This window comes from Mustela nivalis (assembly GCF_964662115.1).
Source record: "Mustela nivalis genome assembly, chromosome: 6".
NCBI classification, from domain to species: Eukaryota; Metazoa; Chordata; class Mammalia; order Carnivora; family Mustelidae; genus Mustela; species Mustela nivalis.
In genome coordinates this window covers 87,521,682-87,582,629 of record NC_139025.1, presented here as the reverse complement: position 1 = coordinate 87,582,629, position 60,948 = coordinate 87,521,682, and the positions used below count along the sequence as shown (strand labels likewise).

General features: G+C 42.1%; 1 long non-coding RNA gene across 1 annotated transcript; it reads left to right on the top strand.

The window, feature by feature from the left end:
* The first annotated feature begins 1,833 nt into the window (after nt 1-1,833).
* LOC309868188 lies at nt 1,834-12,138 on the top strand. Its single transcript, XR_014313566.1, has 3 exons — nt 1,834-1,948; nt 9,576-9,650; nt 11,978-12,138. It is a non-coding gene; the product is annotated as an uncharacterized lncRNA (long non-coding RNA).
* The last annotated feature ends 48,810 nt before the right edge of the window (nt 12,139-60,948 follow it).

Here is a 60,948-nt window from a genome sequence, read left to right as displayed (position 1 = left end):
GGATTCTAGAGCTGAGGACAGTCAAATGCTCTCCCCAGTTCCTCCCATCTCAAGTCTGGCCTCCAGCACAGAGCCTGAGATGCTCCTGGCCAAACGCTAGCCTGTGCTTGTCAGACTGGGCTGATGATTTCTGTGTGATCTGTCACCTTCACCCTCTGTCCCCTGGCTTTGGAAGCACACACCCAACCAGAGGGGTTGCTGCTCAGGTATGGCGGGTGCCCGTCAGCTCAGGGAGGCCCAGGGCTGGAAGGAACAGTGGGGACAGGCCCATCGGGAGGTGGCTCCCCTTGGGGCTCTGCTGGGTCTGCAGCCTCCAGGCTGAGGGCGGACTCCATGCTGACTCACTGTGATTGTGGTTGAGAAAAACCCAGCGGACTGGTGGCTTCCATGAGCTCGGGAGCTGCAAAATATAGGTCAGGGAGCTTCAGCCAGAAAGGTCTTTAGTTGAGTGAGAAAAATCAACATTTTTTCTGACCATCTCTCTTTTATAATGTGACGTTACAAGGGGCTCGAGAGGACACTGAGCGTTTCCATCTCTGGTCTCCTTGGGCAGGGGGAGGGGCCTGAAGCCAGGTCAGAAAACAGGGTAAAAGGGGAGCGAAGCATCTGTCTCCAGTCCTCTCTGCAATGTTGCTTTTGTTGTCTCTCCGCTGTGGATGAACCTTGGATCCAGCAGAACTCGATGGACCCTCTCCAGAGATCTCCAGCAACTTCTAGACCAGGTTGTAGTCTGCATAACTCAGGGATGAGGGTAGAGCAGTCAAGGGGGTTAGTAGGGTGTGTGGGGCTTGGGGACAATCCACACTGCATTTTCTATCAATGGCGCCCCTTGGAGAACTACGAAGGAGCCTGAAGACACAAGTTTCCGTGTGCAGCCCCAAGTGTGAAGCCTCAAGTTAGGCTTCTACCGTGGCCTAACTTCCCTAGAATTAGCGCCCATCATATAAGTCAGCACCTGGCACTCTCCCTGGCCCCTTAAGGCACTAGATAAATACTTGTGGACTAGATAATGGTGTGGTCAACAGAATAATGCCCACCCCTCCAGGATGTTCATGTCCCAATTCCCAGAACCTATGAATATGTGACTTCACATGGCAAAAGGGATTTGGGGCGTAGGATTATCATTATGACCTTGAAATGAAGAGGTTATCCTGGGTTATCTGGGTAGGTCCATTCTAATCACATGTCCTTAAAAGCAGACCACCTTCCCCAGGGGGCAGTTGGAGAGATGAATAGGACCACGGAAGAAGAGTCAGAGAGCTAGGAGTCTGAGGAGGATTTCATGCCCTGCTGATGGTTCTGGGATGTGAGGGGCTACAAACCAAGACCAGAGAGAGCCCTTAAGAGCTAAGGTCATGTCCAGTCAACATCGAGCAAGGAAATGGGGACCTCAGTCCTACAACCACACAGAACTGCTGACAGCTGAGTGAGCAAAGAAATGGCTTCCCCCTGAGAGTTTCCACAAAGGAACAGAGCCCTGCTGATGCCTTGATGTTAGTCCAGGGAGACTCCTGACCCTACAGCATGAAGATGGAGACATTGTGGAGGCCGAGAAAATCAAGGTCATCCCACCTCAGGTTTAGCCTTAGCATATGTACAGCCATCTTAGCTCTGGCAGCCATCTCAGACCCCCATGCCCAAGGGCTGAACTTTCCCCCCACCCTGCTTTTGTAACCCCCACCCTCTTTTGGTTCCCCGAAGACCCACCCTGCTTTAGTTCCAGAGACACCCACCCTGCTTTGGTTCCAGGAATCCCTATTAACAGGAGCCCATAAATAACCCTGCCTTAAATAAGCTCGGGTTCCAAATCCCTACTCCACTGCGTTGGGTATACTTGGGCCCAAGCTTAAGCTTGTCGAATAAACCCTCGTGTGATTGCATCGGTGCTTGGCTCCTTGGTGGTCTCTCATACGCGAAAACTCTGGCACAGCAACATAACATATTTGGGGTAAGTATGGTAATTTGTTATGGGAGCCACAGAATACTAATACACATGGCTACAAAGCGGAATGTATTTTATAACTGAATAATTTTCTTACCTCTAACACACCTCATTTCTGTGGTGGCTGCTGGTGGTAAAGTCCTTTTTCCTACTTGGCTATGTCCTAGGAGCAGGGGAGCAGGGAGGGCATCCTTCCTTCTGGTGCTCTATGCTTCCTGGTACATGTGGGTTTACTTCTTTGCTGCTATCTGCTACTGGCATCCCCACCCAGGTGGCCCCTTGGCCAGATGTCGCTAAAGGCTGCCCTCTTCATGAAGCACATAGGGCCCTCTACTGCTTCCCATCATCTCTGCTGCTCGGGGCGGCCCCTCACCCCAGGCAGGCGGTCCACCTCCACCCCTCATACCCCTCTTCTCTACTCCGAGGGGCTGGCAAGCATCCTTCTGGGGCTGGCAAGTTGTGTCACATTCCAGCTAATGTCTTCAGACCACACTGGGTCCAAGGAAATGTGTGGACCTCCTCCATGACAACACATGATGTTGGGGAGGCCTGGAAGTGGTTTCCAGCCCCTCCCACGTGACTGTGCCTTGCCCACTCCCCACCTTCTTTCTCTCCAGGACCCAGTGGCAGAGGCATCTATGAAGGTTGCTACTTAGGGAATGCCATCTGAGTGACAGCATATACTGTCCCCTCTCCTTGGATCTCCGGGAGTACTTGCCTATTTTCTTCCTCCCCAACACTCCATGTGGGAAAGGCCTGAGGGTTGGTATCGGTGGCGGTGATGGGGATGGCGGTGCAGAAGCTACCTGCCCCTTCTTATGAGCTCTCCTTCTAAAGTTCTCTCTGCTTCTTCTCCTTAGTCTTTTTGACAGCTCACACCGAGCGAGGGGGCGGGGGAACACGCAAAGAAGCCAGTCCTGTTCCCTGAGACTGTAATCCCTAGTGGTGATTAACTCGCAGCAGGTACAGCGCTCTCTGAAGCTCCAGTGTGGCCTAGACTCGAGTGCCTTTGTTCTGAGCAGTCTTTGGAGGGTTGGTAGCCAAGAGAGAATAAAGAAGAATTCCTTTGATTCCCCAGATTCTCTGTGTGCAACAATTAAGACCCCACCACAGGCTTAAGAGTGGATGTCGTGTTTTAAGAACCAAGTCATCAGCAGGACAGCTGGGCTCTTGGCTTCGGTCTCCTTGGGCCCATCCAAGGTGTCAGTGACCTTCTTGGTCACACAGGTTCCATTTACCCCAGCACCTGCTTCCTGCGGGCCTCAGAGGCCTTATTCTAGGTCAGAAGGAATTTGTGGCATCAGAAGATCGAGTTCTGATAGAAGATAGTCGATGCTTTCAGCCCCTGCTCCCTGGCACAGTCCCTGCCGCAAGGACCCCGGAGAAATTCTCCTCTGGCTGGTGGAGTTGTCACTCTTAGGAGAGATCGGCAAGGACAAAACAGGGAGGCCCGTCCCCAGGCTGCTGTCTTTTCTCAGGGTTCAACAAAGGAGGACATTTGGTGGGGAGGGATCCTGAGCCTCAGAAGCACAGTATAACAAGTGCAGACTGTGTCCCGGACACTGTACCAAGGCTCCCCATGAGCATGATCTCTCTCTTCCCACAGCAAGTCAAGGACGGAGATGCTCTCCTTATTCTCAGGGGAGGGAGAACAGATTCCTCGGGAATCAGCCCGCGGTCATGGCAAAAGTCAGAGTACTGGGTTTCAACCCCCAACCTCTTACTTTGTGGGTTTTAGAGAACATACTTGAACCTCAGGTATCTTATCTATAAAATGGAGATAAGGCTATCTAATCATAAAGTTATGAGGATTAATGGAAATGAAATCCATAAAGTTCCTTGTATGAAAAAGGTGATTAACACATGTGCTCTGACCCCACCTCTCAAAGGCAGAGCAAAACTTTGGCCCAGTACTCCTACAACCCTGTGGTCGAGGGCAGTTTCAACCAAAAACATTTGGGCAGGCCCCATCCAGTGTTGTCCAAAGCCTGGAAACCTCCTTCCTCCCAGAAGAATTCAAGAATGTCACCAGGGGCTCTATTCTGCCAGCAACACCGCCTCATCTTTTGTCCTCCAGCCCTGCCCCAAGGAGCCCAGCTTCAGTTGTCGGGGGCCAACAGGAGAATCTGTTGTCCTCCAACACCATCTGTCTCTGGTCCTACATACCTTTTTTACTGATTTGTTGGATATGGTTAATTAAGCTTTTTGCTAACTTTCAGTGAAATAGTATCTGCTAGCATTCCTTTCCATAACTCCATTTTCTTCAGGGCTGATTTGGGACCTTCATTTTGCCTCTGAGAGGCCTACTTAGCTTCACCCCAGGGTTCATCCTGCCTTCCCCAGACTTCTTAAAATGACAGCACCTGCCATTGTCAAGCTGATCGGCCTGAGAGTGAATCTGCCACCTAGTGGTCATTGGAGGTGTGACCGCCTTTTCAGGAGAGCGTGTGCTCGCCTCTCTCTCTCTCTCTTTAAATATTTTTTATTTATTTGTTTGACAGAGATCACAAGTAGGTAGAGAAGCAGGCAGAGAGAGGGAGAAGCAGGCTCCTTGCTGAGCAGAGAGCCCAATTCGAGGCTTGATCCCAGGACCCTGGGAACATGACCTGAGACGAAGGCAGAAGCTTAACCCTCTGAGCCACCCGGGCGCCCCTTTAGGAGCTCTTTTGTTAATGGTACCTGAAAATAATTCAGTGATGGTTTTCTTTTCATCTAACTTAGAAGCTGTGAAATGAATCAGATCAAACCATGTATGTCCATCAAAACCTTATTGGGACGAGACTGAGTGTGTAAGAGTATTTTCAATTTAGGATGAATAGTGAAGCAAAAATCAGATTGGTGCGTACCAGAGTGCCAAAGTAGGACACTACATTTTTCCTTTGACAACTCTTAAATCCAAATGAAGTCCTACACAGACAAAGCAAGCAAACCAACCGACAAACCACTGAAACCAAACAAATGAACAAAAAATGGAACGGCTGGTTTCATTATCCAACACATATGGGTGGACTGTGGTTAGCATTCAAAAGTTTATTGGAGCAGTTCATCACAGTCACTGTGGTGATTTAAATTCGCTAGAGAATGCGATAGGGACCACAGGAGGATGTGCTAATGTTATACAGCAATGAAATACCCCTCATCAAGGGGGTTGATGTCATCAAGGAAGATTAGATTTGGTCAGGCAGTAGGGATAGAAGTTAGGGACAAGGTCAGGTGTCAGCAAACTAGAAGTGTGTCTGACAAATAAAATACAGTCTGAAGCTTTGTGCCCACAATGCATTTAGTGACCACCTATTTTAGGTACTTACTGACTACCTGTTTTATTCAAAATAGATACAAAAAGGTATGAGACATTGAGAGAAATTTAAGAAGATACAGGGGGCATGTTGTAAAGATGACAGTTTCCTTCCAGGTAAGTCTGGAGATGCCAAGGGCATCCAATAAAAATACTACCAGGTTTATTTTTCTTTTGTAGAAACAAACAAGATACTTCTAAGATTCATTTAGAAATACAAAGGGCCAAAAAAAAAAAAAAAAAAAAAAAAAGAAATACAAAGGGCCAAGGACAGCCAAGACATTCTTGAAAAACAAGAAAAAAAAGGTAGAAAACTTCTACCACCAGATATCAAGACCTATTTATTTATTTATATTTTTATTTTAAATATTTTATTTATTTATTTTTCAAATTAAAAAATTATTTTTAAATTAATTAATTTATAGGTTTTTTTTTATTTGACAGACAGAGATCACAAGTGGGCAGACAAGATTTTTTTTTTTAAAAGATCTTATTTATTTAATTGACAGACAGAGGTCGCAAGAAGGCAGAGAGGCAGGCAGAGAGAGAGGGGGGAAGCAGGCTCCCTACTGAGCAGAAAGCTCCATACAGGGCTTGATCTCAGGATCCTGGAATCAGGACCTGAGCCGAAGGCAGAGGCTTAACCCACTGAGCCACCCAGGCACCCCAGCAGACAAGACTTTTAATAAAGCTAAAGGAGGGTGTGCCTGGGAGGTTCAGTTGGTTAAACGCATGCTTTTGGCTTAGCTCATGATCCCAGAATCCTGGGATCAAGCCCCACAGCAGGCTCCCTTCTTGTGTGGAGCCTGTTTTTACCTCTCCTCCTCACTCTTCCTCTTTCTTTCTCTCTCTCAAATAAATAAATAAATTCTTTAAAAGAATAAAGCTGAAAGAATTAATTGCGGGAAAACTGTTAGTATCTACTTAAAGTTAATATATCACACACCCTCTGACCCAGCAATTCCACTCTCCTGTATGTGTCCAACCAAAATGCATATGTATTTAACAGAAATTAATATTACCCTGTTCAAAGCAAAACGATTCATAATAGCTCTAAACTGTCACCATTCAAATGCCCATCAACACTGTGGGGTCTTTGTGCAATCGAAGTCTATATAGCAATGAGAATGAATGAGACAGAATTACATACGACAGTATGGATGCACATCATAAGCATGTTACAGAAAGAAGCCAGACTCAAAAGAATACATATTGTACCACCCACATTAATACAAAAATGGCGCAAACCAATGGTAATTCACTGCATTACAAGCTCCCTACATGACACAAGTAAGGCATTTATCCTGGCACAAAATTTAAGGGGTTGCCAAAAACCTCGGTAGTTGAGGAAAATAAGATTTTAATGTAATTTTTAAAAAACCAAACAATGCAAAAAAAAATCATAGTGAACAAATGATCAGTTTTCAGTAAAGACAGGAGCTGACTCTGCACTTGCACAACTGACTGTATTAGCCCCATATTCATCCTGGCTCCATCAGATCCTATTTGACATAAATAGGAAGTTTGCATATTGCTATCCATTCTTTTTTTTTTTTTTTTAGATTTTATTTATCTGACAGAGATCACAAGTAGGCAGAGAGGCAGGCAGAGAGAGATGGGGGAAAGCAGGCTCCCTGCTGAGCAGGCAGCCTGATACGGAGCTCAATCCCAGGACCCTGAGATCATGACTTGAGTCAAAGGCAGAGGCTTAACCCACTGAGCCACCCAGGCGCCCCTGCTGTCCATCCTTTTATCCTCTGCCAGCACCATGGCTGTGCCTTGGCTAGCTGCTTGGAGGAGAGCTGTCCCCACCCTGACACATGGGGGAGAGCCCAGCCACGACGAACAGAATTGCCTCTACAATTCAAGTTGTCATGAAGTCTTGATTTTGTATGCCACTGAAGTTGGGTGGTTGCTTGTTATATAGCAACAACCAATGAATATGCTAAACTATGTAGTCAAACTATGAAAACATGGTTTCCAAGAGTAGAGGTTACTCTTGGAAAGTGCATAATGACCTGAAGGAGGCAGGAAATGGGTTTCTTAGTGGTGGGCAAGTTCTGTTTCTTGATCTGGGTGCTAATTACACAGCTGTGTTCCCTTTGTGGAAATTCATTGCATTGTGTGTTCATAGTTTGCATGGTTTCTCTATATTTTTATTACACCCAAATACAAAATTTTATAAAGATGGAACACTTCACCCCTACCCATTTTTCAAGGACAACTTGGCTGGGGTAAGACACACACACACACACACACACACACACACACACACACAGAGTTATATCAGGAACTGAAATAAAAATTCAGAATAAATTGGGTTGAACCAATATCCAGAAAATCTATGAAATTATTATATTTTAAACTCTATTCACTGTTCAGAGAAGCCACTTAGTCTTAATTGGACCAGGAATTTTGAACTACACTAGGCCTGGACAAAATCAAAGCATACGAATATTCTTTAAACAAGTATTTTTTTCTTTCTTTCCTTTTTTTTTTTTTTTTAAGATTTTATTTATTTATTTAACAGAGATCACAAGTGGGCAGACAAGCAGGAAGATAGAGAAAGGGGGAAGCAGGGTCCCTGCTGAGTAGAAAGCCTGATTTGGGGCTAGATTCCCAGGACCCTGGGATCATGACCTGAGCCGAAGGCAGAGGCTTAACCCACTGAGCCACCCAGGCTCCCCTAAACCAGTACTTCATTTGCCATGAGTTTTTGCTAAATTTATCTTTACATTTAGTTTTAAAGTTGGCCTCAATTCAGTGAAAAGAATTTATTATTATGGTCATTTTTTTTTCTCCAAACAAATGTTTACTGCTAACATGTGGAAGATAAAAAACATGGCTTCTCTATGTATAGAAATTAAATATACTTATCATCCAGCATCAATACTTCAAGGAACAATTTATTATCTACCAGCCACCTATCTGTCTTTCTGATAGGAAGATTGTCTGTCATTCTTGATGGAAAGAAGTTAAGCATCTAATTAGAAATGTGGTTTCTATGGTTTCCCTGGAAATTTCTCTCCCTTTCTAGCTGGTTAGGATAGACTCTGAAGTGGGGGGGGGGCATGATCCTGTCATCAATTCGATGTCAAAGAGGAAGTACCTCTGCTTTAAGATCAAGATAAAAGGGGTAGGGCACCTGGGTGGCTCAGTAGGTTGAGCATCTGCCTTCTGCCTAGGTCATCCTCCCCGAGTCCTGAGATGGAGACCCGCTTCAGGCTTCCTGTTCAGTGGAGAGCCTGCTTTTCTCTCTGATCCCCCTACTTGTGCGCGCTCTCTCTCTCTCTCTCTTGCTCTCGCTCTATCTCGAAAAAGTAAATAAAATCTTTTTTAAAAAAAAGACAGATAAAAGGGGGAAAGTATGTAAGTAATAGTGCTTGGGATTTCCTCTTGCATCTCTCAAAGGAATAATTTCAATTTGCTTTTAAAGAAGAGATATAAACATCTATGCTCTGATTCTGGAGAAAATAAGTGTCTACCTAGTGCCAACTTTGATACCTGGTCCAGATGCTTCCCACGCACCTGGTCCTGAGAGCCCTGTGCCCCACTTTCTGTGGCAGTTGTGTGTGTGACATGGTGCCAAGAGCTTTCACTTACATGAACTAATTTAATCTTTGAAACTCCCCCATGGGGACACACTTCTATTATTTCCTTTTTACAAGTGAAGACACTCAAGTACAGAGATGTGGCATCCCTTGCTTAAAGCCACACGGCAAGAAACCAGCCAAGCTCACAATCCAACCCAGCTGTCTTGCTCTGGAGACCAGGCTCTTAATTACAAAAACCTCCTTGCAAACACTCCCAGGAGCTCCCAGTTTCTCTTTTCCTTTTTCTTTTCTTTTGCGCTCACAGTTTCAAAGGAGCCATAATAAATCCTTTAAAATGCGTATTTATTTTATAAACTGAGCTACCTCTCCATGTTTTAGATCTGGTATAAATCTACAATTATATATACATCAACTTTACCTGATGTGGGGGGGAGGCATGTACCTATATGATGGATTTATAATAAATGAGAGCATTCTGCAGTAGGGACTTAAAATGATCTTTGACGAGTAGGGACTTCAGAGGTTTGTTTTATTGTATGTTGTCCTGTTCTGATAAGCTCACACATGAAACCTGTGTGGTGGTGTTTACTCACTCAGAGTTTCATAAACCTATGTCTCGTTAGTTACAAATGAAGGCCCTCCGGGATAGGAATCAGCTGACCGTCTCTAAAGCTGTGGTTCCCAGCATATAGGGGAAAAACAATAGGTGCTCAGGGTACGTGTTTGTCGGTTGATTACACAACATTATGTTACATTACAAAAGTAAATGTCTTCTATCTTCTAGCTTGGCAGAGATTTTGTACAGAAACAGTAAAATAAATGAAAACGGTATTCGGTGAAACTGCCTCGTGGTACACAGGTAGGTTACTCCGATGTTTTCACTGACAAGAAGACAACTACAGGATTTCTGGTCATAACAACTCATGATCTGTTTTGCCCCTGTGGATTTCCCAGGGGTAGAAGACATCCCTCTCCTCCCATCTTCCCCACCAGCATGAGGAAATGCAGAATCATCGACGGTTTTAGCAGAAGATTCAACAGAACCCACAGAGCTCCTGTGACTGTCACAACACGTTGGCTTTCAAAAGCCCATGATTTCCACTCTCTAATTTAACGTTTCTTCCAGGGCCGCCCCCGGGACCTTCCTGACCTATGTACACACCTTCCTTTCATTGTCAGTATGTTGAGCTGTGAGATTTCAGATGGATGGTGGGGAAGCTAGAGGTTTCCTCAAGTCTCATAATCCCTGCTCTGCCTCGTGCCCAGATGAGACAGTGTTTCTGAGGAGACTGTCCTGGGTTCATGCTCCTCACTGTCATGGCTAATGACGCACAGCCCGAAAGATTTTTTTTTTTAAGATTTTATTTATTTATTTGACAGACAGAGATCACACATAGGCAGAGAGGCAGGCAGAGAGAGAGAGAGAGGAGGAAGGAGGCTCCCCACAGAGCAGAGAGCCCGATGCGGGGCTCGATCCCAGGAACCTGGTATCATGATCTGAGCTGAAGGCAGATGCTTAACCCACTGAGCCACCCAGACACCCTAGCCCGAAAGTTCTTGAGGGTACTATCACGGGTGACAGCTTCTGCTAAGGCTACTGTTGGGGTCCTTTATCAAAGGAACGAGTCTGAGACAAAGTCAAAGTTATGCAAAGCCTTATTCTATGCCAAGCATTAGAAGTCAGACTGACAGGCCAGGGCCGCCTCCAAAGAGAGCGACCCCTTCCCGATCTCACAGGCTGGTTTTATAGGGCATAACCGCAGACCCAAGGTACGTGGCTTCTATTGTTAAGGTGTTTACTCCCAGAATCGATACCTGGAGCCATACCAGGAACTACTGGGGCGTTTATTCCCGGGATGAAGTCCGTGGATGTAAACAACAATATGACTACCTAGGCAATATGGAGTAGCTCTGGCTAAGCAGGCCGTAATAGTTAAACAGGTTTTAACATTAACTTGGCCTAACAGCCACCTGTTATCTCCTTTGAATCTGATCATTAGGAACTGTGATTCCTGTCTTTTAAAACAAAGTGCCTGTTCTCATAAACACTGCCAGGGCAACGCATTCTTGCCCCTTAACTAAATGAGTCATCGACCTCTTTGCAACATTCAACCAACATTGATGAGCTTTCCAAAGTCCTGTTCTACATGTGTCTGGGCGCACAAAGGTGAGAGAGCAGATGTGTCCTCTGAGGCATCAGACTGTTGGACTGGGAGCTGGGACATACATCATCCAGTCAACTCTAATACTGTGACACGTGGGCTCTGATCGGGACAGGAGAATGGGTGAAGCGGGAAGCGTGGCATAGAGTAATTTCAACAAGGGGACAGAGGTGGACCTTTCTTGGGAAGGACCAAGAAGGACTTTGAAGGAAACGTGCCTCCTTTCTCTCACCCTCTTAGCGCTGGCCTTCACTCATTCATTCCAGATTTGCTATGAGAAATTTGCCGCAATTACATCAGAGGTATCCTCCAGCTCCTGGCCTTGCCTTCTAGCCCAGCACCACAGTTAATGCTCCAGGCATCCACACAGTGTTTGAGCCAGAAGGGGTCTCGCCTTTGGAGACTCTGTAGATTTCTGACAGGCCTTTGTGCACCCCCCTTGGTCATCTTCCAGCACCTCTTCCTGAATTCAGACTTTCATCAACATTACAATGATACGGACTCACAATTCATATGGAAAGGTTATGGGAAGAACGTAGCCATGGATTATGTACAGACCGGGTTATTTCTTCACTCAAAAATGGTCTACCTAAAAGAAAATCTGTTAACTATAAGCAAGCATTCGTAGTAAAAAATTGTTTACCTTTGAGGATCTGGAGCGGAAGCCACGTCTCTTGTAAGCCCCGCAGTACTGACAATGCAAGGATTTGGGGTCTGTTTTCCATTTTCAATAAGATACAGCTGTGATCCCCACGTGGGCTCCAGTCGTGAGTTCGTGGACTGGTAACACTTAGAATCACCTGGGGAGCATTTTGAACCTGCAGTTTCCTGGGTTCCAGCCCTAGAGATTCTGTTACAGCCAATCTGGGAGTGGGGCCTGGAAATCTGTTTTTAATAAGTTCTCCAAGGGATTCTTCGTAAGCCAGCTTCTGAAATGACTGCTTCAGGGACTATTGGATTGGCAGGTGACATTTCCTGGGGATTAGTGACATGTACTAAAACTCTTGCATCATTTCCGTTTCAGGGACATCCTTACCTGCATGATCTGCTCTGATTTAGGGGAGAAGAGACATGGTTTGTTGTGCAGGATGGAGAGTGGTCACCGTGTGCCAGCTGGGTGGCCTTGCTTTGTTTCCATCTGAGAGGATATTTCCTGTATTGCACACCGTCATGAAGAAAAATTAGGATCCATCCTTCTTGTCTGTTTCATTCAGTTTCATGCGGACGACTCGCTGATGACCCATGAGTCCTCATTTACTGCACATACAATGTGCACTCTTCAGTGACACTAGAAAAAGATTTCACCTTGTTGCCATCCTCACACATTGCACTTTTCACTTGTCCTTATTCCTTTTTTTTTTTTTTTTTTTTTAAGCTTGGGATCATAATCAGTGCTGTAGCCTCCTACCAGCATCCTCCTGGAAGTTTTCTCAAGTTGTTACAGAGGCTTTGTTTTCACTTCCCCTTTTAAACACCTGTCTGTTCTTGCCAGTTTTTAGTGTCCCTGCTTTTATACCACATTGGTGGATTTTAATATTAGGACTAATCAATGTCCTGGGCATTTCTGGGAAGGCCACACTCACACGTTTATATCTGAGGGATGGGTCACTGACAGCATGGCTGGCTTGGCACGCTTTAGAGGCCTGAAGTTCATCAGAAGTGTTCAGCTCTTCCCAGTTGCTTTTCTCTCTCAGTGCAATACACCAGATGAGACCAGGAGATGGTGCTGTGGGTCAACTTTTACTCCACATCCTGCAATGCTGGCGGTTTTCCAAGAAGCCAGGTGAAATGTCAAGAGCTAAAGCTTTCATTCCGTTTCTTTTTCTTTCTTTCTTTCTCTTCCTTCCTTCCTTTCTTTTTTTAAAGATTTATTTATTTATTTATTTGTTTGTTTGTTTATTTATTTATTTATTTATATGACAGACAGAGATCACAAGTAGGCAGAGAGGCAGGCAGAGAGAGAGGGGGAAGCAGGCTCCCTACCGAGCAGAGAGCCTAATACGAAGCTTGATTCCAGGACCCTGGGATCATGACCTGAGCTGAAGACAGAGGCTTTAAACCACTGAGCCACCCCAGGCGACCATTCCGTTTCTATTGGGGCTAATAAACAGCTCGAATCTGCAAGCGAGACGAAATCTTGAAAACTGAAAAAAAAAATTATTAGCTAGGGATGCAAAATGACGAAGGGCTGACTTTGAATTCCACTTTTAAAGTCGCCAGATCTGAACTTCATACTGAACTTGAACTTGGAGGAGGTCATGAGAGAAGTGTTTACTGGTAACTTCTGGTTGTTAAGAAAGAGGTCAGAAAAAACTTCTGAGGAAGCCTGGAGACCAGTCTGGGACTTCCTGCTGCTCCAGGACCAGCAGAGATAAGTGAATTCCATATAAATGGAGTTCTAAAGAATACATGTATGTTATGCTGTTCTTGGTTTAACCATGGAAATGTAAGGCAAAAGTTGCTATGTACAAAATTAGCATAAGGAAAACATCTGATGCCAAGGGCCATAGGATTTTGCCTAACCCCTTTGTAACCACTGATGCAGCTGGCTCACTTTCCTAGGCGTTCTGAAATAATGCTAACAGACTGCTTAATTTTCCTCTTGTATGTTTATAACTTCTGCTGGTATTTGTAGTTAGAGTGTGGACTGCTGGAATGGATCTTCTTTTTCTATTTGCATATAAATAACAGGGCCATGACCCTGTACATTTCCCACAGGCCCTTTTAGAAATGGGGTGTTGTTATCCCAGAGTGTTGGGGGGGGTCCCCTGCCTCATCCCCAAGAATGTCTAAGCCGATTAGCTCAGATGGTTTGAGCATGGCTCTGAGACATCCAAGGTCACAGTAACAATCTGTGGCAAGATCAGTCAAGTCCGAGAAGAGAGAGCCTGTGTGTTCCAGGCACCAAGAGGAATGCGCTTTCACCCAGGCAAAACGGGAGTTATTGGTAACATGGAAAATATAATGAGCGTAACTCAATGCTCCTTGATGCTGAACAGAACAGGCACTCCATGATGGCAGCCCCAACAGCAGTGCCAGTTTTGTCTTTACAGAGCAACCACCTTCCCGAGCATAACATTGTATGAACCTATGGTTCCTGACTCAGTTTTTTCTATGGGACTCCTAATTTTTTTTTTTTTTTTTTTTTTTTTTTACTCATCACACACAACGATTAGGAAGAAATGAGAAGGTAACTAGGCTTGCTGAGATAATGGAAAGAGTTTAATCCTGAGTGGATGATGCTCCCGCTGGAGGGCCCCCATCAGCTGCAAAATGTTAGGGAAGCTGTGCAAAACAGGGTTTTCATATTTTTTGGGCCTGCTTTCTCCTGGGTCTCCCTATTAGCTTCTGCGATCCAGATGTGTACTTGAGATTTATAGTTGTTTACTTGGGAAGCAAAATCTCATATGAAACAGGAAAGGGCTTTTTCATTTAAAGAATAAATATTTTTGTTCTAGATGAAGAAGAAAGTGCCTCCCTGAACTGGATTTCTGCTGCTGGCTAGTTGACTGTCTGGTACATAATAATACCATACATTCACTGACCAAGGGATGGGCTCTGTACTAACATAGTGTAAGCATCACTTCTTTTAAGCCTCACAAACCTTGTGAATTTAGTGCTGTTCAAAGCTGCATTTTTGAAGATGAGAAAATAGGCTCAGAAAGATGAAGTAAGTTTGCTGGGATTCTCTGGGTAGTAAAAGGCAGAGCCATGATCTGAGCCCAGGCTATGTAATTCCAAGGTCAGGTTCTTAAAACACCATCCTATCCTATTCTACCTATATCTTATCCAAAACAACCTAATTTCAATCTGATTTATTATTTTTTTTCCTAAACAAGACTACATACTTATAATTCTGTCCATGGGAAGTAATTCTGTCCATCTGAACAGTTTCTGTGTTCAGATATGCCTCCATGCTTCTCTTCAATAGCCAACTGGTAGGTAGTGAGGTCAGGAATCACAGGGTCAGTGGCCCGGCTTTTTAGTCAGTCCTATGTGTGCGTTGAACATCTCTTCTTGGAATGTGAGGCTATCTTTCCTCTATTTTTTTTTTTCTCTGTTGAGAAAATTCTCTGTTCCTCTACTTTTTCCTCTCTTGGAGGAAAGATAGCCTCATTTGTTCCTCTATTGTTTTCAACTTGGGCCTGTGTCAAAAATTCTAGACAACAGGAAAAGACCCACTCAATATCCTGTTACAGTGGAATACTACACTCTTCTTAGTGCTGAGCAAAATGAAAACCCTATAGTTCATGGGAAATACCCCCCTGAAAGGGCATTTAGGGATTTGTTGTTACTTGAGCATGTTCTCTGGGGTTTCATCCTTTCTGAGTCTCCCCCTTATCTCTTGAAACACATCCACTATTCTTGCAAAGGAAAATTCTTCTACATTAATTACCAAGAGGATAATTTTTTCTCCATATCATTATGCACGTAGCTTCAAAGCACAACATAAATAAACACAAAATTCGTTTTAAATGTTTAACTTGGGAACATAGTCTGAGAATGTTTGAATCTACCTCCACTCCCTTTCATTTAGAGATTCATGGAAATTTCCTTGCAGAGAACTTCTTGTCCTGGAGTATTTGCCTTGGGAGGCAATGTGATGCTTTGCTATAGGGACTTGGATAAAGGGAATGTCAGTGTAGACCGGTGACTTAGGGAAGGTTCCACAGAGGTTGCACTTGAGTTGGACCTTGAAGAAAGTACAGGTTTGAAGGAAGGACTTGTAAGGAAGGGGGAGAGGTGGAGTGGGGTGTATCACATGGAGAAAAACAAAGTCAGATGAGCCAAGATTAAGTGCTGGAATTGAGCCTGTTGGTATAGACCAGGAAACCTGATAGAAGTATAAGGTAACTGGTCTGTATGCAGTGGGGGTAGGGACATAGTTTAAATAGATGAGGAATGCAAAATTAATGGAGGATATTATGGAATTGGCAGGATACCAATGACAGTATTTTAGTGTGGGCTTCTCTTTACAAACCATCTATGGCAAACCTCACATCTCACCGGTGAAGCAATGGAGATTCAGGGCGGTGAGGCAACTTTCCCAGGGTCTCAGAGGGTATCTGTGGCAGACGAGTCATCAGTGCCTGTCCTCCTTACATTCCTGCCCCCGTGTTTGGTCCGGTCATGAACATGAAGCCATTGTAGGAAGTAAGGAAGCTCTGCCATGACAATGTGCCGCTCCGCTGGATGTACTGAACAGGGAGACACTAGGAAATAGGAAGGAAACCGTTACTATATTAAAAGCTTGAGGTGTATGATGTGCCCTTGGTTGCTGAGAGAGGGACAAAGGAGATAATCAGATACATTAAAGGGGAAGTTGGTAGGACTCTGTATAGGGCCCAGAGAAGGAGAACATGGGCTGAGTGCCAACTGCAAATTTGGGGTTCTTGTGGAAAAGGGAGGGGGGTTAAAAGGGAACATTGTGAGTTTGAATAGGGAAATGTCTGGTGAGCAGACTGGGTGTGAGACAACTAGAAACAGTCCCTCATTTATTCATCCACGGGGTATTTACTGAATACCCACTATGAGCTACTATGGTCGGCACTGGGGATACACTGGTGAGTGAGCAAGACGCACACGGGTGGGGACCTTCTAGAGCTTTGTTCATGTTTCCTACTAGAGGAACATGGCCCTAGGTAGGAGGCACACTTGCGGAGCCATCAACAGCTGTGGTGTTGGGTGGGTGCCCCCTCATAGGCACCGAGTACAGAGTGATCTGCACAGGGCTGAGGACAGAGCCTGAGGACCCCTGACTGTAGCAGGAAAGATGCCATCATGACCACTAGGTCATGAGTTTTAAACAAATTGTCCTAAGAGTTTAAAAACCATTTTTTCCCCTCTCATTTCTTTTTATTGAAATCAAGAATTTGAGCTCGTCTCCACCAAATAATTCTCTAACATTCAAGTGAATAGAGTGAATGATTAAACAGGCTGTCAGTGGGGCAAATGTGTCCACTGACCCAAGATAAAAGGTGACGGACTCTAATTATATTTTGAAAATTCCCCTGGTCCACTGAGCTGGCGCCAGCACCTTTTGTTGGTTTAATTTGCTAGGATTCTTCAAGCTGGGCCCTCACTCCGCTAGGTGGTGTTAAGTGCTAAATAAACCCTCTCCCTCTTTTTGTTTTTTTTCTTCCTACTTTTAACCCAAGCTTGGACTGGCCTTTGGGTACTTTAGGAACTTCTAACCAATGGGATCCTAAAGGACATAACTGTTAAGGGCAGGCCTGGGAACATCCCACCGTCTCCAGGTTAAATAGCAGAGAGAGCTGTCAGAGGTAAGAGAAAATCTTATTTAATGTTCATAAATGCTAAAATTAGCATTGAATTTAAATTTAAATTAAATATTTAAAACTTAAATTTAAATTTAAAACTTGGAAGAAACTCATAGAAGCAATCACAGTATGTATCTTAGATGTGAAAGTTCAATGGTTAAAAGGAAATCTTTAATAAAAGAACATAGAGAAATTGTCTTAATGACCAAATTCTTAGTAGTCTTTTCCAGAAATGTCTTCTTAGGGTATACCATGTATTGAGGAGAACCATAGAAGTTTGCCCTTGGATGACTCATGAGCTGAAGAAATGTTTACGTTCTTCAAGGGCAGGAGGGAGCTGTGCTCTGTACCCTAACTTGTTCTGCAACTTTCCATTCTTCTGTCTCCTGTGTGATTATACATATACTACCTACTCCTGTGTGATATACATATACTATCTTTCCCTTCTGTCTGGGAAATGTCTGGAACATCAGCACCCCCTTATTCTCTCTCTTTCATTGTATATTTCTCTTTTCTTTTCCTTACTTTTCTTTCCCAGGACATAGAGTGCCTCAGAATTTTGCTTCTATCTGCTCTGGTCCATTATGATTTTACCTTAAAGTTTAACTCTCGAGATGGCATTGCTTCCTTTATGTTGTAGTTCTTGTTGGAAATGGGAAAAAAGTGTCTCATTCTGTCCCCTGTGTCTACACAACAATAATCTTGGTGCTTTGAACATCAAGGATCGTCCACTCCACACACTATGGTTTTAAAGTCAGAGCTGCATGTCTCAATCTTTTTTGAGGTGCACTGCAAGTAATTCACCAATTAATAATCTTAACACCCAGGTGTGTGAATTCTTGAAAAGTGAAATCAGAGAGGATTGCAAGTTATCCCTGTAATCAATAATCGTCACCCTTTGCATTCCCATGTTTTCTTGAATAGAAGAGAAAGCCACAAAATAGCAGAAGTAATCAGAAATGAGGATACCCCACAGTCAGTCTGGGTACCTACAAGGCAGTGTGTTCGCATGTGTGTTTATTTATTATTTTTAGACATGGGAGGTAGGAAAGGCATCATGGAGCTATTTGGAAAAAATATCCGTATTTTGTTCAATAACGAATTTAAGCACCTTAAGCTCCATAGCCCTTCCCCTCATTAATATTGAAGTTATTTTGAGTGACACAGAATTTAAGGGAATTTCTCTACTGAAGTATTGTTAAGTCAAAATGCATTGACTGAACATGATTCACAATTAACTAGACAACTCTAACTTCATTACACACACTTTGCTGTTCAGAGGCTTGCTCAGACATTTATTTGGCTTTGCCCATCCATGGCCAACACAAACTGCTTTCCTTTCTGTCTCTCTGTCTTCTTGTTTTTTTTTTTGCTCTCCTTTTCTCTTAAACCTCCTCATGTACTTCCTCACCAGACCCTATCTTTCCTCTTCTCTGAACAGAAAGTCTGTCTTCCTACGGTGTGGCTCTGTGCCAGAAATAATGGAAGTCATGGAAAATTTTCTTGTGGTTAGAGGTGAAGCCAATAGCAAGGGAGCTTGTCTCTCGCTCTCCTCCCCTCCAGACACCCCTCTCCACAGGTAGGCATTCAGGCTGGGGTCAGGGAGCGCAGGAATTGTGGCCAGAAAAGTCAAGACCATCTTACCGCCTCTTGCTGCCTGCTGTGTCCCCAGAAATAGCAACTAAAAGCACTTTCTGGAGCTCCTGAAAGAATGGGAGAGCAGCAAGCGAACACAGGTCTTCCTTAGGGAGAGCTACTGGACACAAAGGAGAGGCCCCTAAACTGGCTGAGGGCCCCCCTCCTGGAACCCTGGAACACACAGGAACCCAAGAAAGTAAATACCTCCATGCCTTCTGGGTCAATCTGGCCGTGTTAAAATCCTGCCCCTGTGTGTGTTTGGGTTAGTCTGTTAGAGAATTTCCAGGACCCTTGAAATGTCTGTGGGTAACCTGGAATTTCCTGAGACCTGGCTGCCGAGATCACTGGCCAGCTTCAGGGATGCATGCCTTCGGTGAGTGACAAAGACATTTGTGTATAAGTGGGTCACCGGAAATCCTTGGGGATTCTGGAGTCCCAAATTCCCTATCGTGCACAAAAATAATGACTATACAATTTCTAGGGTATGGCAGGGAAAGCGTAAATCTCAATCGAGACAGAGATATGTGGGCAGATACCATTTGTTTTTGGTTCACTCTAAAAGCCAGCTTTTTAGAATTCACTGGTACAGAAGGCCCTGTGACTTCTAAGATTAAATATTATTATTATTTTTTAATTTCTCTATGAGGTTGAAAGGTAAAGGTCTTCTGGGGTTCACTGGAGTTCTCAGGGTCTCCTGGGCTAAGATAAAAACTATGGTTGAACATTTGATGTTCTGAATAGAGATTTCATTGACCTAACAAATGCTAGACCTAAATTTCCCCAAGGGAAACCTTGATATAGTCACCCAGGCTCTTCTTCTGGGATGGATCAGAAAAGTCACTCTTACTTAAGCCACAATTCAGGAGTCCACTTTCATACACGGAGACGCCTTGAGGATTACCACCTTTCCTTTATTTAGCATTAGCACATTCCTTTCTCACAGATCATTCTGTCATTTTTGACTCACCTAAGAAATATTTATTCACTAAATACATGCCAGGCCCTTAATTAGCTATGGAAGAAATAATGGCAAGCAAGGTTGTCCCGTGTCCCTGGCCCTCACAAATATAAAGTCACTGTAAAGCAGAGAGTCCCTCTGATGCCACAGCTTTGGGCACAGGCTCCAGAGCCTGGGTGGTATTGTTCTTACCCATCACTCCCTCTAGACATTGTGTCTTAGCCTTGGTGAATTATCCCCAACCTTGGTTCCAGACCCTCCATTTTTGGCTTTTCTAAGAGAGATGTTCAGGCAGGGCAAAGAACCTGGTTCTGAAATTAGGATGTGTTGCTCTAGGCAACGCTCCTTTGATAACCCTTTGGTGATGTTCTCCTAATGGTAATAGTTTCTGGAAAGTCTGCATGACTTATGTTTCTTCCTAGAAGCAAAATAAATATGTAAATGCTATCAGCGCACTCTTATAAGTCCCAGATTTTCATTTTCCTTCCAATCTCAGCAATTCAGTCCATCAGAGATCCTGTGCCAGGGATGGTTACTGTCTGGTCAATGAAGCAACAAAAACAAACATGGGAGCATCTGGTGGGGGGGACCATGTGAGGATGCAGGAGTCAATGGGAGGCATTCCTGTGGGCTGAGATAACCAGAGACTGTTCTTGAAAGGGAAGGCCTGGGATTCCGAGAATGAAAGAGAGATGACATGTGACCGAGGGAGGGTATTTTCATTAGAGGAAAAGTACGTGTACAGGTACAGAAGAGGAAGTATTCGCGGCACGTGATGTGGTAAGGAGACTGATTCACCTGGAGCACTGACTTTTGCCTGAATGGCAATCCAGAGACTCTGTCCAGAGATACCACCTAGAGATCTCTAGGGCTCAGAGAACTTGTTTTGGGGAGAAAGTAACTCACGTGGCCCTTTGCCTATTCCTGCCACTATCATAAAGCAATCAAGGGTGGAAATTAGGAGAAAATAGCTCATTTCCCCATCCTTTGCTTAAAGCATCAATTTTCCATGGGCAATTTTGTAAATTAAGAATTTTCCTGTGCTAAAGAATCGGTGAGTTTCTTTGGTAAACAGCAGATCTCTAACTTGAGGGAAATATTCATAAGCTCATGTGCTTAGAGAAGTCACACTCAATCTCCCCAGTGTTCCATGGCATCGTCCCTGGATCGGAATGGAAAAGCAGAGCTCCCCTCATGGCCACAGCCACATGTGACATGTCTCCAAGGAAAAAGGCCCCAAACTGCCAAGAACTTAGGTCAAGAAAGACCATAAAATTACATTTCTCTTTCAAGGTGAGGCAGTAGGTACAAAGCTGTTCTGTCTGGGCTTTTGCAGCTGCTTATGCACAGGGTGGATTGTGGATCTGATTCGTAAGCAAGCATTGCTGGAAACCTGTTCTATGTATCCACAGCAATATGTATGCGTCATGGTATCCTTGTGGATGAAGCTGGTCCGTGAGAGCATCCTGTGTGAGAACAACTGCATCATGGAGTAAAGACTGGGCTCAAATACCACCACAGTCTAAGAGTTTTCCAGAGAAATCTTTCAACATATGTCATCCTGAACATTAGACAGTGCCGTATTTGTGCTGCCTGAGGTTTTCTCTTTTCCACACGTGCAGAGGTAGTCCTCTCTGGTAAAATGCAGTTAATCCTTAAGGTTCTGGAATCTCTAGATTCATTTTTCCTCCAGGCAGGGAAAGAGAAGAGCAAACAAATGGAGTGAACCCCGTAGAGCATTTTCAATCGAGTTCCAACCTCCAAAAGAAGTCACAGAACCTTCATCTCACTGTGACCTCCTCTCTCTTCCCCTTCCATTTCTTCCCAAACCTCTATGTCATTACTTCCCAAAGCAAATCTTCTTTTAAAAACTGCTCAAATCATGCTCCCTAGGACATCTTGTGAACATTCTGGCCTCCACACACATTCATGCCCGTCATTCCCCCAGCCTAAAGATCTGTTCCATTCTCTTTGCTTACCTAAATCAAATCCAGCCTTCCAGACACTTCTTGACTATCTCTTCCTCAGAGGAACTTCCCTTGGCACCATGGTCTAGTTGAAAACCTCCTACTAAGAGTGCCTGGGTGGCTCAGTAGGTTAAGCCTCTGCCATCAGCTCAGGTCATGATCCTGGGGTCCTGGGATCGAGCCCCACATTGGGCTCTCTGCTCAGCGGGGAGCCTGCTTCCCCCCTCTCTCTGTCTGCCTCTCTGCCTCCTTGTGATCTCTCTCTGTCAAATAAATAAAAATCTTTAAAAAAAAAAGAAAGCCTCCTATTAGCTGTCATAGTTTCACTGAGTAACATTAATAACTGTAGAACTATGTGTGATATGCTTCTTTGTGTAATTGTTATCTGTGAGCTACCTCCCGAACTAACCCAAAAGCTGATAGAGAGGATAGACCATGGATCATTCACTTTTTATGCCCTAATATCCAAATTCCTTTGTGGTTTTTAGATACCCATTGGTTCTCCAAATCAATGTGGGGTGAACTCAAGACATATTTCATTTGTGATTCAGAGCTCATGCAGAGAACACCTGAGTCTAAACTGATCCTGCCACTGATTGGTGTGGTGATCAATGCAAACAAGGGAAGAGAAGGAGGAAGCATATCCCCAGCTGGGGGTGAGGGATAGAGGCCATCACAGGCTGCTGTGGGCATGGCCAGTCAGCACTGATCTGAGGTCTGTCCAGTTCTAGCTGGTTAAGTTTTGGGAACAAACATTGGGTCAGGATGACCAAATCTGTTTCAATGTAAACTTGTTGCAGCCTCTGCAAATACTCCTCCGGGTATCTCTCACTCTTCACACTCCATGCCATCCATAAGGGACTCGATCACTTCCTTGTTTGCAGTATCTTATGATGTGGTAACTCAAAATTTACTTATTGTATTAAGATATAATTAACATGCTACGAAGTTCATCTTTCTCATATGTACAATTAAGTGGTTTTTTTAAAGCATATTCACAAAGTGGTGCAGCCACTACTGCTACTTATAAGACAAGTTTCATTACCCACAAAGGAAACTTCCTATCCATTACCAGTCATGCCTTATCCTTCCCTTCTCTCAATTTCTGCAAGCTGCTAATGTACTTTCTGTCCCTACTGAATTGCCTTTTCTGGACATTTCATTCATTAATTCATTCATTTATTATTTAAGATTTTTATTTATTAGAGAGCATAGAAGTGGGGGAGGGGTAGAGGTTAGGGCGATGGGCACAGGGAGAGGGAGAAACAGACTTTGTGCTGAGCAGGCAGCCTGACCTGGGGCTCAATCCTAGGACTCTGAGATCGGGACCTGAGCCAAAGTCAGATGCTTAACTGACAGACACCCAGGTGCTCCTGGACATTTCATTTAAATAGAATCCTATATACATGCACCCCAATGTTTATAGCAGCAATGTCCATGATAGCTAAACTATGGAAAGGGCCCAGATGTCCACTGACAGAAGAATGGATAAAGAAAATGTGATGTGTACACACACACACACACACACACACACACACACACACACAAATATTATGCAGCCATCAAAAATGAAAAATAAATTCTTGCCATTTGTAATGCCATGGATGGAACTAGAGGGTATTATGGTAAGTGAAATATGCCAATAAGAGAAACATAATTATCATATGATCTCACTGACATGTGGACTTTAAGAAATAAGGCAGAGGATCACAAGGGAAGAGAGGAAAAAAATGAAACGAGAAGAAACCAGAGAGGGAGGACAAACCATAAGAGACTCTTAATCTTTGGAAACAAACAGGGTCGTTGGAGGGGAGGGGGGATGGGGTGGCTTGATGATGGACATTGGGGAGGGTATGTGCTGTGGTGAGAGCTGTGTATTGTGTAAGACTGATGAATCACAGACCTGTACCCCTGAAACAAATAATACATTGTATGTTAATTATAAATAAATAAATAAATAAACAAAATCTTACAATCTTTTACATCTCAAGGTTTATTATATTGTAACATGAATCAGGACTTCATTCCTCTTCATAATTATTATTATTATTATTATTTTAAGATTATTTATTTATTTATTTATTTGTCAGAGAGAGGGAGAGCGAGCGAGCACAGGCAGACAGAATGGCAGACAGAGGCAGAGGGAGAAGCAGGCTCCCTGCCGAGCAAGGAGCCCGATGTGGGACTCGATCCCAGGACGCTGGGATCATGACCTGAGCCAAAGGCAGCTGCTTAACCAACTGAGCCACCCAGGCGTCCCCATAATTATTATTTTAGAGGGAAAGCAAGTGAGAGAGTGCATGTACAAGTTGGGGAGGAGGGGCAAAGAGAGAGGGAAAGAATGAATCCTAGGCAGGCTCCACAGCCAGTGCAGAGCCCAGTGAAGGGCTTGATCTCGCCACCCTGAGATCATGACCTGTGCTGAAATCAAGAATCGGACGCTTAACCGACTGAGCCAACAAGACGACCCTCCTCTTCATAACTGAATAATATTCCATTGATGAATCTCTCACATTTTTAATCCATCTAGTTGTTGATGGACACGTGAACTGTTTCTACATTTTTGGCTAATAGGAGTCATGCTACTACAAAAGCCATAAAAGTTATTTTGTGGACACACATTTTAAATTCTCTCTCTCTCTTTTTTTTTTTTTTTAAGATTATTTATTTATTTATTTGACAGACAGAGGCCACAAGTAGGCAGAGAGGCAGGCAGAGACAGAGAGAGAGGGAAGCAGGCTGCCTGCTGAGCAGAGAGCCTGACACAGGGCTCGATCCCAGGGTCCCGGGATCATGACCTGAGCTGAAGGCAGAGGTTTTAACCCACTGAGCCACCCAGGTGCCCCACATTTTAAATTCTCTTGGCTGTATATGTGGGAGCGGAGTTGCTGAGCCAGGAGTTAAGGCTATGTTTGCTCTTTGAGGACATGTCCCAAGGTGACTGGACCATTTCACATTCCCAAAAGCCATGTAGAAGGGTTTCTAGTTCTCCATATTCTCACCTGTACTTCTTTCTGTCTGTCTTTGTTTATGACAGCTATCCTATGGTATGTGTGGAGTCGTGTTTCACTGTGGTTCTGATTGGCATTTTCCTAATACATTGAGGGTTTCTTTGTACGATTGTTGATCATCTGTATATTTTCTTTGGAGAGATGTTTATTTAAAATATTTTTATTATTGAGTTGCAAGAGTTCTCTCTCTACATTCTCAACACTAACTTTTCATTGCATATTTATCACCACACTGGTCTCTTACTGCAGTACAATCCTCAGCACGCTCGCTTTCTGTACTGCTTTTTAACGTAACATTTTTTTATAAATAAAGATTTTATTTATTTATTTGACACAGAGAGAGAGAGAGAGAGAGATCACAAGTAGGCAGAGTGGCAGGCAGAGAGAGACAGGGAAGCAGGCTCCCGACTGAGTGGAGAGCCCGATGTGGGGCTCAATCCCAGGACCCTGGAAACAGGACCTGAGCTGAAGGCAGATGCTTAACGACTGAGCCATCCAGGCTCCCCAACTTAATGGTTTTTGTCTTGCTTGACAATAACAGTTTCCTCACAGCATTTTCTCCTATAATAATGCTCTTGCCTGGGTATGATCTCTCTATCTGTGTAACAAAAAGAAGGATGCAGGGCACTGTAGGGAGAGAAAAGAGTCATTTCCTAGTTGAAGCTGTGTTAGTTTCTCTTGGTGCATAATAAATTTCTTCAAGTGTAGAGGCTTAACACAGCACACACTTATTATGGCAGTTTCCAGGGATGAGGAGCTCAGGCATGACTAAGCTGTGTCCTCTGCCTAGAGTGGCAAATACTGTAATCAGCTGTATTATACTTTCATCAGAGGCTCACTCAACTAGAGCAGGATCCACTTCTACACTTCCTTATCCTGGAATGAGGGATGGCAGAATTTATTTCTTTGCAGCTGGAGAACTCGTAGCCTTCAAGGCCAGAGTCTTGTAATGAGGCTTTCGTCTGAGGGAGGGCCCCAGTGTCATTTTAGGGGCCTTCCTCTGATTGAGTCAGGCCCACCCAGGTACTCTCCTTTTTGATGAACTCAAAGCAACTGGCTTGGGAGCTGAATTATATCTGCAAAGTTCCTTCAATTTTCTATATTCTATCAGCTATAAGGAAGTCCCACATCCCATCCACATTCATTTCTATCAGACAGGCCATACTTAGTGGGACATGAAGAAGCTGAAGTGGGTTTTCAGCCAAGATGTAGTCAGCTGCAGTTGTCCTAACATGGAACTTCCACATCAGACATGCCCGTCCAAGCTCTGCAGGGTCAAAGGCTGTTCCCTACCCATTCCCTCGAAAACACAAACCGAGCTCTCACTGTTGAGAGCAACTCCCTCTCTATTTCTCTTCATTCCCACATCATTTGCTGTGTTTTCCCTTGTTCAGACCCTGTTGTTTTGCCTCTTGTTTCTTGGCCCCTCGGAATTGACAACAGATTTGGGCTTCCTGGAGATAAGCCCTCACCTTCTCTCCCCGCTCCATACTCAACTCAACCCAGTTCAGACCAGCCAAGCTGCTGCCTGGAAATGGGTTTCCCAGGATTATCATGAAAGGGTAGGGGTGAGAGGCAGGAAGCTGAGCTGCCTGACTCCACACTCCTCTGGCCTCTGAACCCAGAGTCCCCTACTGATGCAGTGCCTTAGAAGCGAGTCCTACATCCAGGCTCCACAAACCACTCAAAAACTCTGCCTCCATCTCTCTTCACTGCATCCTGGACCACCAGGCCCCACCCTGCTCCCCATGACCCCTCTCTGGGGGATGCCAAATCCCAGTCATTAACGAGCACCCCAGGTGATTCTCCTCTGCTGCCCTGTTGGGAATTCCTGTGATTAAAGGAAGATGGAAAGAGATCTGAAAACCAAACCCCAACATCATATTAAGTGGTTTCCTGTCGCAATGAGAGGTGTGTTCTTCAATTATGCAGGGTTAAATATGCCATTTCAGTTTATATTTTTGGACTAATTCCTCTGGGTCATAACACCGGGAAAACAGAAGTTACCAGGAATCTGCACTTTCTTTAGTGATTTTGGTCAGCAGTCATGAGACCTTCATTGCTGGTCTTGCTTTTCAAACTGATGAACTACTCTGAACAAGATGACAAACTTACAGGGAAAGGAGGCCATTGCCAGGGACCTCCGACTCTGCTATAATAGGAAAGGAGTGGAGGGCTCTGGTTTTCTTCAGAATTCCTTAGGCTGAAGGCCCCATCAATAGAGAGCACTTCAGTGGGGTCTCAGGAAGGACTTTCCAAAACAGAGCAATTTCCAAAGTTATAAACATGCTGGCTGTTTTGGAAAATGTGAGGATCTCTGGTCATCATCAGTTTGTAATTGTTGAAGTTTTACAAGTGGGGGCAAAAGGGAGAATTTGGGTAACAAATTTCTCAAAGCAAAATAACAAAGACAAAATTATCCCAAATTTATTATTCCGCATGACATAAATAGGACATGTTTGTTCTATGATGGAAATATTTTTTCACTCCTTTTCTTTTAAATAACAGTCTGAAGAAAACATAGGCAGTAAGCTCCTTGACATCACTCTTGGATTTTTTTTTTTTTTGATCTGACTCCAAAGGCAATGGCAACGAAAGCAAAAATAAATGAATGGTACTACATCAAACTAAAACACTTCTGCACATGGTGAAAGAAACCATCTATAAAATACAAAGGCAATTTTCTGAATGGGAGAAGAATATTTGCAAATCATATATCTGATAAGGGGCTAATATCTAAAATACATAAAGAACTCATGACCTAATAGCAAAAGCCAAACAATCTGGTTAAAAAATGGGCAGAGGATCTGAGCAGACATTTTTCCAAAAAAGACAGACAGATGGCCAACGGACACATGAAAAGATGCTCAACATCACTCATCATGAAGGAAATGCCAACAAAACCACAAGTTATCTCACACCTGTCAGAGTAGCTATTTTAAAAAGACAAGAGATAAGTGTTGGAGAGGTTGTAGAGAAACAGGAATACTTTTGCACTGTTGGTGGGAATGTTAATTGGTGCAACCACTGTGGAAAACAGGATGGACCTTCTTCAGAAAATCAAAAATAGAACTACCATTCGATGCCACAATTGCACTTATGGATACTCACCCAGAGAAAGTAAAAATGCTAATTTGAAAAGATATATGCATCCCTATGTTCTTTGCAGCATTATTTACAATAGGCAAGATATGGAAACAGCATATGTGTCCACCAATGGATGGATGGATAAAGAAGATGTGGTGTATATAAACATGGAATATTTGGCGATAAAAAGGAGAAAATCTTGTCATTTGGGACAACATAAATAGACCTCAAGGTCATTAGGCTAAGTGAAATAAGTCAGAGAAAGTAAATACTGTATGACTTCACTCATATGTGGAATCTAATAAAAACCTCAAAGAAACAAACAAGCAAGCAAGCAAACCAAACAAAACGTACGGAGAACTGATTGGTGGCTATCCAAGGGGAAGGGGGTTGGGGGGTGGTGAAAGGGATAAAGAGGGTTAGTTGTATGGTGAAGGACGGTAACCAGACTTATTGTGGTGATTACTTGTAGTGTATGCAAATATTGAATCACTATATTGTACACCTGAAACTAACGCAATGATATATGCCAATTTTACCTCAAGTTAAAAAAAAAAAAGAATAGATATTCTTTGATAGAGGAAATCTATTTTATAAAAAGAAGAAAAAGGTAATAAAAATAAAAGTGAAAAAAAGAATAAAGTCTGGAAAAGTCACTCCAAAGCCGATGCCTGGAGGTTGTTGGAGTGCTACCTGTTTACTTCTGACACACATCTCACAGCACCAAGACGTGCACTTCCCCCGCGCTGACCCCATGGGCCACGCAGGTGTTAGGTGAGGAGGTCACTTCGCACCTGTACGTAGGCCTCCTGTAAGGGCCCCCCACCTTCCCAGCCCCCTCCCTCCCTGCCTGTGCACCCCATCCTGGTCTTTGCAACTGACAGAGCAATCATTTCATAGCCAAGTGTTTCTATTCTTAATGTGCTTCAGAATTTTTCTGCCCCATGAATATCTGGTTTGTGGATCATTTTGGCCTCAGACGTATCCATTTGCACTTTCCCGTGATGATCTGTATTTTGTCCCTGGCCTTTTCCATTTTTCTCATTCCTTTAGGTTATCCTTTTGCTTACGCGGAGGTCTGTCACATTTCTCCATTCCGCATCATCTGCGAAGTTCATCTTCAAGCCCTTGCTCGCTCCCCGAGGTCGTTAATAAAGACAGGTCTGAGCGAGACAGGAGGAAAGGCCAGCTTCCCAAGCCGCCCTGGAGACCACCCTCCCGAGCCAGCCCAGTGTCCTGCAGGCTGTTTACTTCTACCCAGCACATTTTTCCATCCACATGACAGGATGGGCAGCCAAGATGATCTGCCTTCATTTATGCCATGTCTCAGGACCCTTTATTAGCTGCCAAACTTTGGATTTCATGGATGGAACATCTGTTCCTGTCAGTTTTTATGCTGGGGTTACACACAAAAGGAAAGTGCTGGCCTTCGCCTCAAGCGCCACATGAGAGGAACTGTTGTCAATTTAGTGTGTGTGTGGAAACACAACTGTCCTTCTCCGCAGGCTGTGGGAAATCACTCTCCCTTCTATACCCTCAAAGTGTTCTGAGGCCTCGCTTCACTCTTCTCTTTATTATTGTACACAGGACAAGCAACCTGCCCCCAGGAGTGTCAGCAGGGGCCCGAGCCATTCAGTGCTTCCAAAATTATTTGGAAATTGGTCTGCAGCATTTTCCTCTGCCCCTGAGAGCCTGAATTCTCACTTGGTGCAAATTTGAGCTCTGCTGATCAAGGCAGGACTTTGCCAACTGGCAAAGCCTAATTCCGTGGAGGTCTTGGAATCAGGAAAGGGGTTGAAATCAGGATACTCCAAAAAGGGATGCAAATTAGATTTTACAATGATATTTGAGGACAGGAGGAGCCCGAGGGAGAGTTCTTTACCTGAACTGGCTCCTGATGCTAACCAGCTCTGTGGACTTGGCCGGTTGTTTATTCTGCCTGAGCCAGTTTTCTCAGATCTAGGATGAGAGACTGGAACTAGACAGTGCAAGGCCACTTGCAACTACAGATCTGTGATTCTATCTGCAGAGTGCAGAAAAGAGCATGCCCTTCCTAAGCTGCTCTCGCTGACAGAACAGGGAATGACTGCAGGGCTGAGAGCTGGGGCCCCCTAAGAACTGTAGAGCTCCCTTTAAGATCTCAAAGGGCTGTTTGAATCATCTTTACTCTGGCCTTTTTTTTTAGCATCATGAAGAAGATAGGCTCAAAGTCAGAATTGACGCCAAACCGAGAAGCATACAGAATTTGGTTTTGATCTTACACATCAGCTTTTGAAAGTACTTCCTCACGTAGTTCCCACACTCCTCCTGGGCAAGGGGGTGGGAGGTCCATCCTCTGATCCAATCCTAAGCACTTCATTCAGGAGCTCATAAAGGACACACAATGTCACCTCCCAAAGATACTCTCATTAATTCAAATACTTACAGAAGGACTCCTTAAAGTAGCATTGTATCCATTCATTGTTGAAATACAGAGCACCTACTAAGTGTCAGGCACAGGGATAAAAACTGGGCACATGAAGATGAGTGACATATAGCCTCTAGCCTGATAGAGGTCACTCTTCAGCAGGGAGTCAGGGAAGTGACAGATCATTGCAATGTATCTACAAAAGAGATCTGGGGGAGTGCTCCATGGGACGCATGTGTCGCTTAGAGTACAACCAGGAATACCATTTAGACTGCAGAGTTATAATGCTAGCTAATATGCCCACAGAAATGCATGAGCTAAGCCCATGACAGGCAACCCAGCACACAGGGTCATTCCAGCTAAAGAGAAAGTTTGGCTATTAAGCCCCCTTATGTCACCCTGAGACTGGCCACACATTACTTAGGTAAGAGTTCACCCCAAAGAATTGAGTGATTCCTGACACAAAATCAACAACAGTTTGTATTTCTTCTTTAGATGGCTGATGAAGAGGGTTTTTTTTTTTTTTTCCAAACCATGTTTTCCTTCCTTCCTTCCTTCCTTCCTTCCTTCCTTCCTCCTTGCTTCTCTCCCTCATTTCCTTCCTTCCTCCCTCCCTCCCTCCTTCCCTTCCTTTTTCCCTTCCCTCCTTCCTCTGTAAGTGGCTTTCCAGTAGAACTAGTTATTAGAGGAATCTTAACATAATAAAAGTATTAGCATTCTAGGTATTTATTCTGTGGGGGAACCACTTGCCCCATCCCTTATAAGACTTTTGCCCTTGGGAATCCATTGGCCTAAGCTTTCTTCGGGTAATTTCAGTGCATGTCACTGTAAAGTCCATAAAACATCATCCATGGAGCCAATCCCAGGAGATTGGATAACAGGTAAGATTGTTTTATAATAAACTTCTTCTTCCCTCCAGGTCTGCCACAGTGGCTCAGCGTCCTACTGACTTTAAAACTATACCCTGTTATGATTGATGAGTTTCTACTGTAGAATATTACTTGGCTATACCATTAGCCCCAGGCCAAAGTTCTGCCAGGCAGTTAGGTTCAGGAAATAAACACATGTTGGATTTATGTTTATTGGTAATCAAGATGTTCTCTTCCCTGCACTCATTGCTAAAGGTGTTGGATCTCTCATAATTTGAGTTCACTCCTTAGCTCTATCATTTAACATATATTACAAAAATAATCATAATCTAAAACTCCCTGAAATTTTTCTCCAAAGTAACTGAAGTCTTGTGGCTTGAGTGGAGTCCAAGAAGCTAGTCCTCTACCAGGTTGTGCCCTCCACTCTACAACCACCTTCATGTTCCATCTAGAGGTGTAGTCAGACCTTTGAGACAAACCAAGCACTTGGCTCATGACCGACATTCTTCCCCAGCTACATCATCCAGAAAAATGACTTGTATTTTGTAAGGAAATTCAGCATTGTGCATTTCATCTGGCCCAATATTTATTATCCCCAGTCAAAAATGAAAAAGCCAAATCAATTGATTGCTTAGCTGATCAATAACTCCACAACTTGAAGTGTTAAATGCATGTCTGATCAGTACTCACCCACTCCCAGCAATAACTGTTGAGAGAGAAGAGGAAAAGGGACTCTCATAGATTTACACCGTTTTAAAGAGAATCCCAATCAAGAATCTGGCCTGAATCGCATACGTAAGGATGAAACAATACAAGAGGGTCCTCTAGAACCAAGAAAATTACAAGTATCCCCCCCTTACCTCCTCCACTCAATGTTGAATTTGAGATCCCAGCTAGTATAAGTCAAGGAAAAAAAGGAAAAAAGCAAAAGATATGGAAAGGAAAAATCAATGTTTCATTATCAGCAGATACGATTTCCTACATAGAAAATTCATGAGATTCTGCAGACAAAAATATTTACATGAACAGAGAACAACAAGTTTGCAAGCTAAGAATCAATAAAAAAAAAAAAAATCATTGACATTTTTCTACTCCAGGGACCAAAAAAGGGATATTTTAGTTTTTGAAAAAAATTAGAAAGTATAATTTTAGATAAAGATCTTGTGCACAACAGCAACAAAAATTATAAGGCAAACAGGAATATATTAACAAAAGATGGACAAAACTTTTTGGAAAGTATTATAAAACATTTTACAAATAAGGAAAGAAGATCTGAATAAAGAGATATGCTGGACACATGGTAGGGAAGTTTCAATATCATTATAATAATTCTGCTCAAATGTACGTATAAATTCAGTGCCATTCCAAATACCATCTTGATACTTTTTTTGTGTAGGAGTGAACAAAAAGATTGTAAAACTCACATGAGTGAGTGAAGGGTCAAGTATAGTCCAGACAATTTTGAAGAAAAGGAATAAAAACGGTTCTTACCATACTAGCTATTAAGAACTGCCCTAAAGCTACAAAAGTTAAGGTAGGGCTAGCCCAGCATACCAATGGAATGGACCCACATCTATACAGAAACTTTGTGAATGAGAGTAGTAGCAATACCAGTCAATGGAGAAAGGATAAGATAGTTAACGAATTATCCAATGACAGTTAGCTATTCATGTAGAATAAGTAAATTAAAATCAGTTTTCTAGGCAAAACTAAATCTCAAATGGATTAAAAGCCTGGCTACTGAAGCAAAGCAATGCTGCAAAACTTTGTGAGAATATGTGGCATATGTTTATAATATTGGTGTAAGGAAGGTTTTCTTGGACAAGGAACAAAAGTTACCAAACACTAAAAAACATTATAAATTTAGCTACAAAAAGCTGAAAAACTTCTGGGTGAAAAAACCAAACATAACAATTAGAAGATAAGCAATAAATTAGGAGAGGATATTTCTAACTCTTAAAAGAATTAAAACAAGAATTAGTATCCAGAATACATAAAGATATCTTTCAGATCAGTAACAAACACACACACATACACACAAAACATGGGCAAAGGTTAAGAACAGGAAATTTACAAAGAAATCTGAATAGCCAATAAATATATGAAAATATCAAGAAAATATTATTTCATACCCATTGATTGGAAAAAATTTAAAAGTCTTATAACACACATGCTGGCAAGGATATGGGAAAACAATATGTCATTTAGTACTGCTGAGAGTGTAAATATCTACAAGCACTTTGGAGAGCAATTTCACATTATCTAGAAAAATTGAATTTAAACATACCTACCCACCAAGTAATTTTGCTTCTAAGTAATTACCCTAGGGAAACTCTCACACATGTGCTCAGGGAGAGTTCTACACAGTTGGTCATTGCAATGTTATTTTTAATAGCAGAATGTTGGAAACCATCTAAAAGGCCATCAATAGGGAATGGATAAACTGTGGTATATTCATACACTGGAATACTAAGCCACTGTTAAAATGAATGAATGAATAATTCCATAGGTGGTAATGTGACTAAATTTGGAAAATATAAAGTTCAGCAAAAATGAGGAAATTTATAGTATATTATGTATGTACACTTTAAAAATTAAAAAATAGTACTATATATTGAGAATATATACTAATTTAAAGATAGTGGAAATGGGGCTTTATTATCTTTTTAAAGAATCAATCTGAATCAAATATAGCAAAATGCTAACATCTATTAGGTCTAGATGGTAGATGTATGAAAATTTGTAGTTCTTTTGTGTTTTATGTGTGATGAACTTAAAAATATTGAAAAGGAAAATATTAAGTATTAAATCAAGGGATAAATCAATAGGTGAAATAAATTAATAATGACTGGGCACCCCAGTCATTGGGACATTTTACACAAAGAGTGGGTAGAATATTATAGGTGAGAGCACCATTAGCAAGTATCTAATTTTACTCCATACTAGACACATGTGAAAATTGAGACCTAGAGAAAATAAGTGATTTCAAAACTATGCAAGTAGCCAGAGTGGAGCCTAGGCCTTCTAACTTGCAGACCAGGACTCCCTTCCACTGCCCCACCTATACCTCATTGCCACCTTCATTAGAAGATACAAAGAATCAGGTCTCAGGAATAGTATAGAGAACCAATAGTGGGACCATCCTCAATAACCCAAGGGTCATCCCCAAAAGGTCCCTCAATGTAAAGAATAACATTTATAAACTCTCTGAGAAAACCAAACAGCTGCTTATTTATGTCATGGCCTCACCTCAAACCCTAGGACAACCTCTGCCAACTGTCAATTTCTGGCAAACACCATGAAAGAAAAATACCCAAGGAGGAAAGTTGTCTAGGGCTGCAAGAACCCTGCTTATTATCTTGTTGTAGAAGATGGTGTCACTCATCTAATTTATCTTTCTAAAGTTGAGGAAGCCTCAGGACCTTAACATGTCAATAACACCCAACATCTCCCCTCAAACTCCATGCATTCTGGTTTCTTGATTAATCTTTGAATGCCCTGATGCAGATAACTGGTAGAGTCTGAAGAGAGTGAGTTTCCCCATTTATTCTTTTCTTTTCTTTTTCTTTTTTATTATGTTCAGTTAGCCACTGTACGGTGCATCACTAGTTTTTGATGTAGAGTTCAATGATTCATTGAAAACACAAAAGACTCCACTCTAAAATTACTAGAACTCATACAGCAATTCAGCAAAGTGGCAGGATACAAAATCAGTGCACAGAAATCCGTTGCTTTTCTATACACTAACAATGTAACTGTAGAAAGAGAAATGAAGGAATCGATTCCATTCATAATAGTAAGAAAAGTCGTAAGACACCTAGGAATAAACCTAACCAAAGAGGTAAAGGATCTATACTCTACGAACTATAGAAAATTTATGAAAGAAATTGAGGAAGACACAAAAATATTAAAAGAATAAACATTGTTAAAATGTCTATCCTGCCCAGAGCAATTGACATTTTCAAAGCCATGCCTATTAAAGTATCATTGGCATTTTTCAAAGAGCTGGAACAAACAATCCTAAAATTTGTATGGAACCAGAGAAGACCCTGAATTGCCAAGGGAATGATGAAAAAGAAAAACAAAGCTGGGGGCGTCACGTTGCCTGACTTCAAGCTATATACAAAGCTGTGATCACCGAGACAGCATGGTATTGGCACAAAAACAGATACATAGAGCAATGGAACAGAATAGAGACTCCAGAAATGAATCCTCAAATCTATGGTCAACTAATCTTTGACAAATCAGGAAAAAATACCCAATGGAAAAAAGACAATCTCTGTAATAAGTGGTGCTGGGAAAATAGGACAGCTACATATAGGAGAATGAAACTGGACCATTCCCTTATACCATACACAAAGATAAACTCACAATGGATGAAGGACGTCAATGTGAGACAAGAATCCATGAAAATTCTAGAGGAGAATGTAGGCAATAACCTCTTCAACATCAGTCACAGTAACTTCTTTCAAGACACATCTCCAAATGCAAGTGAAACAAAAGCAAAAATGACCTCCTCGAGATAAAAAGCTTTACACAGCAAAGAAAACAGTCAACAAAATTAAAAGGCAGCCCACAGAAAGGGAGAAGATATTTGCAAATGACATTACAGATAAAGGACTGGTATCCAAGATTTATAAAGAACTTCTCAAACTCAATATTCATAAAACAAATAACCCAGTCGAAAAATGGGCAGAAGACATGAACAGACACTTCTCCAAAGAAGACATACAAATGGCTAACAGACACATGAAAAAGTGCTCAATATCACTGGCCATCAGGGAATTATAAATCAAAACCACAATGAGATACCACCTCATACCATTTAAAATGTCAAAAATTAACAAAACAGGAAACAACAAATGTAGGCAAGGATGTGGAGAAAAGCGAACCCTCTTACATTGTTGGTGGGAATGCTAAGCTGGTACAGCCACTAAGGAGAACAATACGGAGCTTCCTGAAGATGTTAAGAATACAGCTACCCTACAACCCAGCAATTGTACTACTAGGTATTTACCCCAAAGACAGATGTAGTGAAAAAAGGGGCACATACACTCCAATGTACCCCATTTAGTCTTATCCTTGTCTCCTCATCTACCTTATTCATGCTTATCCATGGCTTCCTTCATAAAGAGATTTGAATATAGATTTTCCAACGTCTTTTCTAGCACCAGGTACTTTACTGTAATTAACAACATAGCTAATTCTTAGATGCTTATTAGGCACTAGACATTGCTCTACGTACTTTTAGATTATTACTTCATTTAATCCTCCCAAAAATACCTGTGAGGTGGATACAATAACTACCATCCTTTTAAAGACAAGGGTCACAGTCAGAGGACTTAAGAACATTTTCCAAGGTCATACTAATAAGGTCATGGAAGAGGATTCAAACATAGGCCTTTTGGTTCCTATACCTAAACCATCACACACAACACAATTTTCACTTTATTCTTTGAGTACCTACTCATTTCACCATTGAGTATGATGTTAACTGTGGGATTGTCATATATAACTTTTATTACGTTGAGGTACATTCTTTCTATACCTAATTTGTTAAAAGGTTTTTTTTTTTTTTTAATGAAAAAATGCTGCATTTTTCCGAAGACTTTCTCCCATCCCTATAATGTACTTCCAGCCATATTTTTAAGGGGAAACCCTGTTAGAGAGAAAACACATGGAGATTCACATCCAGTCAAGTTTCTATGTTCCCTTTCTTTCTCTTTTATCTTTCATAGATGTAGTCCAATCTGTTTTGTCTATTTTTTTCCTTCATCTAATCCTAAAATCCAGGGCTACAAGGATCCTAGAGATCGTCACTTCTTTTAGTGACTCAAAATTCACATTATTAGAGAATTCAAGACAAGAGTCTCCTTGCATCCCCCTACTCCTAGTCAGTGCCAGTTCCATCAGTTCAATCCAGGCTTTCTGTTCTCTGGAGTTTTAATGGATTGTTTAGAAAGGATCAAGGCAGCATTCTCTGCTGTTTGACCTGAAACTATCATGGCCCAAGGGCCTGGGACCAACATTTTCGCTTATGCCTTTGTCTTTTCCTTACATCTCATGCTTTTGTTGGCTCATTGGCTGACAAGAGGTCCCCAACTCTTTATCTCCTTTAAAGAAGACCTAGTAATGTTCCTTTTGGGTGTCATGTTGTAATTGGATCTTATTTTTGGATCTAATTTTAAAGTTCATTCATTCATTCCCCTTCAACAATTAATGGCCATTTTCTAATATATTTGATTAACCTGTTATATAGATATAATATGGCAGTGATTGGAAACTTCATGATTTGGATGTTAGTTGAAGTAAGTGCTATACATTCACTTTCTTATTAATTACGGGTATGTCATAATTAATGACCCATACATAATTAATAATGGGTATGTCAAAACTATGTTGAGTATGTCAAATAACAGAATCAAAACTTAAAAAAAGATAAGCTATGGTGTTAGACTAAAACTGGTAGAATGAATAGAATACAGATAAATGGAATTCTACATTTAGATACCCCTCCCCCCCAAAAAATTGGTTAAGGACAAGATAGAGGTATATGGCTTAAAAGCAGACTTTGGTGTTTATTTATCACAAACTGTGAATGAACTCTAAGTGTGATGCAGCTGCTAAAACCAAGGTATTTTAGGCTCTTTTAATACTAGTGTGATATCAAGGTTAGTTCTAGTTGCTCACACCACATCTGTATTATTCCAGCTTGGGTCTTTTTAAAGTGGATATGGATAAACAAGGACTCATGTAAGGACAGTGAATCACTTAAATGGAAATTTTAGATAGGAGAAAAGATTAGCTCTTCAATAGCTTAATTTAAATACTGGTATTATTGTCATGTAGACTTGCTTTGTATTTGTATATGCCTAGAAGGCAAAATGACCCAAATCATACAGAGGTATAATTTGGAACCATATAACTGGAGACATTTTCATGATTAGAGCTGTTGAATAAGGTGGGCTGCATGAAAGAATTACCCCTTCTTAGAGGTGTCCAAACACAGGCTGGTTGTCTTGCTGTGAAAAACACTGTGACAAAGTGGAAGATTATAGGCGATGACCATAGCATTGCTTCAACTCAGAGATGCTCAGATTGTGAGTAATTTTGCAGCTTCACCTCTGTGCTGTAAGAGGCAGTGAAATAAGGAAAAATGAGGATCATGAGACTGTTCTTAGCCCTTAGGAACTAGCAAACCCAATGGAGACTATAAAAGAGAAGAGAGGAGCAATGATTCTCACTTTTTTTTCTTTTTTAAGTAGCTGAATCCTCCTTCCCTCCCATCTTTAAAAAATGAAATGCTATATAGAACCCAATTTTGAAAATAAATAAAGAATTAATATGAGTGGTCAGGACTGGGGGCAGCCACTGACTTGGAGTCCCACCTCAGTAGGAGGGACTCCTTACCCTCAAAGAGATTTCTGTGGTATCTTTCTGGAACCAGAGCTCCCTGGAAGTCAGTCTGAAACCGCTAAGGGGAGGCTTGAGAGAAATCTCTTGGGTTTGAGAAGAAGGAGGAAACCGGAAAATTCTGGGAAAACAATGTCCAGTCTCTTTAGCCCCATTAAATATACTATGTCCACATAATAAATCTGGAAATAATAGAAAAAAATGCCAAGGAACTTTCCCAGCTCAATTCTCTTCTACCTATTGGAATGTGCCTCACTTATTGAGTCCCCTTATTTCTCTGTTTTGGCTCTATGTCTTAGATCCTCCTCCACTGCCCCCTGCTTCTTCAGATCTAGTGACCTAGTTTTTGATTTGCTGGTTATATGCAGTTGGGTTCACTCTTCATCCAGTCCCCATTTGGCAGGGAGAGGAACAGTGGCAAATTGTAGAATCTACATGAGCAGAAGACCTAAGTGTTGGTTGGGGTCTGTTAGCTAAAATGGGAGGTCTGGCTACCCTACCATAACCTGCCTGTGTAATCCCCAAGTAGGGGATTCTCAAAGAACCATGCCAGAAGCTGTGGCAGGAAACTCTATGTCTCCTCCTTTCTGGTCCTCTCTACCCAGGCAAAGGAAATAGGTCTGGTCATGGGGGATGGGGAGATAGAGACAGAAAGGTGCATCAGCATACACTCTCTATAGCAGTCAGATCCAATGCATTCAATTTGGATTTAAAGAGTTTAATAAAAGTGTGAGCAGGATTTAGGGAAAGCAACCAGAGATAGTGGTAGTAATACCTCTGTATCTGAAGGAGCAAGGAAAGGACTAGTTGTTGGAACCAAGACAGAAAGAACTCTATGTATAAGGCTGCCCAGCAGGAGCTGTGGCCTTCAGGAGGGGGAGCAGCCAAATGGCAGCAACCAAGCTCTGTCAAAAGGGGAGCTGGAGAATTAATACTCTGACTTCACTTTCCTCCTCCTCCTACTCTCTTGCTAGAGCCTTCCATTGTCCCTGAACCAATAGGAATTTAGATATCAGAGGAACCCCTTGAGGGAATTCCCCTGCGTCTGTATTAGGGTAAGAAGCCTGCTGGGTTTATAGCAGGGTAGGAAGTGAATCTGAAGGGGCAAAAGGAAGAAGATATTTAGCACACCAGACTTCAAAATCCTGGCAAGCTTTGTGTTTCAGCTATGTGGAGAACATCACATCCATACCACCTCAACTTTATTCACAGCCCATTGCAATTACGTGTTTTACTGATGATCCTACAATGTTGGTAGATAAAGAACTCTCTACAAAGCATTTGCCTTTATGGTGGGCATGCTCATTCTTACTGAAGTTAATGCTGAGCATTTTCCAAATCATTTTCCTTTTTTGGAAAGTAAAGCCAAAGAACTACTTAAGGATATCTTTTTCTATCTCCAGTTTGCCATTTGCCTCCTCTGGTCTTCTAAGCAGACACTTCAGGATACGGGATATAAGATGACTGGGACCCCAACACTGGGAAGAAACATCCTGCTTTAGAATTGACCATGAAAAGTGATAAGCAAATAACAATAGGCCCAGACTTCAATTGTCTCACATGTGGATAAAATCCATTTAATTTTTCAAGTTGGGAAGCGGAGGTATATGATTTTAACATGGTTTCTAGCTTAGCATCCTCAAGGAGTGTGATACATCTAAGAAATCATTGAAAAATAAATTGTCCATTAATTTGTAAACATTCTCACAAACATAGAGTTTGTAAATGAATTACCCTCTCTAGAGGTAAATTGCATTACAGGAAACTCAAAAATGTAAGCTACCTCAATGGATGGATATGAGGCATCAGTTTCCTTTTCAACTGAACCACTAATTATTGAGTGTCTATTTCAGGAGATTGCTCTGGTTATCAATTGTTAAATAACAAATCTCCTTAAAACTCACTGGCTAATATAGCAATTTATTATTATATTTTACGTTACCATATGTTTATTTGGCTCACCTGGGAAGTCCTTTTGCTGGGGGGTGGGAGTGGTGTCTCTCATGTGATTGCAGTCAGATGATGGCCAGCAGTGGAATCATCTTCAGGCTCAACAGGACTGGTTATCCAAGATGGCCTATGGCTGGCAGTTGATCTTGGTCAGTATCTAGAAGCTCAGCTAGGACTGTTAACTTGATTTTTCTACAATTAGTCTTTCCATATCCTTGGGCTCCTCACAATATGGAGCCTGGATACTACCAGTGAGTATCTCAAAAGATGCAATGAATCTGCAAAGCTTCTTATAATTAGTCTCAGAATTCATGTAGTGTTAGGAAGATTGAGTTATTCAGTATTTAAAAAAAAAATAGGAAGGGTGTTGTAAGACACTAAGTACAATGTACTCCCATGAACAACATCTCAAAGGTATGTTATAGCATGAAATATGTAGGGAACTGCAAGTATTTAGGTATTATTAGAGTCTAAAATTTGCAGGAGGATGTGGCAGGAGATGGGCTGGAAAGCCAAGAATAGACAGGCACCCAAGAATTTTGTACATTTTCTAATGCTTTGCTAAGAAGTATGACCTTATGGATTTGGGGAGCCTTTGAGTTTTAAAGCAGAGGTGTGATTGGTCATAGCAGACTTTCAGACATATACCTTTATGCATGCAGTGTGGTGAGTGGATTTGGAGGATGCAACACTCTAAGACTTGAGATAGGGAGACCTGTTAGGACTTCACTGTACTCCAGGTCAGAGGCTGATAGTGTAAACAAAGATGGTAATTGAGAGGATGCAAGAAAGGGGATAGAATTAGAAATATCTAAAGCAAAATTGGAAGCACTGGAAGCACTGAGTGACTATTTGAATTTTGGGAGCTAAGTTTTAAGTTGTATGTTGTACGTTTTAATTCCCAGATTTCTATGCAGGGCCTGAGGGCCTTAATTTCTCAATGAAGTAGTTGGTGAGACTATTGGAGATATTCTAAGATTGTTCCTGATTTTATGAAAAGTTTAATCTTCAGAGAGTAGAATCACATTGAGTCTTGAACAGAAAAGTGTGTGTGTTTGGAGTGTGGGGGGGTGGCTTCTAAGAATAATGACAGTAAAAAGACAGAAGAAAACATGATTATCCAATTAAGTCAGAAAAGGAGTATAAAGAAGCAAAGAAAAAAATCCCTGTAACAAAAAGACAAAATACAATCATACAAACAAGTATAAATAAATTCGTTTTAACCAATATGAATGGCTTAAAGACATTTTTTAAAAGGCAGAGGGGCACCTGAGTGGCTCAGTCAGTTAAGCATCTCCTGATTTTAGCTCAGGTCATGATCTCAGGGTTGTGACATTGAGCCCCATGCTGGGCTCCACATTGGGTGTGGAGCCTGCTTGGGATTCTCTCTCTCCCTTTGTCCCTCCCACCACCCTCTGCCACTCAAAAAAAAAAAAAAAAAAAAAAGGACAGAGATTCTGATTGGGTGAAAATATATTTCAACTATATAAATATATGTGAATATGTTCACATATATTTGTGTGTGTGTACATATACACATATATGTGTATATAGTAGGAAAGGAGGTAGTAGGCAAATATTAATTAAAATAAAATAGGTTTAACTACATTAATATCATCAGTATTGGATCAATGTCAGAATAGATGCAAGATAAAAACTGCTATTAGATATAATGTCATTATATGATGATATAGAAACAACTCATTAGGAAGATATTATTATTATTATTATTATTTAAAGATTTATTTATTTGAGAGAGGGAGAGAGAGAGCATGTGTGTGCACATGAGTATGAGAGGGTGGGGCAGAGGGAGAGGGAAAGAGAAACTGAAGTGGACTACACGCTGAGCACAGAGCCAGTGAGGGGCTCCATCCCAAGGACCCTGAGACCACGACCTAAGCCAAAACCAAGAGTCAAACATTTAACCCACTATGCCACTTAGACACCCTCATTAGGAAGATTTTATGTTTTGAATTTGCACACATCAAACATATATAAATCCCACAATGACACAATTGGAGACAGAAATTTAGAAATATATAATCAAAGTAGTTTTAACACATTTAGCTGAAATTAATACACTAAATGGTAAGTTCTTAAGAAGCAGAAAAATTTGAACAACATAATCAACAAGCTGTATTTGTGAGGTTAGGAGAGGTGATGCCTCAGTACTATTTTAAGCACTAGATTTTAATGACTCAATAGTCACCATTTATTTCACACTCAAACTTCCGTCCAAAAGAGTCTGGAGAGAGACTATGTCTCTCTACAGTGGCTAATGGAGGCTTATGATCTTTTAGCTCTACCATCTGTGACAAGTAGCTACTTATTTCACTGCAGAAGGGGGGAAAAAGACCAGAAAATTACTCATGGCTTTTCACTGCTTCAGCCTGAAAGAGAGTCTTGGAGCTTCCATTCACTAGACCTAGCTCTATGACTCTTTATAAATTAATAGATGCCGATTTTAAAAACTGTATATGTATATAGTACATACACGTATACATAATATATTTATATAGAGATATAGACATAATATATAAAATATACATATATTTTAAAAAGACCCCATTTGAAACAGCCATAAAACCTAAGCATGTACTAGGGAAATTTTGGAAGCCAATTAAATGTGACTCAATAGACAATAATTAGAGATTTGTATAGTCACATACCTGACAATACAACAGTTAAGATGAAAGAATTGACTCTACTTCTGTGAACACGGGAGAAACAATGATCTGGAAAATCTTTTGAGTAAAAAAGGTCAGGTTTCATAATATCTGTATTATGATACTATTTTCATAAGTTAAAAAAGGCACAAAATAATGCTACTTATTCAAATGGATATATACAAATGCTGTGAAAATAGAATAATGTGGGTAGAAAAGATACTACACCAACTTCAGGCTGGAGGTTATCTCTTGAGAGGGAGAAATAATAGATTGAGAATTAAAAGATTCAACAGTAGTATCTTATTTCTTTAAAAAAAGGTCTGAAGCAAATTATATGAAGTGATAAATGTTTCTAAATCTGGATAGTAGGTAGCTGTCTTTTTTTAGCCTCTAGTGTTGAATTTATTGTATCATTAAGTAATTAAAATTTTTTAAAAATCTGACGAAACATATATAAAGTACTTTGCCAGCACTTTGAGGAAGGCAGACCATGGGTAACAGCAGAGAAATGTTGTACCTTCTAAATGGACGGGCACTGGAAGACACAGCCTTGTTGCTTACCAAGGCTTTTCCAGACTTCTTGTGGCTGCTTTATTCTAGGTGCAGAGATGACCTGGCTGCCACAGCCCTCAGCTGCTTTTAATCATCAGGGTGATGGGTTCTGCCCATTTATCCAAAACACATGAAGAAATGCAAGTAGCTACATTTTCTTTTGAGACCTTATAAAATAAGAAAAATATTTTCTGAGTCATTTAGGAACTATTAAATCATGATTGGTAGAACTGAAGTGTTGATTATTGAATTGTAATTTTTTCAAAAGTTAACATGCCTTAGTCACTCCCAGAACAGCTCTGTGTTCTTACTACTCGAGTTTACTGTAATGTCTGCCACCTTGTTTCAAGGGACTTGAATGGTTTCCATGTTTGCTTTTGTTTCAATTATTGTCCTGAGGATCTGCAAATTACGCTAATTGGAAGGAATCTGGGAGAAAGCCCTCCTTCTAAATCTGAGAAGAAAATTTTTCTAAGCTAATGCACTGATGCTATTAACTGGGGACTTAGTTATTACGACCTTTTTGGCAAGACAGTTAGACAACTGAGGATTTCCATTTCCAGAAACCAAACTTTCAGAGACATTTTCATGTTTGCACAAAGCAACATGTAGAGGAGGTTCACGGTAGAAAATGTTCCTTGTAATGCCGTAGGGAACATCCTTGAATATGTAGCTGGTCCTATGCTCAAGAATACAGTAGTAAGAACTTGGAACTAGGGCAAATATGCATCAATAAGGGAATGAATGAACACATGATGGCTCATCTTTGCTATGTAATAAAATGGTGGTTAAAAATAATAAGGTTAGATCTCTGTATAGAGATATGAGTTGAACTTTTAACTTTTCTCAATATATTGAGAAAAATAAAGTTATGGAGGAATACATATGACAGGATCCCATTAACATTAAAAATTCCAAACCCATACATGTGCAAATATAAGGCATATACATACGTAAATTTATAGAAAATTTATAACCGGAACTGTTCACAATGGTTGCTTTTGGGAAAAGAGTTTTAGATGGTGAGATATGTTTAAATATATACATAAATAAATATGTTTCATATATTCAAATAGAATTCCAACTGTATTATATTTCTATTCACATATTTTAGTGTTTAAACACTGCTTAGATTCTCATTCCAAGTATATTAAATACAAATTCTACTATATTTGAGACTCACTATTATCATATTGCCTTAGGAAATAAATTATAAAAAGTAATGAAGACATTTTTTCTATTATCAGGAAAATATTTTTTAATAAAGGAAAATATGCATATTTACTGTGGAAAATTTTAAAATACAGGAAAGTACAGAGAATGAAGATCACTCATAATCTTATCCTAATGTGTCGATGTTTTCCCTTCTCTTATGGATATGGTTGAGCTCATACCATAGATTCAATTTTTATTCTGATTCCTTTCTACTTAACACATATTCATCTATGTCATCAAAGCTCCTCAAGAAACAGAATTAAGTAGATTCTCCATCATTAACTTAACATTCCACACTCGTTTCAGATTTGGTTAACCACCACAAAATCTGCTTCTTAATGAGATTCTCAGACCACAATTGTGAAATTAGAGACCGTTTAGAGACCATTTGATGATGTGGCCAGCGTGAGTCAAAAAGGATCAAAGGGAAAGATGGAAATCTAGGACCTCAAGGATACACCAATGTGAACCAAAGCTCTTGCTGGGAAAGCAACAGCCCGAGCATAGATGAAATTCTTCCTTTTTCCTCTTTTACATGATGGTGCTGAACAAGTTATCCATGACTGACATAACCTGAGTCGGCTTCTGAAGAAACCTTCTATTCTTAAATGCCAGGAAAAGTAATGATCCAGCAAGGAGGTCCCATCCTTAGTTCTAGCCGGTAAGCAGGATAGACATTCCAAAGAAAAAGGAGCCTGATGGAAAAAACCCCGAGACCCTAACATTCACATTTATTTGGTATGAGAAGAAATGAAGGGAGTCCTGTGGCATAAGACAAATACTGAAGGACCATTTGCAGGTGTGAAAAGTGAAACATTTTCCAAAGGTTCATTAAATCGTACAGCTTCCCTTGGAGAGGGTCTCCATGGTAAAGCTAGCTTTCCTTTTTTCAGGTCTCTAAGGAGAAGAAGGAGCTGCAGAGGCCCTGGCTGAGACCACCCAGGCTGCAGTGGGAGCATGGGGTTTCTAGCAGAGGCCCCTGTTCCTCCTGCCCACCGGCCAAGACACAGGAATTCCTTCCCCAGCCTCCACTAGCAAGGGCCCGAGGTTTCTCTTTTTGTTGGACTCACCGCAGATTGAAACAGCAAAGGCAATGGAAGCCTGCAATTCTTTACGAATGGTCTGAATGGAAACCACAAGGCCTGGAAATTCAAGGGCTTTGGCAAAAATGCTGCTTTGTTTTTCTTGTCCCTAAACTGATCCAGCCAATGCCTCGGGTGACAAACAGTGAATAGCGCTGGGTACGGCATGTGCTGTAATTAGGTTGGTGGATTGGATTGGGGCTTCTGTGGGATGAGGCCCACCCCCTCTGCTGTTCTTGCAGTTATTTTGTGGTTTTATCACACAAGCTAGGGGCTCCTCAGGATCCCTGGTGAGGCTGATTTTATTAGAAGAAAAATAAGTTCATCACTACTTCTCACTAACACATGTTTGAGATGTTTTCCTTCTCTGATCAACGACATTTGCCAAGCCACACACTCTGTGCTAAACAGAGCTTACCTAACTCTGGGGGTTTTTCCTGGATCATTCCTACCTTACTTACTGAAATGCCTATGGGGAAGCTCATTTGACCCATAACTCATCCTTTTGTGTGTTCATTCCTTTCTTCCTTCCTTCAACACCAACTTATTAAGTACCTGTTATGAGTATAGTTTTCTTGAGACACTCTGCTTGGTAATGCAATGAAGAGTAAAAACAGATCTAGCCCTGCTCCGATGAAGCTGTATTAAAAAGTAGGATAAGTGCTCTGATGGAAATATGCCACCACATGAGAACGTGTGATGTGATGACTGGAATCCCAACGGTCCCATGAACGACCCTGGGCAGGTAGGCATCACAGAGTTTGTCTGCGGCTAGAAAGGGAAGCCCGGAATCTGAGCTGCGTGGCACGGATTCCTTTCCTTGTGGTCTTCAGGAGTGGTGGGATAGTTTGCCATAGCGTATAGTTCTGGTTGATCGGGTCAGATACATTCAGTAGATGGGGTGGACTTTCATTGGGAAGGTGGCAGCAATCATCACCATTGTTGTAAATGTTGCAAAGTACAAAGTGCTCACTTGCGCCAGAAGACAGTATCAGACTCAAGTGTTTATTGATTAAACTGGGCTATAATACCCAGTTTATATATATATATATATATATATATATATATATATATATATGTAAATATGCAAGTGGAACAGCCAGATGAAGAGGTATATAAGACAAGGTCTGGAAGGGTCCCAAGCACAGAAACCTCTGTCCCTGTGGAGTTTGGGGTATGCTATGCTCCTGGTACATAGATGCATTCCTCAACCTGGAAATTCTCCAAAACCTTTCCTTTAGGATTTTTATGCAGCTTCCATTATGTAGGCACAATTGATGAATAATCATTGGCCATTGGTGACTAACTCAATTCCCAGTCCCTCTCTCTTTCCTGGAGGTCAGGAGTGGATGGGAGTATGTATGTCAAAATTCCAACCCTCTAAGCACACATTTGTTTGGTTCCTCTGGTACCAAATCCTCAAGCAGCCCCCACCCTGAAGCTATCCAGGGGCCCTTCAAAAGTCACCTCATTAGAAACAAAGCAAGTTACCTCATTAGCATGAATGTGAGTATATTTGAAAAGGATTTATTATAGATAACAAAGATGCTCCTTTTAGCCTCATCTCTCAGGAAATTATAAGGGTTTTAGGACCTGTGTACCAGGAGTCAGAAACAAAGGTCAAATACATATTTCTTACTAAATCAAATATCACAAACCTCTCATTTTATGTTACAACTGAGCCTTTATCCCTAGAGGGATGTCCACATATTCGTTAGGAAGAAGGCTGAGTTCGGCAATAGCTTGGACACCCTCTCCCTTCCTATCCTCACTTTACCATCCAGCTTAGTAAGCTTTAAAGTCTTAGGATATGGGGCCAGCGAAACCCTGAGGGCAGATGATTTGATGATAAAAGTTCAGGAGAAGCAGGAATTGAGTCTTTTCATCTATCCCTAGCACAGCAGAGATGCTGGCAGAGGACACACAAGCACATGTCAAGCAGATGGAGTGGGCACGTGATTGAGAGTTGTGTGGAAAGTAAAATGACCATGCTCCAGTTTGTCCATGTGGATAAGGAGGAACAGGTTCTTCACTCAAAACAAGTTCTCTTTTGTGTTAAGGATAATGGAGAATCCTAGCCTCCTCTTGGTTTCAAATGCCCTTGGGAAAAGTAGCTTGAAGCCTGAGCAATCTGGCCAAGCCATAATATTCAGAGAGACCCACAGTACTTCCCAGTTTGGTCTGAGTTCCCTGGGAGCGCAAGAAACCAGGCAGCCTAGACTTGGGGCTGAGATCAATTCGTCATTTTTGTCCTGTGTTGTTTGACATCACAATCCTCAAATTCAACCTACATTACTTCCATTGTTTTCAAATCCCTTCTGTGCTTATTCCTTGATTTTCTAATGCTGGACTCCAATCTCCTTGAGGAATTACATTGTCCAGTTATTTTAGTTCTAACTTCCAATTCTTTCCATTCAGCTCACAGTACAAGGTTCTGTGGTTATATATTCTGTAAGCTGTAAAAAGCAAAGTTTAATTCACTCATTGGGCATAGCCTACCACCATAGGAAAGCCAGTCCCTCCCAGCCCCCCAACCTGAGGAGCACATACACTCTGTTTGGCTGCTTCCCTCTTCAAGCCTCCCAAAGATAAACATGGCTGTCAGCTTAGACTTTGTGTACATATATTTTTGCTGGACCCCGGGTGCTGGAAGCCACCACCTTCTGGAAGTGAATTCCAGAGGTAGAAGACCTCTGCTTAGCTTCTGGAGAAGTACATTACACCCTCCTCAGCTTCATTTTCTTGAAAACATGATAAAGGGAGGATAAATATGCCAGTGGAAAATGAAGGCAAAACAGTCTGTGGGCTACTCGGTGGTTCTGAGGGGAACCACCTGAGAGGCTCATGCTTACACCACACAGCTTGGCTGGCAGGACCCCAGTGTGGGGTCCAGTGGGGCAGCCTTCTCAGGCTTGGAGGGATGAAGGGCACTGTCCCTTGCCTCTGTGGTTCTGGTGCATGCATTCAGACTCTGGGTGGGGGCACAAGTGGGTAGATGTGCATATGGCACTGAGGTTTGTACCTCCCCCAGTCATTAGCTACATTACCTACAGCTTTAAGTCCTCAGGTTGTTGGTAGGATAATGACTAACTCATCTAGGGTATCAATGTATGGCTTAAGACTTGAATCAGAGCTTGTTTTAGGTAAATCAGGGTGGGGGCTATATGTGCTTTCTCCAAAGGCAAATGCTTCTTCTCCAAACTGGAGATTGAGGGGTTTATGTGGGACTTTCTGCCTTACTTCATTCCTAAATCCAGTCAAATAGGGTTTTTTAGGCATTAAAACTCATGCACCCCAACATTCATAGCAGCAATGTCCACAATAGCACAATGTTCCACAACTATGAAAAGAGTCCAGAAGAGTCCACTGCTGGATGAATAGATAAAGAAGATGCCATACACACACACACACACACACACATGCACATACATATATAAATAAAATATGGAATATTATTCAGCCATCAAAAAGAATGAAACCCAGTAGTGCAATTGCAGGGTCATAGAGAAGCTCTATTTTTAATTTCTTGAGGAATCTCCACACTGTTTTCCAAAGTGGTTGCACCAACTTGCATTCCTACCAACAGTGTAAGATGGTTCCCCTTTCTGCACATCCTCTCCAACACATGTTTTTTCCTGTCTTGCTAATTTTGGCCATTCTAACTGGTGTGAGGTGGTATCTCAATGTGGTTTTAATTTGAATCTCCCTGATGGCTAGTGATGATGAACATTTTTTCATGTGTCTGAGAGCCATTTGTTGGGTATTTACCCTAAAGATACAGATGTAGTGAAAAGAAGGGCCATCTGTACCCCAATGTTTATAGCAGCAATGTCCACAGTCGCCAAACTATGGAAAGAACCAAGATGCCCTTCAACAGATGAATGGATAAGGAAGATGTGGTCCATATACACTATGGAGTATTATGCCTCCATCAGAAAAAATGAATACCCAACTTTTGCAGCAACATGGACAGGACTGGAAGAGATTATGCTGAGTGAAATAAGTCAAGCAGAGAGAGTCAATTACCACATGGTTTTACTTATTTGTGGAGCATAACAAATAGAATGGAGGACAAGGGGAGAGGGAGAGGAGAAGGGAGTTGAGGGAAATTGGAAGGGGAGGTGAACCATGAGAGACTATGGACTCTGAAAGCAATCTGAGGGTTTTGAAGGGGTGGGGGGTTGGAGGTTGGGGGAACCAGGTGGTGGGTATTAGAGAGGGCACCGATTGCATGGAGCACTGGGTGTGGTGCAAAAACAATGAATACTGTTACGCTGAAAAGAAATTAAAAAAAAAAAAAAAAAGAATGAAACCTTGCCATTTCCAGCGATGTGGATGGAATTAGAGAGTATTATGTTAAGTGAAATAAGTCAGTCAGAGAATGATAAATAGTGTATGGTTTCACTCATATGTAGAATTTAAGAAACAAAACATGTGAACATAGGGGAAAGAAAGGAAAAATAAAACAATATGAAAATAGGGAGGCAAACCATAAGAGAGATGCTTAATTCTAGGAAACAAACAGGGTTGGTTGAAGGGGAGTTAGGGGATGGCCCTAACTGGGTGGTGGGCATTAAAGGGAGCACTTGATGTAATGAAGGAAGGCAACTGACAAATCACTGGATTCTACCCCTGAAACTAATAATACAGTAATATGTATTATTATTATTATTATTACTAAATAATTTCTTAACAAAAAGAAGCCATGTCACGTCACAGTGCTTTTTAGGAGGCAGCATGATTTAGCATTCAGAGCTTTGTTTCACATGTGGACTCTGCTACTGTCTGGGAAATCTCAAGCCAAATGCGCGATCCCCCCATTGCCCTCTCTCCGTCTACAATATGGAGGGAAGGGGAACCTTATCTGTGCCTTGAAATCCCTCACAAGAATGAGTCTCAGTGGGAGGCAGTGCCAGACACCTGGAGATCTTCACCTCCCAGACACAGATTCTCCTGCTCATTACCTTCGGTGACCCTGCTGGACAACATGGTACCCACCTACCCGGAAGACTTAGGGTAGGTTCAATCCAGCAGCAAAGTTGCTATATTTTCTTGCTGTTGAGAACTGTGTTGCTAAAAGTTATGCAAACTTCCTTTCTTTCCCTTTGGCTGCCTGAACTTCCTGGTGTGCATGGGGCTACAAGGTTTCTGGGAAGCAGGACTTTCAGCACTAAAACCAGGATAGTCCTGGGCACACCAAGAAGGCTGGTCACCCTACTGGTAGAAATTACATAGCAGAATCCTCTTGCTTCTGTTACTAAACCTCAATTTATTTGAGGGGCTTTTGTTATAGAGATAAAGAGAGGAAGATCTGAGTTACCAACTGTATTTTAATTTTCCACTTCCCAAGGTCTAATTTGGATAGAAATCTCACTGCCCAGTTTACTTTTCAGTAAATGAGTGGCTTCATGGGGGTATGGTTAGGATTCTTTATGAAAGACCCTCATGAAAGTCCTCACTGGGGACTTAGGCATCCTGAGCAGGGACATTCCTTTGGTCTTATTATTCCCATAATGATTTGTTCTCCCTTCCAGCACCCTGCCCTCCCACTACACTATTATTTGTGCCATCACTTTAATGGCCTGAGAGCTCAGCACATCCAGCAGCCCATTCAATGTGCTGTGTACCCTTGGCCACCAAACACGAGGATGTAAAAGAAGGAAGGCTTACATAACTCCAGCAGTGGAGCCAAAACTGGTGAAAGCTACAGCTTCTATCAAGTGCTGATCAAAGACATGAATAGGTAGAGACTTAAGAGGCTTAGACTTGATATGAATGGATTTCCTCTGGCCCCTAGTAATTGACAAGCTTTTAGAAAAGCATTAAGAGTTGCCAATGCTAGGCAGAAGCAGAAATGAAGAAATGAGTTTGGAAAAGCTTGCTTTCTCTTAGTGATAAATATTCAATAATTCATTATTTCGTTAAATGCCACTCTTCTCCACCCCCCCCTTTTTTTTTTTTGCATGTTTACTGTACAGAGGACTAGGCAAAGCCTAGAACAGGATAGTGAACATAATTTTATCTCTGCTGCCATGGTCTTAGTGTTTAGCTGCTCCAAGTTGATAATCTGTATGTGTGAAGATTAAGTAAAATACACTGAAATCTATTTAGAAACTTAAAAAAAAAAACTGCCCTGACATTGGGGCCACTCCTTTGAGACTCTGCAGCCTGTTACTGAAGGCTGCTCTACTCATTTCTTTCTAGATGAGACAGTTGATGTACCCCCAACTATCAGTGGCACCTCTCAGTGCCAATCCACTGGGAAGTTGATAACTGATACCATGTTGGTGGTGTTTGTTCTTTTTGTAGCTGTTTTTGTAAAGAGTAGATGCCTTCCTCTCTCACATCTCACAACTGGAGACCCACTCACCTTCCTCCAGTCAAGAGGAAAATGAGCAACAGCAGCTGGCAATAAAATGAGTTTCCCGAATACAAGAATACGAACCACAGAGAGGATAACTTGGAAAACTATTTCCTGAAATGAAAGACAAAACCACAGAACATTTTAACAGTCACCAAAATCCACAGACTTAACACAATCCACATAAGAACTTAATTAGGACACATGCTTGTGTATTTATAGAAACAGAAAGTATGACAGAAAAACAGAATTGGGCAGATTAAGAATGCATTTAGAAACTGTTTCAAAGAAGAACTAGAAAGGCACGCTTGCTGCCTGAGGTTTTAATATTGGAAGAACTCCTGATATTGGCATAGTTAAAAAAAAAATCTCGCTATACCTGCTTACCTTGACTCCGAGGTTGGAGTGACAGGAGACAAATTAGGCTGGGCAGGAGGTGTGGCTGGACTTGGAGAAATGAGTGACTCGCAGAAATGGATTAATTCATGTCATATGCCACCAGTTATACTAGCAAATGGGTTAGTTCTAAGATCTGAGATCTTACTATGGCTTTTAAACGGCCAAATGACCCGTTCTTTTCTCTGCCCTCCTTCTTATTTTTTCATAGTGCTGGAAGAATTAATGGTGAGACCATTCAGACCTACTGAATTTAGGAGCAGGGGGAAATGACCCTGTGGCTAGAACGCCATTCAGTTAGAGACACAGGGGCCCTTCAGAAGTCAGAAACTGGAATTCAGTCTTACATATAGATTATTCAATCCGAACGTCAGCTGGGTGTGGCATGACTATCCCAACTGAGAATTTCCCCATGCTTCATGATTTATCTGCTTCTTGTCCTACCTCTGTCTTCAACACTGTGGGTGTTGCAGGAATGTGACTATAGTAGCAAGTCATCAGAAAAACTCTTTTCAGTGATCTTTACATAGTGAAGTGCTCTTCTGGTTATTAGCTCAAGGGCTCAGGATAACAAATCTATTCTTAGAGCCAGCTTTGCTCCTCTGGAAGTCAGGAGATAGGGTTCTAGTTCCCATCCTGAATATACCTAGCTGTGTGACTTTCCTCCCCATAGAACATGGAGTTGAATTGCACTGAGAATCTATAAGATTCCTCCCAGATCTGACTTTCTATAAACTTTGCACATTTATATTCCTATCTGGAAATATACATGCCCCTCTATGAGCTGGTTATTGGACAATGACAGGGATTATCCGGAGCAAATTGGAGTTGAGCTCTGGTTCAGTATCTCTAAGTAGAATTGTTCCTGAGCTTGTGTGACTTTTCCATGAGGTGCCCAGTTGTCTTTCCCAGGGAGCCAGCCAAGGCGCCAGATGGAGGCAGTTACGGGAAAGGAGATGATGCAGATGTTAACAATGCAATTAAAATCATGTTTTGACAAACCCATTCTAAGGCAAAAACAAGGAAGGATGGGAGGTAAGTGTTTGGGCTAAGTGGTTTTGATCCTTATGATGGAATTAGGTCTCACAATATCCTGAAAAAATCAAGTGGAAGATATACTCAGTAGGTCTCTCCAACTGGAAGTAGACTTTTAGCTCCTAACCTCTTTGACAGAAGGTTTACTCATATGTGAGATGAAAAGACTTCTTCATTGTCCTCAGTGCTGGCCATCATATACCCAGTGATATCTTGTAATACTAGACTTTACTTTGGCTATTTATCGAATTGCTTAATATGAATTTCTTTTTCTTTCTTTCTTTCTTTCTTCCTTCCTTCCTTCCTTCCTTCCTTCCTTCCTTCCTTCCTTCCTTCCTTCCTTCCTTCAGAACATAGGTGAATACTGGCTATTCAGTTTTGTCGATTTGCTTTTTTTTTTTTTTTTTCCTAATGAAAATTCTCCTGGCCAGTGTTATCTTCTTGAAAATTTGTAATGCAGGTTAAGGTTAGCCTGACTAACTTTCCCTTGTGGTTGCTCAGCTCAGCTCACCTTAAATCATTCATCCTCACGATATTATTTTTTTTTATAAATAAAAATGTATAAATTTTATAATTTAACAATTTTTTTATAAATTTATAATTTTATTCTTTTAGATTTCCAAAGTTGTGAAGATAGTACAGAGTTTCCATACACCCCAAACCCAGCCTGCACTACTATTAATGTCCTATGTTAGTCTGGGACATCTGTCACAGTTTTAATGGCCCAGGATCAGTATGTCATTATTAAGTATGGGCCACAGGTCATGCAGGCATTCTTGGCTTTTACCTTATGCCCTTTATCTGTTCTGGGGTCCCACCCAGGATATTATACCACATTTACTTGTCTGGTCTCCATAGACTCCTCTTGGCTGTGGCAGTTTCTCAGACTTTCTTTGCTTTTGATGACCTTGACAATTTCAAGAAGTACTGGTAATGTGGATTAATGATAACACCACCAGTACCATTTGGGTGGTATTATTATTATACTGAGCAATGTGCACAGTCCTTTAGATAAACAGACGGATTCAACTCCACAACATCCATAAAGGTAGATCCTATTATTATCCCCTTTTTACAGCTCAGGAAACCAAAGTGGACAGGGTTTGAGCAATTTATCTGAGATAATGTAGTGTTCACAGCAGAGTAGGGAGACCAACCCAGGTACTGGGTTGTTTCCAGAGGTTACGTTCTTTTTTTTTTTTTTTTTAATTTTTGTTTAATTTTTTATAAACATATATTTTTATCCCCAGGGGTACAGGTCTGTGAATCGCCAGGTTTACACACTTCACAGCACTCACCAAAGCACACCCTCCCCAATGTCCATAACCCCACCCCCCTTCTCTCAACCCCCCTCTCCCCAGCAAACCTCAGTTTGTTCTGTGAGATTAAGAGTCACTTATGGTTTGTCTCCCTCCCAATCCCATCTTGTTTCATTTATTCTTTTCCTACCCCTTTAACCCCCCATGTTGCGTCTCCACTTCTCAGAGGTTGCGTTCTTAACCACCATGCTTGATAATAAGAACAATGATCAAAAGTCCCTTAGTTCTGTATAGTTCTTTTCCATGCATTTTTACATACATCACAAACACATTCTAATGACCGTGGGTATCAAGGGTGGTTCAGAGCAGGTGCTGTCATTCGGGAGGCCCAACATATTGGTGTGGGTTTTTACTCCAGCCTGATGGTAGTCAGGCCAGTGTTACAAGAACCCGTGTAGGTACGAGCCCTGTGGGTGGGCCCATCACACCTTAGAGGGCAGAGCCCAGACCTTCTTTACTGTTATCTTCCCTTGATGTCTAGTATTATGTCTTTTATATGGTAATCTCTTAATAAGTACTTCCTGAATTGTATTCCTGCTTTATAGATGAAAAAACTGAACATGAGGGTTAATGAAAGTGGAAAAAATCATTTTCCATGTAAACTGTAAAGCTTTTAAATCATTTTTTTTTTTTTTTAAATTCTGTTCTTCTGTAGGGATCTACCGTATTGACTGTCTATGTAGTTACCAAGGTTTTTCAACTGTCTAAGCTGAGGGATGAGGGAAATAAGAATAGGGATTAATAAAATTCAGACAACTTTAAAAATGGGTATTTTTTTCAACAGACAAAAATTCCTTTCTGGTGGTAGCAGTGGTGTGATCTTTATTTTCATTTCCTATTGGCCAAGTCCCACTAGACATAGTTTTAGAATCACAGCATTTCAATTTATCTCTTGGCCTTAATTGGTATGTCACTGGAAGAAACATTAAATAAGTAGGGAAAATGGTTGGAAATGCAGAGAAGAAATAAGGGGGCAGAACAAACTGGCAACATCTGTATCCACTCTCCTCCAGTGAGAGAGAGGCCTACCCTATACTTCCTATATCCAGAGAGAGGCTCAGGACCGTCAGCCACAGAGAACCTGGCTGTCTTCCTACTAAGCAGGCTGGGTAAATCCTCATGATGTCCGCCGTGGGGACCACTGTTCCTCTTCCTCAGGATTAGCAATGAGAGGCCCAGTAGACAGAGCACTTGCTGAACTTGATTCGTGGAGAAACATTTCTCCTGGGTTCAAACACTATCCACTTACTGTGTGAACTTGGCAAATTCTGCTACCTCTCTAACTTCATTTCCCTCATCTTGAAAACGGGGTCAATAATAAATGCCATTCCACAGCTGCTGTGAGGATCCGGAACAATAGGAGCAAATGACACAGGCCATTCCAGTGGATGGCAAATAGCTTACCTTCAGTTTGGGTAATTCTCATCACCTTGTTTTCCAGGACTGGTGACCATGACTGCCTCAGTCACATTCTAGCCACAGAGCCCATACTCTTCTCATTTAATGATCCCCAAATGAAAGTCAAAGGCATTTTTTTTTTTAAGGACTTTCCTGGGACTCAGGGAAGCCAGTTTTTGGGTTTCAGCCAATCCCCAGAGCACCTCTGCTTCTAACGTGGGCCCCAGAGTGCGACTGCCTCTGCACCCCACAACTCCATCCAAGGCCTGGGCACATGAGGGCAAACCCAGGAGCGTGGCATCTGCCGCATCTCCTCAGTCCCCTACTCAACTCTTGCCCCATCCTGCCTTCGGGGCCAAGTCTGACCTCTGTTTTTCACTCCCCAGTCTATTTGGCATTTTTATGACCAGGGCTTAGGCAACCGGGCAACAACTTTGGGCCAGAACTGGGCACTATTTCCGAGGAGTTTCCCTACGTGAACGGCTTGACACTCTGCTGGGTACGAGTGGGTGGTTTTGACAGCTGCAGGGAGAGGTGCTGAGTCCTGAGGTGGGATGGGTGATGAACACGCCATAAATTCCCGGTCTGCCTGCAGCATAAATCCAAGGGCTGTACAAGTTCCGAGGCAAGGAAATGGGAACGGCGGAGCCAGGTAAACAGACCTGAGTCAACAGGAGTGAAGAAACAGCTCTTGTGGCCCTGCCGTCCACAGCCGTGGGCTGGGTTTCCAGAGTCGGATGGCTGGCTTCTTAGGAGTCATCTTTGATTTTTATGGTTTTGTGAGGTTTGGGAAAGAAAATAAATGCAGGGTAAGGGCGGGACTCCTTGCCGTGGCCGGGGCACACGCTCATAGCGCCATGGTACCCGGCAGAGTTTCCAGGGTGGCTAGACACTGTTGGCTCCTTCTCCCTCTAGAGAAGGGAGGAAAAGGCCGCTTAGCTGCCCCGAAGGTCACTGGTGGGCAGGTCTCCTGGGGGGAGCATGGGGCTGTTTGCTAATCAGAGCACCTGGACTCCAGGGCCTGCTTTGTCACTGATGGGTGACATGACTTTTTTTTTCTTGTAGGCCTCCTGATTGTCTGAATTTCAATCTCCTTATTTACAAAAGAGATATAATATCCATATTCCACCCACCTTAGAGGATCAAGGGAGATTATAGAGGTCTGATTTTTGGGAACCTCTTACTATGTGAAACTGTCAGACTTTGTGTGAACATTTAATAATAAGAAAACGATGGCTGTCAACTGCTAAGTACTTTTTTGGCACTTGGCACAGTGCTAGGGCTTGACACAAAAGAAAAATGTGAGTCTTTGTTCAAAAAGAAGGAAAAAGTGTCACTAAAGTTACTAAAATATAAAACTATCATTAAAACTACCGTCTTGGGGCTCCTGGGTGGCTCAGTGGTTTGGGCTGCTGCCTTTGGCTCGGGTCATGATCTCAGGGTCCTGGGATCGAGCCCCGCATCGGGCTCTCTGCTCCGCAGGAAGCCTGCTTCCCTCTCTCTCTCTGCCTGCCTCTCTGCCTACTTGTGATCTCCGTCTTTCAAATAAATAAATAAAATCTTAAAAAAAAAAAAAAACTACCGTCTTGTATATTTGAAAAGTTGCTAAGATAGATCTTTTAAGTGTTCATGGCAAGAAGAAATTGTAATTCTGTGTGGTGAGTGAGGGATGTTAACTAAACTTATTCTGGTAACCATTTCAGGATATATGCATGTATCAAATAATTATTGTGTGCACCTAAAGTGAATACAATGTTACATGCCAATTATATCTTAATTTTTAAAAAGTAATTTAAGAAACTTTTCTTTCTCATCCGTGGGCTCTTTCTACTTATCGACATTTTTTTTTCTTTAGTTATCGGCATTGTTTTTTGTTTTTAATTTGCTCTTTGCTATTGCCCTCCCTCAGGCATGGGGATACTTGCGGAGTAAGTACAGGTAGGTCTTCGTAAGCTCCCAGGAGGGTGAGGGTGGGAGTGGCGGGAAGGTGCGCTGACCCCTGAGCTGATGTGCAGGCCTGGCTGAGCCGGGCAAGTGAAGTCTGGCAACTGTGCTTCTCCGCACCATGGCGGGAAGGTGATCTGGATGGGTGGATGGGAGGCTGGCCCCTTCTGAGTTGCTCAATAAACACACTCGGGTTCTGCGAGACTGAGGCCAGGATGGCATTGCCATGAGCTGCCCTGACTCACCCTCTGCCTGTCTGCAAAACCTTGCTGCGTAGAGGTGGGGAGAGGGAGATCAGGCAGGGCCCCAGGGCAGCAGACCATGGGGAAGCTGGCAGCCAAGAGGCTGTCCCTGGGAGGTGATGAAAGGCAGACTAAGCCTCCAGTCTTTTTGGACTTCACTTACAAATCTCAAGCTCTCGAACTGTGACTACAGAGTGGTGAACCTCACATGTGAAGCCCCTCAGCACCAGGTCTTGTGTGACTGCAGTTCCTGGGCCCGGGGAAGCCAGCCCAAGTGATTACCTCATGAGGTCCAAGGGCCATGCTGGAAGGCAGCTACTCTTATTCCTGTTAAGCAGAAGACAAAACAGAACTTATGTAGCTTCCATCAAGACCTGAAAAAGCGGAGTTAATATTTGAGCCCCGTTATAATTGAAGTGAACCCAGAAGAATCTCCCTATTACTAATGAATGTATGAGTTAGGCTGTTGAGCCACACATACTCTAACCTGGCCTAGATTAGTAAATGAATATTACAGTTCTGCTAATTCCTTCAAGAGAAAAGTCAGGTGCATCCTCTCTCCAGCAAAGGACATTCTTCCAGGGTGGCTGCAAAAACTCTTTTCAGTCTTTTATCTTCATCCAGTCCACCATTTAGTCAACAATTACTAAGCACCTGTCACAGCCAAAGATTTTGCTTGGCATTTTTTTTTGGGGGGGTGGGGATATAAATGTAACTGTGATCTGACCTCTTCCCTCTGGGAACTTATTCATGCTAGAAAACTTGCAAACACTGTCCCTAAGGTCAGTAAGGAAAGTGCCCTAAGGGAAAAACAACAACTGAGGAGAGGCTGAGGGTTTTAAGAGAGGCTTCTTGGAGGGGACTGAGCAAAGCTTTCCGATCCTGTGCTATTTAAGATGGCCTTTGGAGAACATAGGCTTTTCCTATGAAGGCTGTGAGGACAGAACAGGAGGGGCAAGTCCACAGTGGTTGGAAGAACATGTGGCCTGTGTGGGTACCTGTCCCTCTTCCAATTCCAAGCATGTACTTCCAAGTCCTTATCTGACCTTGCTGCTTGACCATGTTTGACTGATGTAGAGGTGTTTTCTCTGGAATTGTTTTATCTTATTTTTTTCCTTTTCCTCAAACGGATGCTAAGAATGAGGTATCTCTTTGGTTATAGAAGCTGTGGGATGGCACTCCTGGGAGACTTAGGTGGTTATTTTCTTGACATGCAGGGGATGCCATCTACACGGAGAGGATGAAGGTGGTGGGCAGAGAGGCAGCGACAAGAGTAGTGAGGCAGGGGAGTGAGCATTTCTCACCTCCAGGTTCCCCCATCCCAAGGGGTGTGCCAGCTTTCTGTCTGTGGACACCCTGTGTCCTTCCAATCAAGCTCTCTTTTGCCTTGGCTACCTTCAGATCCTTGGAAATCCAGAGACTGTTTCAAATATAAGGGCTATTGCAGTGGTCTAGGGGAGGATGCAGGAGAGCCTGCTGTAGGGCAGGTGGAGGGGATGAGATGAGGAGCCTTTGTGGAGATGCAGGTGGTGGGACTGAACTGTTAGCATGTGGTGGTAGTTGATGCTCAGAAAGAGACAGAGGGGAAGGACAATAGCAGATTTCCAGGGATCATTGGCATGACTATGACTCTAAATAATCACTTAGTATGCTTTGTATCATATGGTATAAAATCTGTCCCTGCGTGGAACAGACAAAGATACAAACATAGTGATCCGAAGGGGCACGTGCACCCGAATGTTTATAGCAGCAATTTCCACAATAGCCAAACTAGGGAAAGAGCCTAGATGTCCATCAATAGGTGAATGGATAAAGAAGATGTGGTATATATATACAATGGAATACTATGCAGCCATCAAAAGAAATGAAATCTTGCCATTTGGGATGGTGTGGGTAGAACTAGAGGGTATTATGCTTATACTAGAAATGCTAGCCACATCGATCAGACAAAAGAAAGAAAAGGCATCCAAACTGGAAAGGAAGAAGTAAAACTTCTGCTGTTTGTAGATGACATGATACTATACATAGAAAACTCTAAAGACTTCACCAAAAAACTACAAGAACTGACAAATGAATTCAGTAAGATCACAGGACACAAAATCAACGTGTGGAAATCTGTTGTATTTCTATAAACTAAGAATGAAGTAACAGAAAGAGCAACTAAGTAAACAATCCCATCTAAAACTGCATGAAAAACAATT